The 62086-nt window shown below is 41.2% G+C and overlaps 2 protein-coding genes and 1 pseudogene across 2 annotated transcripts; all 3 read left to right on the top strand.

The window, feature by feature from the left end:
• The first annotated feature begins 12555 nt into the window (after positions 1-12555).
• LOC115204746 (mucin-5AC-like) lies at positions 12556-42662 on the top strand. The gene is made up of 20 exons (XM_029770458.1): positions 12556-12609; positions 35141-35427; positions 35709-35823; positions 36094-36184; positions 36282-36388; positions 37635-37851; positions 37946-38071; positions 38463-38580; positions 38680-38818; positions 39066-39176; positions 39269-39338; positions 39572-39709; positions 39813-39977; positions 40094-40188; positions 40417-40543; positions 40652-40907; positions 41081-41133; positions 41413-41513; positions 42311-42462; positions 42542-42662. The coding sequence occupies exons 1-20, from the start codon at positions 12556-12558 to the stop codon at positions 42660-42662; spliced, it is 2643 nt and encodes an 880-aa protein (XP_029626318.1).
• A 928-nt stretch (positions 42663-43590) lies between these two features.
• On the top strand, positions 43591-46180 carry LOC115203194 (mucin-5B-like; annotated as a pseudogene).
• A 2684-nt stretch (positions 46181-48864) lies between these two features.
• Positions 48865-55920, top strand: LOC115204745 (intestinal mucin-like protein). The gene is made up of 20 exons (XM_029770457.1): positions 48865-49036; positions 49464-49625; positions 49754-49989; positions 50132-50303; positions 50553-50800; positions 51024-51207; positions 51295-51484; positions 51671-51849; positions 51943-52012; positions 52104-52234; positions 52584-52618; positions 52910-53078; positions 53228-53326; positions 53447-53487; positions 53778-53900; positions 54148-54246; positions 54488-54616; positions 54921-54960; positions 55111-55234; positions 55532-55920. The coding sequence occupies exons 1-20, from the start codon at positions 48865-48867 to the stop codon at positions 55737-55739; spliced, it is 2811 nt and encodes a 936-aa protein (XP_029626317.1). The 3' UTR covers positions 55740-55920.
• Positions 55921-62086: the final 6166 nt, after the last annotated feature.

Below are 62086 nucleotides of genomic sequence, written 5' to 3'. Positions count from 1 at the left end.
CTGAAGTTGAGGTATGCGACTCCATTCTTCCATGAGAAAATCCATCATTTGGTGTTTTGTTGATGGTGGTGGAAAATGCTGTCTGAGGCTTCCCTCCAGTATCTCCCATACATGTTCAATTGGGTTGAGATCTGGTGACAGACGGCCATGGCATATGGTTTACACCGTTTTCATGCTCATCTAACCATTCAGTGACCTGTGGATGGGGGCATTGTCATCTACTCCCATCAGGATATACATTTTTCACCATACTTTAGGTTGGTATATTGATGCAACAAAACCACCAGTAAGCCACAAGTTAATAAGGTATAGAAAATATGTAGCTAGAATAGGGTAGTGATGTTCCTGTATCATTGACAACATGGTGGGGTTTAAAGGGGCAATCTGCATTTCAGACAAAAACAAAGTGGATACCCCACCTCTGTTTTGTTAAAAGCTGGGGGATGGGGCTGTAGAAATGTAACCACTCTCAAATCCACAAACAGAGCTATGGATGTAAGGACCGACCATCCATGAGATCAAAATGATTCTTTAAGGGCCAGATTCAATCCGATCACTTTTTGCCCACTATATGCATGTTTTAAAGTCAATGTTCCAGCGATCGCAAAGATCACGTTAATGGTAAATGCAGCATATGTCGGCTTAATCGAAAATTACCGTTACGTCAATTGCTCTGTAACACAGATCTTCCACAGTCCAGATTGAATCTAGGCCTTAATCATGTTGAGTCTATACATTGTTTGGTTACAATTATATTGTTTACAAACAAAGAAGTAAAACAAGCTTATATTTTGGGTTCTGATGGGGTATGACAGTTGAACTAAGCTCATGAACTAGGCAGGTGTGAAAAAATGTTGTAAAGTAAGAATGCTTTCAAAAATAGACACGTTAATAGATTATATTTATAAATTAACAAAATGCAAAGTGAGTGAACAGAAGAAAAATCAAATCCATATTTGGTGTCACCACCCTTTGCCTTCTAAACCGCATCAATTCTTCTAGGTACACTTGCACAAAGTCAGGTTTACATACACCTTAGCCAAATACATCTGGCTAAGGTGATGCCATCTATTTGGCTAAGGTGATGCCATGATGCCATCTATTGTGTGAAGTGCACCAGTCCCTCCTGCAGCAAAGCACCCCCACAACATGCTGCTGCCACCCCGTGCTTCACGGTTGGGATGGTGTTCTTTGGCTTGCAAGCCTCCCATTTTTCCTCCAAACATAACGATGGTCATTATGGCCAACCAGTTCTATTTTTGTTTCATCAGACCAGAGGACATTTCTCCAAAAAGTATGATCTTTGTCCCCGTGTGCAGTTGCAAACCGTAGTCTGGCTTTTTTATGGCGGCTTTGGAGCAGTGGCTTCTTCCTTGCTGAGCGGACTTTTCGCACCAAATTACGTTCATCTCTAGGAGACAGAACGCGTCTCCTTCCTGAGCGGTGTGACGGCTGCGTAGTCCCATGGTGTTTATACCTGCATATTATTGTTTGTACAGATGAAAGTGGCACCTTCAGGCATTTGGAAATTGCTCCTAAGGATGAACCAGACTTGTAGAGGTCTACAATTTTTTTCTGAGGTCTTGGCTGATTTCTTTTGATTTTCCCATGATGTCAAGAAAAGAGGCACTGAATTTGAAGGTAGGCCTTGAAATACATCCCCTGTTACACCTCCAATTGACTCAAATTATGTAAATTAGCCTGTCAGAAGCTTCTAAAGCCATGAAATATTTTTCTAGAATTTTTCAAGCTGTTTAAAGGCACGGTCAACTTAATGTATGTAAACTTCTGATTCACTGGAATTGTGATACAGTGAATTTTAAGTGAAATAATCTGTCTGTAAACAATCGTTGGAAAAATGACTTGTGTCTTGCACAAAGTAGATGTCCTAACTGACTTGCCAAAACTATAGTTTGTTAACAAGAAATGTGTGGAGTGGTTGAAAAATGAGTTTTAATGACTCCAACCTAAGTGTATGTAAACTTCCGACTTCAACTGTATAGTCAGGTGTATGATTAAACAATTATACCAAACAGGTGCCAATCAATTCAATATGTAGGTTGAAACACAATCATTAAGTGAAACAGAAACAGCTGTGTAGGAGGAATAAAACTGGGTGAGGAACAGCCAAACTCAGCTAACAAGGTGAGGTTGCTGAAGACAGTTTACTGGCAAAAGTCATTCTATCAAATCATCAGCTGGATGGAGCCCTAAGCTGTGGCTAGCGAACTTGCAACATTGTATCAACTAGCCTATTCCGGGCCCTCAGAGTAACATGGGAAAGTGAGCTCACAACAGAGTATACAACAGAGTATTTGACAAATACTATAATTTGCAATGGATATATATAAAAAAAAGATTTTGTTTGCAATGTGTGAGGTAAGAAAAAAAATGACTGAGAAGCTCATTTTATTAGTGGTGGACATGGTCAAAAGACAATTAAAAATGAGACATTGCCAAATGGGCACTTTCCTACATTTGCGTGCAGCAGGCCAGGTAGGGCTACTTCTATGCGAGCTGAGGCTCATTCTCCCTCAACATTATCAGGATAGAGAAACCAGCCACATCATCAGAGCACTCCAAACAAAATACAATTAAAATATTGACAAAAAACTCTTAATGGTTATGAAAAAAATAAAAAATTGTTTCTCACAAGTGTAACTGATTGTTAACTCTGCAAACAACATTTCCACTCCAGGAATAAGAATATTAAATACAGTAATTAATACATACATAAACATAAATGCATGTAACCAAATGAAGAGGGATTAACGGTACATTTACTAGGCCTACTGGTGACATGTAATAGGGAATCGATAAAAAAACAAAAAAACATCAAAGGGCAAACAATTCACACAACGAAACAATGAAAGGGCAAGAATAGGTGGGAGACAGCTGAGTGCATTCTGGAGAGCAGATTGCCTGCATTATGGAGAAAGACAACACATATTCGCCACACACCCCTCCCCTTCTTTTTGTTGCAACATTTTTAATTATACTCAAGACATTATCTTCAAACATATTTTAGATGCTTTTCACTGACAGCCGCAACTCAGCCGGCCCTGATTGTCATCCTGATCAGAGCTCTATAAATATCCATCAATGATTGTCTGTCAGCACCCCATTCATAACCAGATACCAAGCACATAAGATTCACCATCTTCTTACACTTTGTTTCAACATTTATGACATGATCTTTCCATGCATATCGCTCACTAAACCAAATATTTCAACCTACAAACCCTCCCCCTAGGTTGTCCATACAGAAACAACAGTACATTCATCAGCAACTTTCTTCTTCGAGAAGAACATACAGCAAGACTTTGCACACTGACAATTAAAAACTCCAGTCAATCGACCATCTTTCAACAAATCTGTTGAATAGATTTGGACGAGTCATTCCTTCTCTGGTTCCAAATAGCGCCATCATCGGCTTATAGGGAAGCCCCAATGCCCTTACCCACATTCAAAAACACATTGTTAATCATAACATTTAACAAAATAGGACTGCTAGCACTGCTTTGAGGAATACCATTGTCAACTCCATAGGCATCAGATAAAATGAATCCTATTTTAACTAGAAAAGAGCGATTAAATAAGAAGGCCAAAACCTGATTATAACGTCCCACCAATACCAAGTCATTCCATCTTAATCAGGAGGCCTTCTCTTGACAAAGTGTCATGTGGCTTTTCAATGTTAAAAATGGCCCCCCTGTAAAATAAAATAAATGTAATGCAGCCAACAGCACCACCTGCTGGCCCAGAGGACCATGTGCTAGGTTGTACGAACTTGGTACATCACTACCTGTATCTAGAATTACACAAGCAAGAGGTTCAAGCTCAAGAGGACCTCTTCACACTGCTCTACAAGACAAGAATTTCACTTAGCTTACAGAACAGAAGAATTCAGAGCCCCTCTGTACCAGCTACCAAGGGCCGTCTACATTCCTGGATATTGACCTCTCACAGCTGGAGAGGTGGTTTGGCTGGTGTGAGTGGTGTGGCAGCCCTAGCCATCACTGAGTAGACAGAGGCCTGGGACCCAGAATTCTGTGGAAGTTGTGAGGACTTCGTACATGACTAGCAAATGTGCCCAACACCTCAGTTCCTCAACACCCACCAGACCATCCTGATACTCTGAACCTATAGACCAGTAGATGCTGAACAGCTGCCACCACTCCTCAGCCCAATGGAGGCCAAGACATCACAGTCCTCCAGCCATGAGGGAGCCATCTTGCAGCTCTGTAATCCAAAGCCCTTCTCCAGCCCTACCGAGGCCAAGCCATTGCCGCCCTTAGGCAGCCACCCTTCTGTCCTCTAATTCTCAGCCCTCCTTCAACCCAGAGGAGGCCGAGCCAAAGCCAACCTCCCAATCGAGGCAGTCTACCTGCTGCCTTATCATGCTGAGGGGGACTCAAGGAGCTGCATGTGCTGTCCCTCACACTGCCTAACCTGCAAGGGGTGGGGGGGGGGGGCAATCTTCAGTCAGCCAATAGCCTCCTTCATGTGGGAAAGAAGTGTGGTGCTGTAGAGCAAATCCTCTTACCACACCCTTCCAGCACCTTCCCAGTTAGGAGGCTAATAGAGCCCAGCTGAGGTTCATTAGACAATCAAGTGTGTGATTGGCTGGACAATTAGCCCAAACAATTGAGTAGGCTGAGCTGCTCACATTTAGAGGAGAAAGGACTGGAGACAGGAGCAGACAGGTTGGGAGCTAAAATACTTTCAGTTTAAGAGAAACTGTAGTTACTTAACTTGCACTTTAAGTTCCTTATTCTTGAGCATATTTTTGTATAATTATGTAATAAAGCCTAACTTTGAACTGTTTACTCTGCCTCACTGAGCCTCTTTACCCCGAGGCCCCTCCTAGCTATGGTCCCTCTCCCCAGTCTCTGCTACAATAGCATATTCTTTAACTACTTACCTGATATAGTGGATGGTTATTTTGGTGAACTTTGATACTTTGTAGAAAGTGATCACATGGTGAAACATACTAGCTATCCCACCCTGCATGAACTAGTTGAATCAATGTTTCATTGTAATTTGTCAATGTATTGTGATGTGGAATCTACAAGGAAAATACACTGGATTTGAAAAAAGTAATCAACTTGTTTTGAGGGTGAAATTTCAACCACAGGATTATGTCCTCATGGTAACCAAATTTCAACATGAACACACTTTGAATAAAATGTGTTGAGTTTGTACCTTTTTAAACAACATCAGATCTTCAACTTTATATCAACTATCGGGAAGAAAAAACAATAGGCTGGGCAGCTGTTGATGACTTTGCAAATGCTATTGGTGGTTGTAGCGCTGTTCCAGCCCTTTATGTTAATTTAATCATATACAAATACAAGCTGTGTATTTATGCAAATTAGGTAATTATAATTTTCTTGATTTTTAACACAATATTTATAAATACCTGATACCATTAGAAAATGTATATATGACTACATGTTTTTATTTATTGAATACCTGAATCCTCACCAAAATTCCTGAACTCCATTATTTGTCTGAGCCAGTAAAATGTTTTGTGCTATAATTCAAAGTTTGAAGTATCTATATCTATTGTCCAACTCTTGCATTTGTTAGAATTGTTTTTAAAACCTTTTAAGAATTTTGATGACCGATGCCAGTAACTTAATGTTTCTCCTCACCACATGGTGATTACAGGTGTAAGTCTGACCGCTGGGGACCGGCTTCGCTTCTCTCCAAATTGGTACACTATGCACTAATTGTTGTTGTCTCTTTGCCTTTTTTCTCTGGTGGTCATAGTCATGGCAGTGTTGAACTGTCCCTGTACTAGAGGTATCTGTAAGGATGATAACAGTTTACAGGCGATATGGAAATCACATAGCTGCTGCTGCTGCTCTCATTTATTTATTTGAACCTTACCGATCATGCTTGCTGTGGATGGCTGTTCACAAATATGTATGTATGTATGTATATATATTATAATATCCTAATAATGGTTGAATTGAATAAGTTAAAGATGACTATCAATCATTGTTTTTGAGACCAGGGGTGTATTTATTATGGAAACAGAATGGAAGCAAACGGAGCAAAATTAGAGTTTCTATTGGACATTTTCAGGTGGGTCCCTTCCCGTTTCGTTCTGTTTGCAACAGAATCGGCGTAATGAATATGCCCCAGTGGACAGCCAGTAAAAAAATGTGCTCTTGCAACACGTGCATAGTGTGGATTCCAGTTTATGGAATTAAAGTTTCAGTTCCTCCCTTCTAAACTCCCACGTGGTATTGTGCTCCATACTGTCAAAAATAAGTTAATTTAAGAAGACCACGAGGGCTTTATTGCACAGTCTAATTTGTGCTTATAAAAAAATGCTATAGGCCTAACGGACACATGCTCATGTCATTCTGAGAGTAGCATTTATTTTTCAACTGGAAGCAATGAAACCAATTAGTCCTCAATGACAACAAAATCATAAACAACAGAGTTGGCTAATTAGTCCTTAGTTTTTTGGGGGTATGAATTTAATTGGAATAACTGAAAATCTGAGACTGTTTAAAAAAAAAAATGTATGTAAAGATCTAGCCTAATCATAGTATGATCTGTAGTAGAAAGCAATGGGTTAGAAGAAGCCTACAGTGCATTCGGAAAGTATTCAGACCCCTTGACTTTTTCCACATTTTGTAACGTTACAGCCTTATTTTAAAATAGATTAAATAAAGGTTTTCCCTCATCAATCTACACACAATACCCCATAATGAGAAAGCGAAAACAGGGTTTTAGAAATGTTTGCAAATGTATTAAAAATATAAAACAAAAATACCTTATTTACATAAGTATTCAGACCCTTTGCTATGAGACTCGAAATTGAGCTCAGGGGCATTCTGTTTCCATTGATCATCCTTGAGATGTTTCTACAACTTGATTGGAGTCCACCTGTGGTTAATTCAATTGATTGGACATGATTTGGAAAGGCACACACCACAGTTGACAGCACATGTCAGAGCAAAAACCAAGCAAGGAGGTCAAAGGAATTGTCCGTAGAGCTCAGATATAGGATTGTGTCGAGGCACAGATCTGGGGAAGGGTACCAAAACATTTCTGCAGTACTGAAGGTCCCCAGGAACACAGTGGCTTCTATCATTCTTCAATGGAAGAAATTTGGAACCACCAAAACTCTTCCTAAAGCTGGCCGCCTGGCCAAACTGAGCAATCGGGGGAGAAGGGCCTTGATCAGGGATGTGACGAAGAACTCGATGGTTACTGTGACAGAGCTCCAGAGTTCCTCTGTGGAGATGGGAGAACCTTCCAGAAGGACAACCATCTCTGCAGCACTCCACCAATCAGGCCTTCAAGGTAGAGTGGCCAGACGGAAGCCAATTCTCAGTAAAAGGCATATGACAGCTGGCTTGGAGTTTGCCAAAAGGCAACTAAAGGACTGAGACCATGAGAAAGAAAATTCTCTGTTCTGATGAAACCAAGATTGAACTCTTTGGCCTGAAGGTCAAGTGTCACTCCCTGAGGAAACCTGGCACTATCCCTACGGTGAAGCATGGTGGTGGCAGCATCATACTGTGGGGATGTTTTTCAGAGGCAGGGACTGGGAGACTAGTCAGGATCGAAGGAAAGATTAATGGAGCAAAGTATAGAGAGATCCTTGATGAAAACCTGCTCCAGATCGCTTGGAACTCAGACTGGGGCAAAGGTTCACCTTCCAAAAGGACCCTAAGCACACAGCCAAGACAATGCAGGAGTGGCTTCGGGACAAGTCTCTGAATATCCTTGAGTGGCCCAGCCAGAGCCCGGAGAGACCTGAAAATAGCTGTGCAGCAACGCTCCCCATTCAACCCGACAGAGCATGAGAAGATCTGCAGAGAAGAATGGGAAAAACTCCCCAAATACAGGTGTAGCCAAGCTTGTAGTGTCACACCCAAGAAGACTCGAGTCTGTATTCGCTGCCAAAGTTGCTTCAACAAATTATATACTTATGTAAATGTAATATTTTCGTTTTTTATTTTTAAGAAATGTGCAAAAATGTCGATAAACCTGTTTTTACTTTGTAATTATGGGTTCCTGTGTGTAGATTGATGAGGGGAAAAAACGATGTAATACATTTTAGAATAAGGCTGTAACGTAACACATTTTTGGAATAAGTCAGGGGGTCTGAATACTGTCTGCATGCACTGTATATAACCAACCCATGAAATAAAATGCTACATCAATTTATGGCCAGCTATGTAAACTCTAACACTGAACTATCCTGCAATAGATGTTCAATTGGTAATATACATTTTTGTCTTCACTAATGCCTCTTCAGCAGGTTGATGGTTATTTGGATGAGTCTTGTCCTTGAGGCTGAACTGAGTGATATCTGCTAGATGGGCCAGCTGCAAAGTTAACATTTGCTATATATACAGTACCAGTCAAAAGTTTGGATACACCTACAATACCGGTCAAACGTTTTGGAGCACCTACTCATTCAAGGGTTTTTCTTTATTTTTTACTATTTTCTACATTGTAGAATAATAGTGAAGACATCAAAACTATGAAATAACACATATGGAATCATGTAGTAACCAAAAAGTGTTAAACAAATCAAAATATATTTTATATTTGAGATTCTTCAAATAGCCACCTTTTGCCTTGATGACAGCTTTGCACACTATTGGCATTATCTCAACCAGCTTCATGAGGTAATCACCTGGAATGCATTTCAATTAACAGGTGTGCCTTCTTAAAAGTTAATTTGTGGAATTTATTTCCTTCTTAATGCGTTTGAGTCAATCAGTTGTGTTGTGACATGGTAGTGGTGGTATACAGAAGATAGCCCTATTTGCGGCCAGGAGGGGCATCAGCTTCATTGCACGTTTGCACGTTACATACCTGAATTAATAGGTTAAAATAATGAGACGGAGAAAGTTAGTCATTTTCAGTAGTAGACATTTTCCAAGAGATTGAAGAAGAAACCAGACCTCACGATCTCACTAATGCTCCCCATTGACTTCACAGCTCCCCCCAAACGCCAGTAATCTTATACATTACTTTAATGCAAATACCTGGGAGGCCTAGGAAATAATACAAGTGATGGCTCCATAAAATAACAAACTAAATTAAACATGCAAAATATGACCATACATGTGTGTCACGTATGGCAAATGCTTGGGTACTACCTTGACATCTCTGATCTGCTTGCATCAATAAATTAATGGTAGAACATTGGTAGCCTGAGTTAGCTATTTGTATTTAGTCTCTTAATAATTGTAGAATTTTGCAAGTTCTACAAATGTTATCTTTTGTTTGCATGTAAGTATGTCTTTTTTTGTCGGTCCGGTCAATGTTGAGTGATTACATGCCTCAGCACGCATAGAAGGCTACTTTGCCTGCTTGCAAATGTGTGCTCAAAGTGGGGATGTTTCATAGTTTTTCTGATTATCTTATCTACCCACCACCAATTAACAACTTAAACATTTTTTTTTTACAGAAAACCACAGAGCCACCATTGCAATATAGGCCTACACTCAGGAAAAAAGTGCCATCTAAAACCTAAAAGAATTATTCCGCTGTACCCATAGGAGAACACTTTTTGGTTACAGGTAGAACACCTTCTATGCCTAGGTAGAACCCTTTTGGGTTCCATTCAACAGCGGGTTCTACATGGAACCAAAAAGACTTCTACCTGCATCTTCTACCTGGTGACAGTCAAAGAACCCTGTTGGAACCCATTTTTCAAAGAGTGTACTCAACAAGTTCAACCTGTTAAGTTTACACCATTTCATTCTGTACTCAAACATTTTCCTGGTATTCAAGATAACACTCAACATAGCACCACCATCTTTGAAGGTTTTCGTCAACCTCTGCTCAGACTTAAATAGCAGTGTTCCAAGAACCTCCACCAGGGGTGACTGTAGTTTCCTAAAACTGACAAAAAGGAGACACAAGAGGGCACCCCACACTCATTTTAGATCCCAAGGGGTCTTTATTTTCATACTGTACGCTCTCACTCTCATCACTATCTCCTTTGTTATAGTCTCTCTGTGGATACATTATCACTTTCTATTAACTGTAGGCTACACTATAGCTCAAGGTGGCTACATTGGAATGTTGGACTGCACGAGAAAAACAGTACGTTTCTAACATTTATGGTTGATATTTAATTACTATAAATATATATTTTTATTTTTATTAAACCTTTATTTAGGTAGGCAAGTCAGTTAAGAACAAATTCGTATGTACAATGACGGCCTAACAAAAGGCAAAAGGCTTCCTGCGGGGACGTTATTGGGATTTAAAAAATATATATATATATAAATATAGGACAAAACACACATCATGACAAGAGAGACAACACTACACTACATGAAGAGAGACCTAAGACTACAACATAGCAAGGCAACAAGACATGACAACAAAGCATGGTAGCAACACAAAATGACAACAACATGGTAGCAACACAACATGGTAGCAGCACAACACATGGTACAAACATTATTGGGCACAGACAACAGCACAAAGGGCAAGAAGGTAGAGACAACAATACATCAGGCAAAGCAGCCACAACTGTCAGTAAGATTGCCCATGATTGAGCCTTTGAAAGAAAATATAAAACTGTCCAGTTTTAGTGTTTGTTGCAGCTCATTCCAGTCGCTAGCTGCAGTGAACTGAAAAGAGGAGCGACCCAGGGATGTGTGGTCTTTGGGGACCTTTAACAGAATGTGACTGCCAGAATGGGTGTTGTATGTGGAGGATGAGGGCTGCAGTAAATATCTCAGCTAGGGGGGAGTGAAGCCTAAGAGGGTTTTATAAATAAGCATCAACCAGTGGGTCTTGCGACGGGTATACAGAGATGACCAGTTTACAGAGGAGTATAGAGTGCAGTGATGTGTCCTATAAGGAACATTGGTGGCAAATCTGATGGCCGAATTATAAAGAACATCTAGCCGCTCGAGAGCTTACCTGACGATCTATAAATTATAGATCCGTAATCTAGCATGGGTAGGATGGTCATCTGAATCAGGGTTAGTTTGGAAGCTGGGGTGAAAAAAGAGCGATTACGATAGAGGAAACCAAGTCTAGATTTAACTCTAGCTTACAGCTGTGATATATGCTGAGAGAAGGACAGTGTACCATCTAGCCATACTCACAAGTACCTGAATGAGGTGACTACCTCAAGCTCTAAACCCTCAGAGGTAGTAATCACACCTGTGCGGAGAGGAGCATTCTTCTTACCAAGCCACATGACCTTTGTTTTGTAGGTGTTCAGAACAAGGTTTAGGGTAGAGAAAGCTTGTTGGACACTAAGAAAGCTTTGTTGTAGAGCATTTAACACAAAATCCGGGAAGGGGCCAGCTGAGTATAATATCAGTATAGTATCATCTGCATATAAATGGATGAGAGAGCTTCCTACTGCCTGAGCTATGTTGTTGATGTAAATTGAGAAGAGCGTGGGGCCTAGGATCAAGCCTCTGGGTACTCCCTTGGTGACAGGCAGTGGCTGAGACAGCAGATTTTCTGACTTTATACACTGCACTCTATTTGAGAGACACCAATACTCCTTAGCTGACCCACAAGAATGGAATGGTCTACCGTATCAAAAGCTTTGGCCAATAAAGTCAATAAAAATAGCAGCACACCATTGCTTAGAATCAAGGGCAATGGTGACATCATTGAGGACTTTTAAGGCTGCAGTGACACATCCATAACCTGAGCAGAATCCAGATTGCATACCAGAGAGAATACTATAGATATCAAGATATCAAATATAAACTATGCACCTTATGACTTTCATTAACACAAAGGTGTCACGCAGACGTTAGTAAGGCGTTGGTATGACAACATGTTAGTTACACGTTCAATGGTAGGTGATAGCCACACGGCATTCCTGTTGCCTAGGTTTGTTAAGATGCAGACATCACACAGACGTTAGCAAGGCGTTGGTATCATCATGTCAGTCAGACGTTCAATTGTAGGCGATAGCAACACGGTGGTCTAGGCTGAATTTAGGCCTTTATCACCCACCATAGGTACTCACTAAGCAAGCCGCTGTCTGCCCTCCTGAAGCATCTTACCAGTGGCGCCACGCAAAAAAACGATCTATTTGCGGGTGCGAGTCGGGACACTTCAGGCTGAGGAGTAAGTTTCACACATACCCATGTGCTACAAAGTCAACATTATCATTTGATTTCTCCTCCTCGTAAAATGTGGGTAACAGTGCAACGCATCAGATTAGGGGAGACCGGGCTCGTTTATATTGCTAGTTGGGTTATGGGGTGGGGGCAATCCAATGAGTTGATTCTGAGGCTGTTGGAACCGACTCTGATGGGTGTTGGTTGTATTTAAATTGAGCTTTCGCGTCACCTCATAGTCATTGCACAGCACATAATACTCTGTGTGCATATTACCAGCTACGTTATAGTCTCTCTGTGGATACATTATCACTTTCTATTAACAGTTAAGAGCAACCTGGAGATCATCTAGACTAGCCCTGTTATCACTCATATGGAGAGAAAGAGAGAGAGAGTATGAATGAGAAAGTGGTGCACTGTGCCATAAGACCGCCTCCTCCACTTAATATTCTTTATTCCGTTAATGGACCCTGCCTCAGTAATTGATGGCCAGTTTGTGGTGGAGGTTGACTTTGTCGTAACCCGGCACAGGGGAGGGAAGGATATAGAAACATACAGAGCTTCTTATGCTGGTGTAATCACTTCACTTAATCATATTTAACCATATTAAAAGCTTGAATCTGCATGAAAATGAGATTTCTCGCTGTGGGTACACATGGGCTTTTATTGGTATTCAGCTGAAGGTGTACTCTGAGCTACACGTTGAACTAGTTCATCTAGAATCAGCCTGGGGTAAATCATAGCGAGAGAAAGAAAGAATAAGATAGCCTTTTTACTGTATTTTAAAGGTCAGAAAAGAGGATATTACCTTCTGAATCAAATCTTTAGAAAATTGGTCTGGAGATTGTGAGTGTATTCTAAATGCAGAGTGGAGTGAAGAGAGAGATGAGTGATTTAGACCAGCAAGCCCATAAATGAGTGAAATATGGCAGAGAAACTGAGTCTCAAGATGGAAGCCACAAATTCCAACCGAATAAAACAGGTGAATGGTCGTGAAAACGCAGGGACGGTTGTGATTCACTGCTGTTTTAATGAGGCTGTTGTTAGACATCGCTCAGAAAGATAGGGCTCCAGAAAGATTACCTTCTCTCCTCAATCTTAAATGTACTCTCTTTTCCTCCATTATATTTCTCAACATCCCTTCCCTAGACATGCTCTCATTCAGTTTCTTTTATTATTCTTTCTCTGTCACTTCACTCTCTCTCTCTCTCTCTCGCTTTTTCCTTCATTCCAATCTTTTTGAAACCAGGCCCAGAATTCACCAGGCTGCCACCCAGCAGTATGTGGGTATCTGTCTTGCAGAGTTATTTTAGGATGAGCTCCTGTATCTGTCGTACATTGAGCAGTAACAGCTTGCGTTGAGGCAAAAAGAGAGAAGATAACTCAGCCTCATCCCACATTGCAAGATGGAGAGACACATTTATCATCCTCTACATGGGTGCTTGGGAGTGAACATGTCATATTTCTCTGCTAGGCTCTCAAAATACACTACATGACCAAAAGTATATGGACACCTGCTTGTCGAACATCTCTTTCCAAAATAATGGCCATTAATATGGAGTTGGTCCCCCCTTTGCTGCAATAACTCTTCTGGGAAGGCTTTCCACTGGATGTTGGAACATTGCTGTGGGGACTTGCTTCCATTCGGCCAGAAGAGCAATAGTGAGGTCGGGCACTGATGTTGGACAATTAGACCTGGCTCGCAGTCAGCGTTCCAATTCATCCCAATGGTGTTTGATGGGGTTGAGGTCAGGGCTCTGTGCAGGCCAGTCAAGTTCTTCCACACTGATCTCGACAAACCATTTTTGTATGGACCTGGCTTTGCACGGGGGCATTGTCATGCTGAAACAGGAAAGGGCCTTCCCCAAACTGTTGCCACAAAGTTGGAAGCACAGAATCATCTAGAATGTCATTGGAACTAAGGGGCCTAGCCTAAACCATTATTCCTCCTCCACCAAACTTTTCCGCCAAACCCATATTCGTCCGTCGGACTGCCAGATTGGGAAGCGTGATTCATCACTCCAGAGAACGCGTTTCCACTGCTCCATAGTCCACTGGCAGCGAGCTTTACATCACTCGAGCCATCGCTTGGCATTGTGCATGGTGATCTTAGGCTTGTGTGTGGCTACTTGGCCATGGAAACCCATTTCATGTAGCTCCAGAAGAACAGTTCTTGTGCTGACGTTGCACAAGGCTCAGCGCTCTGCAATTTTTACCTGCTACACGCTTCAGCACTCGGCGGTCCCGTTCTTTGAACTTGTGTGGCCTACCACTCCGCGGCTGAGCCGTTGATGCTTCTAGACGTTTGCATTTCATAATAACAGCACTTACATTTGACCTGGGCAGCTCTAGCAGGGCAGAAATTTGACGAACTGACTTGTTAGAAAGGTGGCATCCTATGATGGTGCTCTGTGTGTGCCTGTGTGTCTTCCGGAGTCTGAGCTTATCTTTGGTATTTGTTCCGTAGTGTTGTACCGATAAAGCACCAATCAGGAACGAATTTGCATCCTGATAAGAACAATGAAATGCACATTGTTTGATTTTTGTCAGCTGAGCAGTGAGGATACAATCAGACTATTCCAGAGCACTTTTCCTGAACTATTCCTGAGAACCACCTGGAACACTGAGGAAGGAGGACATGATGACCTTTCAAGTGATTCCATATACTGTACTGTATATGGAAAGGCAACAAAAGCAAGCACATGGCTTCCAATCCTTCTCCATTAAATAAACAACTTTATATAGTCCTAGTGAAATACAGTAAAATGTAACTGCTTCAGTGGATATAGTTGAATGTCAATGAGTTAAGTAAAACATTTAAAAACATTCAAAAGGTGGTATGCAGTGCAGGTGCTAGAAGTGCTCCCAGAGTGTTGTGTTAATCTATTGCCATAAATATGGACAGGTCTGTGACGGACTCACCAGGAGTCCTAATTCACTTTACTGGGTAATGGGCCCCATTGGCTGACAAACACTTGAGGAAGCATTCCGCCCAATCAAAGCAAAGCTGTCTTGATTGTCTGGAAATCTATTTATGTTCCTGTAATTTCATCAAAGGACTGAGGAGAGTCTAATTAGCCATCATTGCAGTACACTTAACACACACACACACACGCACGCACGCACACACGCGCACACACACACACACACACACACACACACACACACACACACACACACACACACACACACACAGTCCCACCCCCGAAATGTCAGTCCAAATAAACATAAATTAAAATCCAAAGTGTTTTCTGAATAATGAGGTGTGTCAACCGATCTGATACTATACAACGGCCCCAAAATCAGACTAGACAATCAGCCATACTGTCTGTGGGCTGACATCTCCTTTTTTGTTTCTACTTTGTCAGAAGAAGCTGTATCTGCACTGTATTCTATTACTTACTGTAACTGTTGTGTTTTAATTCTTAGAGAAATTAAGATGTTCTGTTATTCCATTATATTCTTAAAATATATGGGTTGACTGAATATACGCAAGTGATGTCTGCTAAATTTGTTGATGACACAGATAAATACAAAAATAAAAAAGGTTTCACACATTTTCAAGACCTGAGCTATTTAATTGATTTGTTTTATTTATTACATGTACATGTGTAATGTCACCAATTATACAACGGGTGGGTTTAATCCTGAATGCTGATTGGTTAAAAGTGCATTCCAGCCAGTGTCTATTCCACAAGTTCCCACCGGCTAAATCTATGACGTTAAAATGCCTATTTACTCTGTTCCATCTGACTATGCAATCCACTGTCTCATCAGCCCAGCCAGGCACTTTATAAACTTGATCTCCACAATAAAAAGCATCTCATTTCTTTTAGACTAATATTTTGTTTTGAACAGCGGAGATTTGTATAAAACTTGCTGTCTGTCTTGCCAACATTTGCAACATTGTTTCAATATTCAAATTCGATCTCCAGTAATCCCATCGTAATGAACGTGTCGGGAGTCGGGATGAGACAGACAGGCAGGAAGGCAGCGTTTCTTAGACAGTAAAAATCATGAATCAGCTGGCATAATTTTTATGCATATATACGTACAAAGAAATGTAAATTGAAAAAGGTAAAAATTTAACGAACTGCCGGTAGTGTGCAGTCTTTCAAGCTTCAGTTTGAAGTTATTGTGTTAGCTGTGTTGATGGCTAGCTCCTCTGAACAATAGTGTCCTCAAATCAAATCAAATGTTATTGGTCACATACACATGGTTAGTAGATGTTAATGCAAAGTGTAGCGAAATGCTTGTGCTTCTAGTTCCAGCAGTGCAGTAATATCCAACAAGTAATCTAACGATTTCCCAACAACTACCTAATACACAAATCTAAAGGGGTGAATGAGAATATGTACATATAAATATATGGATGAGCGATGGCCAAGCGGCATAGGCAAGGTGCAGTAGATGGTATAAAATACAGTATATACATATGTTATGAGTAATGTAAGATATGTAAACATTATTAAAGTGGCATTATTTCAAGTGGCATTGTTTAAAGTGACTAGTGATCCATTTATTAACCTCTCTGGGCCAGTGGGACGCTTGCGTCCCACCTACTCAACAGCCAGTGTAATCCCGTGGCGCGATATTCAAATACCTTAGAAATGCTATTACTTCAAATTCTCAAACATATGACTATTTTACACCATTTTAAAGACAAGACTCTCGTTAATCTAACCACACTGTCCGATTTCAAAAAGGCTTTACAACGAAAGCAACACATTAGATTATGTCAGCAGAGTACCCAGCCAGAAATAATCAGACACCCATTTTTCAAGCTAGCATATAATGTCACATAAACCCAAACCACAGCTAAATGCAGCACTAACCTTTGATGATCTTCATCAGATGACAATCCTAGGACATAGTTCATATTTATATCAAAAACCAGTTTTTTACATTAGCATGTGACTAGCATGTGACTAGCATTCCCACCGAACACTTCCGGTGAATTTACTAAATTACTCACGATAAACTTCACAAAAAACATAACAATTATTTTAACAATTATAGATACAGAACTCCTTTATGCACTCGCTATGACCTATTTTAAAATAGCTTTTCGGTGAAAGCACATTTTGCAATATTCTGAGTAGATAGCCCGGCATCACAGGCTAGCTATTTTGACACCCACCAAGTTTGGTACTCACCAAACTCCTATTTACTATTAGAAAAGTTTGATTACCTTTGCTGTTCTTCGTCAGAATGCACTCCCAGGACTTCTACTTCAATAACAAATGTTGGTTTGGTTCCAAATAATCCATAGTTATATCCAAATAGCGGCGTTTTGTTTGTGCGTTCAAGACACTATCCGAAGGGTAAAGAAGGGTGACGCGCCTGACGCGTTTCGTGACAAAAAATGTCAAAATATTCCATTACCGTACTTCGAAGCATGTCAAACGCTGTTTAAAATCTATTTTTATGCGATTTTTCTCGTAAAAAAGCGATAATATTCCAACCGGGAGTCGTTGTTTTCGTTCAAAGAGAGAGAAAGTAAACATGGTGTCGGCTCGTGCACGCGCCTCCAGTCTCATTGTCCTCAGATCGACCACTATCCAAATGCGCAAATGTTTTTCAGCCATGGCCTGCAAAGCCACCATTCATCGTTCTGGCGCCTTCTGAGAGCCTAGCGTTAGAAAATGTCACGTTATGCCAGAGATCCCCTGTTTTGGTTAGAGATGATCAAGAAGGCCAAGAAATAGTCAGAGAGAGCGCTTCCTGTTTGGAATCTTCTCAGGTTTTGGCCTGCCAAATGAGTTCTGTTATACGCACAGACACCATTCAAACAGTTTTAGAAACTTTAGGGTGTTTTCTATCCAAATCAAACAATTATATGCATATTCTAGTTACTGGGCAGGAGTAGTAACCAGATTAAATCGGGTACATTTTTTATCCGGCCGTGCAAATACTGCCCCCTATCCCCAACAGGTTAAATGACTTGCCTAGTTAAATAAAGGTAAAATACAAGGGTACTTGCCTACGAGTGCTTTCAGAAAGAATTCACACCTCTTGACTTTTTACACATTTTGTTGTGTCACAGCATGAATTTAAAATGGGTTACATTTAGATGTTTTGGGTTCAGTGGCCTACACACAATACCTCATAATGTCAAAGTGGAATGATGATTTTATAAATGTTTACAAATTAATAAAACATTTAAAGCTGAAATCTCTTGAGTCAATAAGTATTGAATCCCTTTGTTATGGCAAGCCTAAATAAGTTCAGGAGTAAAAATGTGCTTATCAAGTCACATAATAAGTTGAATGCAATAACAGTGTTTAACATGATTTTTGAATGACTACCTCATCTCTGTACCTCACTCAAACAATTATCTGTAAGGTACCTCAGTAGAGCAGTGAATTTCAAACACAGACTCAACCACAAAGACCAGGGAGGTTTTCCAATACCTCACAAAGAAGGACACCTATTGGTAGATGGGTAAAAAAAAAACGGAGAATGACTATTAGTACAAAGATACAGGTTTCCTTTCTAACTTAGTTGCCGTTTGGGCTCCCGAGTGGTGCAGCGGTCTAAGGCACTGCATCTCCGTGCAAGAGGTTTCCCTGGTTCTAATCCAGGCTGTATCACATCCGTCTGTGATTGGGTGTCCCATAGGGCGGCGCACAATTGGCCCAGCATCATCTGGGTTTGGCCGTCATTGTAAATTAGAATGTATTCTTAACTGACTTGCCTAGCTAAATAAAGGTAAAACATTTTTTTTTATATAATCAAAATAAAACCTCAGGGATTTCACCATGAGGCCAATGGTGACTTTAAAAGAGTTGCAAAGTTTAATAGTTGTGATAGGAAAGAACTGAGGATCGATCAACAACATTGTAATTACTCCATAATACTAACCTAATTGACAGAATAAAAATATTCCAAAACATGCATCCTGTTTGCAACAAGGCATTAAAACAATACTGCAAAAATGTTTGGGGCAAATCCAATACAACACATTTCTGAATACCACTCCATATTTTCTAGCATAGTGGTGAATCGTGTTATGGGTATGCTTGTAACTGTCAAGGACTGGGGAGTTGTTCAGGATAAGAAATGGGATGGAGCTAAGCACAGCAAAAACCTAGAGGAAAAACCTGGTTCAGTCTGCTGGGAGAGGAATTCACCTTTCAGCAGGACAATAACCTAAAACACAAGGTCAAATCTACACTGGAGTTGTTTACCAAGAAGACAGTGAATGTTCCTGAGTGGCTGAGTTTTGACTGAAATCTACTTGAAAATCTATGGCAAGACCTGGAAATGGTTGTCTAGCAATGATAAACAACCAATTTGACAGAGGTTGAAGAATTTTTTAAAGAATAATGGGCAAATGTTTCACAATCCAGGTGTGGAAAGCTCAGAGACTTACCCAGAAAGACTCATTGCGGTAATCACTGCCAAAGGTGAATCTAACATGTATTGACCCGGGGGTTGAATATTGTATCTTGCCAAGATATATTAGTGTTTCATTTGTAATTTTTTCAAAATTCCACACATTTCAAACCGTAATAACTTGTTTTCCGTGTTCAACACAAACTATAATGTTCCATTGCCAATATCACTTGGTTGAAGGAGTTTATCATTGTTTGGTAATGCTGTATCCTGATGTTCTCCCATTTGAGCTTGAGGAAGAAAATCCCAACATGACGCAAATTCCACATATCAAGATAGAAAAGGGTTAATTGTAGCAATGAGGCACATTTTACGTTCTATTTACATTAGACTGTTGTTTTACCATACATATGTAAATGCAACCACATACACTTGAGGCAGAGAGGTTTTGACCCTCATTATCTGAGGTCTTAGACCTGACTTCTAGATTGCTCCAGGGGTGGGGGGGGGGGGTGATCTGTCTGTCAATCTGTCTGTGTATTTGTTACAACCTGGGTACATGTTATACTTTTTAAGCTAATGATGGACTGTCATTTTGGCAAAGTGGTTGTATGCTAATATTAGCGTGAGAAAGGCTAGCAGGTTTTTTGGTTGCTTACCAATGTGTAACTTGGATGGCACCAATGAGTTGCAAATATTTGCAAAAGGACCGACAAATATTGAGGTATGGACACCCAGCAAGGACTGTGTAATTGCATACGCAAACAGAAGCATATGTTAAGTGCCTGTGTTTCACCACATAAGGTCTTTCGTCCAGAACTTTTTTCACAAATCTGAGTCACTGCTTCCTGACACTCCCTGCGGGCAGCCACTCCACCTGTGTATCTAGAGGTGGGTAAGGCTTTTGAACCAGTACCTTGTCATTGGTAGAGAATCCAAAGTATGAACTGATGCTTGAACATTCCACAATTCATCAAACACTTTTTTGAGGTTTCTAAATTCTTTAGCTACAAGTACGTATAAAAAACTATTCAAAAAACATTTCAAGAATATTGTTACATCTTGGGAGATTTGTAACGGCAGTCGAAAGGAGTAGACCAAGGCGCAGCGTGGTGAGTGCTCATCATTAACTTTTAATAGAACACTTTCAACAAAACAAGAAAACGAACGACAGCTAAACAGTTTCGTCAGAAACATGAACTAAACAGAAAGTAACCACCCACAAAACCAAAAGGAAAACAGGCTGCCTATGTATGGCTCCCAATCAGAGACAACGATAGAAAGCTGTCCCTGATTGAGAACCATAGCCGGCCAAAACAAAGAAATACACAAAACATAGAAAACGGAACATAGAATGCACACCCTAGTCACACCCTGGTCTAACCAAAATAGAGAACAAAACCCTCTCTATGGTCAGGGCGTGACAGTACCCCCCCCCCCCTCAAAGGTGCGGACTCCGGCCGCAAAACCTGACTCTAAAGGGGAGGGTCAGGGTGGGCCTTCCTTACGGCGGTGGCTCTGGTGCGGGACGTGGAACCCGCTCCACCTTCGGCTTGGCCCACTTAGGTGGCGCCTCTGGAGTGGGGACCCTCGCCGCCGACCCCGGACTGGGGACCCTCGCAGCGGGCCCCGGACAGGCGGTCGACTCTGGCGGCTCCTGACAGGCGGGCGACTCTGGCGGCTCCGGACAGGGAATGCGCACTGGAGGCCTGATGCGTGGGACGGGCTTTGGAGGTGCCAGACTGGTAACACGCACCTCAGGGCTAGTGCGAGGAGCAGGAACAGGATGTACTGGACTGGGCAGGCGCACTGGAGGCCTGATGCGTGGGACTGGCTTTGGAGGTGCCAGACTGGTAACATGCACCTCAGGGCTAGTGCGAGGAGCAGGAACAGGATGTACTGGGCTATGGAGACGTACCGGAGATCTGGAGCTCAGGGCTGTCACACACCGTCCTGGTTGGATGGTCACTATAGACCGGCACGGGCGGAGCGCTGGTACAGGGCGAACTGGGCTGTGCTGGGGAATGATGGCTGCCGTGTGTAGAGCAGGCGCAGGGTAGGCTGGATCAAGGAGACGTACTGGTGGCCAGATGTGCTGTGCCGGCGCACTTCTCCTTGGCTGAGTGCCAACTCTAGCACGGCAACGCTGAGGAGCACGTATCGACCGTACCGGGCTATAGCTGCGCACTGGTGACACAGTGCGTAACTCAGCATAACAGGGTGCCTGCTTGAACAGTCGCTCCCCATAATAAGCACGGGGAGTTGGCTCAGGTCTCCAACCTGACTTACCCCGACTCCCCGTGTGCCCCCCCCCCCCCCCAATGTTTTTGGGGCTGCCTCTCAGGCTCCTGTAGCTCCCTTAACTTGTCCTCCCAGAATCGACGTTCTGACTTCCATGTCCATTCTTCTCTCCGGTGCTCCAATCCACGCTGCTTGGTCTTCTTTTGGTGGGTGGTTCTGTAACGGCCGTCGAAAGGAGTAGACCAAGGCGCAGCGTGGTGAGTGCTCATCATTAACTTTTAATAGACCACTTTCAACAAAACAAGAAAACGAACGACAGCTAAACAGTTCTGTCAGGAACATGAACTAAACAGAAAGTAACCACCCACAAAACCCAAAGGAAAACAGGCTGCCTAAGTATGGCTCCCAATCAGAGACAACGATAGACAGCTGTCCCTGATTGAGAACCATACCCGGCCAAAACAAAGAAATACACAAAACATAGAAAACGGAACATAGATTGCCCACCCTAGTCACACCCTGGCCTAACCAAAATAGAGAACAAAACCCTCTCTATGGCCAGGGCGTGACAAGATTAACCAAGACTTGCATAGTATTATTCATTAATTTGCTCAGAAGTAATATAGGTAACAGCATTAGCATATCAAGTGGGAACGAAAAGCTTCCACTTGTAAAGATAAGATATGCAAACAGAAAAACATTATTTTGGAAGCTTTTTTGTTGTTTTCAGCATCATAACAACACACCAAATGTAAAGTATACAGTATGTAGTTACCACACTTTGATTAGTTATGTTTGCATATTGTTTTGTCTGCTTGGTTACAATAAAGACGTAGACTAACGCCCAGGTTTGTTTGGCTCTCAGTGACACACCATTTACACTGACAATCTCCTCCCAGATAGATATCCACCCCCGCCCCCACCACACATGGAGTTCTAACCTGTAATGGCCGTCGTCAGAAAGAGACCAAGGTGCAGCGGAGGATGTGTTCATCATAAAGGAATTTTAATAAATGAATGAACACTACAAACGAAACACGAAAAGAAACGACAGCCAAACAGTCCTGTCAGGAATAACACTAAACAGAAAACAATCACCCACAAACCCCAAAGGAAAAACAGGCTGCCTATGTATGACTCCCAATCAGCAACAACGAACTACAGCTGTTCCTGATTGAGAACCACACATGGCCAACCAAAGAAACAAACCAACATAGAAAAATAAACATAGAACGCCCACCCATGTAACACCCTGGCCTAACCAAAATAGAGAACTAAAAACCCCTCTCTATGGCCAGGGCGTTACATAAACACAGACCTATGGTTTCTAACTGTAAAATGAAATGCTCTGTGTGCAAAATATCAGCACGGTGTGGAGAGAGAGACACATTAATAATCAGAGTTTTCACTTTTATACTTTATACTCCCCTAGACATACTCAGTAGAGGTTTTGTGACATCTCCATTCAGCACACAGAGGGCTAAGTACAGAGATTTTAGTGCATTTAAAATGTTACCTTGATTTAACTAGGCAAGTCATTTAAGAACAAATTCTTATTTATAATGATGGCCTACCGGGGAACAGTGGGTTAACTGCCTTGTTCAGGGGCAGAACAGCAGATCTTTACAGCTCGGGAATTCGATCCAGCAACCTTTCGGTTACTGGCCCAACGCTCTAACCCCTAGTCTACCTGCCGCCCCGACTTGCATGCCGTAGGGTAAAGCTTTAAGTACTGGTGTCTTGCTACGGTGAACGTTTGGTGGAGAAAAACCCAGCCTTAGCTAGACATCATCCTCACTGGCATGGGCTTTGCATTTTCCCTTTGGACTAAATAGCCCTGTCACAGATATGGATTGAGACATTTACAAATCAGGAAGGAGGAGGTGACAGTGATTTTTGGAAAGTATTGTTTGATGCATGTATTTGTCCTTCTTCTAAATGGAGTTGGGGATTATAAATCATTCACAAACCTTCAGTTTATGATTTAAAGAAATAAATACTTTTAGCTCTGATGTTGCAACTTTACTTTTTCTGAGATTTTGCATCTTTGGGACCTTGTCTAAGTTACCAATGTTGTTTTTGACTAGAATAATTGACTTGAATAAGTCTAAAACAACACATATACAGAGACATAAGAAACATTGAATCCCATGCAGTTAGGTACAGTTGAAGTCGGAAGTTTACATACACTTAGGTTGGAGTCATTATAGCTTATTTTTCAACCATTCAACAAATGTCTTGTCAGTTAGGACATCTACTTTGTGCATGACACAGGTACTTTTTCCAACAATTGTTTACAGACAGATTTTTTCGGTTATAACTCACTGTATCACAATTCCAGTGGGTCAGAAGATTACATACACTTAGTTGACGGTGCCTTTAATCAGCTTGGAAAATTCCAGAAAATGATGTCATGGCTTTAGAAGCTTCTGATAGGCTAACTGACATAATTTGAGTCAATTGGTGTCACGCCCTGACCTTAGAGATCTTATTTATTCTCTGTGTTTGGTTAGGTCAGGGTGTGACTCGGCTGGGAATATCTATGTTTTCTATTTCTTGTTTTTTTTGCCAGGTGTGGTTCCGAATCAGAGGCAGTTGTCTCTGATTGGGACTCATACTTAGGCAGCCTGTTTTCCACCTGATTGTTGTGGGAGGTTATTTTCTGTTTAGCGTATGTGCCTGACGGAACTGTGCGTTTTCGTTTTTCCCTTTTGTTATTTTGTTTGAGTATTTCTTGAAAATAAAATATCATGAGCGCTTACCACGCTGCGCTTCGGTCCACTTCTTCATCTTCAGACGACCGTTAAAATTGGAGGTGTACCTGTGGATATATTTCAAGCCCTACCTTCAAACTCAGTGCCTCTTTGCTTGACATCATGGGAAAATCTAAAGAAATCAGCCAAGACCTCAGAAAAAAAATTGTTGCCCTCCACAAGTCTGGTTCATCCTTGGGAGAAATTTCCAAACGCCTGAAGATATCACGTTCATCTGTACAAACAATAGTACGCAAGTATAAACACCATGGGACGACGCAGCCATCATACCGCTCAGGAAGGAGACGCGTTCTGTCTCCTAGAGATTAACCTACTTTGGTGCGAAAAGTGCAAATCAATCCCAGAACAACAGCAAAGGACCTTGTGAAGATGCTGGAAGAAACAGGTACAAAAGTATCTATATCCACAGTAAAATGAGTCCCATATCGACATAACCTGAAAGGCCGCTCAGCAAGGAAGAAACCACTGCTCCAAATCCACCATAAAAAAAGCCAGACAACGGTTTGCAACTGCACATGGGGACAAAGATCATACTTTTTGGAGAAATGTCCTCTGGTCTGATGAAACAAAAATAGAACTGTTTGGCCATAATGACCATTGTTATGTTTGGAGGAAAAAGGGGGAGGCTTGCAAGCCGAAGACCACCTCCCAACCGTGACGCATGGGGTGGCAGCATCATGTTGTGGGGGTGCTTTGCTGCAGGAGGGACTGGTGCACTTCACAAAATAGATGGGATCATGAGGAGGACAATTATGTGGATATATTGAAGCAACATCTCAAGACATCAGTCAGGAAGTTAAAGCTTGGTCGCAAATGGGTCTTCCAAATGGACAATGACCCCAAGCATACTTCCAAAGTCGTGGCAAAATGGCTTAAGGACAACAAAGTCAAGGTATTGGAGTGGTCATCACAAAGCCCTGACCTCAATCCTATAGAAAATGTGTGGGCCGAACTGAAAAAGCGTGTGCGAGCAAGGAGGCCTACAAATCTACAAACCTGAGTTACACCAGCTCTGTCAGGAGGAATGGGCCAAAATTCACCCAACTTATTGTGGGAAGCTTGTGGAAGGCTACCCAAAACATTTGACCCACGTTAAACAATTTAAAGGCAATGCTACCAAATACTAATTGAGTGTATGTAAACTTCTGACCCATTGGGAATGTGGTGAAAGAAACAAAAGCTGAAATAAATCATTCTCTCAACTATTATTCTGACATTTCACATTCTTAAAATAAAGTGGTTATCCTAACTGACCTAAGACAGGGAATTTTTACTAGGATAAAATGTCAGGAATTGTGAAAAACTCAGTTTAAATGTATTTGGCTGAGGTGTATGTAAACTTCCGACTTCAACTGTATGTACTCTCCCCTATATTTATTTGTACAGGGAAGCTGAAATGTTTAGCTCTATACTCCAGCATTTTAGATGGGAGATCAAATGTTTTATATGAGGCAACAGTACAGAATGTCACCATTTATCACCACTATAAGTGAATTTGTCCAAATACTTATAACACCTCAAATGGGGGGACTAGATACCTAAAGTGCTTTCATTTCTAAATGGTAAAACAGATACAGTATGTATGAAAATACTCTTGAATAAAAGGTGACATTCTTCTGTCGCCTCACATAAAACATTTGATATCACATTCAAAGTGTTGGAATATAGAGCCAAATTAAACATTCTAGCTTCACTGTCCAAATAAATATGAAAGGGAGTGTATGTATATAGCACGATTGATTGCAGTATTGATTGAATAGCTAAGTCCCTGTGAGACTACCAAATGATACTCCTTTGTCGGAGGTCCCCCATCACGGAGGTCCTCCATCAAATAATTGGTTTCAAATGATAATTCTATGATACTTCTATCACATCAAGGACGTCAAATACAGCTTTATTATTATTATTACCAGATCCTGTTCTTTATAGCGTAATGCTGACTAATTTTGGCAGTGCAACCATTCCTATGACCAGCCTACATATTGGTGAGTCTAAGGAGTGGCAGAGAATGAAGTGGGAATGACCAATCAATGGCACATTTTTCAGGTGATTAATGAACTATGGGATGATTCAATTGCCACACCTTTAACCCTTAGCCTACCATTTCTGCGCCCCCACAGATATTGAATTAAGATAATAAAAAATCCCCATAAAAATGGGTCTGTTTAAGTGAAGAGGTTAGTTCATCAGTGCAGAGTCCAATTTTGCTGGTCTTATATGGCTAGATGGGCTGACATTTCTCCCTGTTGGTTAAAATGATTTTTGTATATAATTTTAAGATGAATTGAAAGCTGCAATACAGTGCATACAGCAAGACATACATCAAGACAGGCTTTATTAAAGGGGAAGTTCAGGATTTTACAACTTGTTGTTAGATGGTTCCTCATCCTAAAATTAGTCTGTGGGCCAGAAAAAACGGTTATCCATTCACTGAACAGCCACTACAAAGGCTAGCCACTGCTAGCTAAAAATCTATCAAAGTTATCGGGACATGTGTGCAATTGTCAAAATGTCAAATAAACTGAAATAAACTTCATATTTGGTTTGATGTTACTAAAAGGTGATTAAGTAAATTTTTATAACATGCACATGTGAAGGACGTCACTCTGCTTAGCGAGTGCCACCTCCTGATTTGGCTCACACCGAGGCTCAAACCCAGGACCTCTACCTTGCTAGTACGCGTGACTGCCCTGCCATTTGACCCAGGTCTGGTGTTTTATTTGCTTCAACTCTGACCCAATTACGTTTGATGAATGGTACAGTTGAAGTCGGAACTTTACATATACAGTGGGGGAAAAAAATATTTGATCCCCTGCTGATTTTGTACGTTTCCCCACTGACAAAGAAAGGATCAGTCAATAATTTTAATGGTAGGTTTATTTGAACAGTGAGAGACAGAATAACAACAAAAATATCCAGAAAAACACGTCAGAAATGTTATAAATTGATTTGCATTTTAATGAGGGAAATAAGTATTTGACCCCCCCTCAATCAGAAAGATTTCTGCCTCCCAGGTGTCTTTTATACAGGTAACGAGCTGAGATTAGGAGCACACTCTTAAAGGGAGTGCTCCTAACCGCAGCTTACCTGTAAAAAAGACACCTGTCCACAGAAGCAATCAATCAATCAGATTCCAAACTCTCCACCATGGACAAGACCAAAGAGCTCTCCAAGGATGTCAAGGACAAGATTGTAGACCTACACAAGGCTGGAATGGGCTACAAGACCATCGCCAAGCAGCTTGGTGAGAAGGTGACAACATTTGGTGCGATTATTCGCAAATGGAAGATACACAAAAGAACTGTCAATATTCCTCGGCCTGGGGCTCCATGCAAGATCTCACCTCGTGGAGTTGCAATAATCATGAGAACGGTGAGGAATCAGCCCAGAACTACACGGGAGGATTTTGTCAATGATCTCAAGGCAGCTGGGACCATAGTCACCAAAAAAACTATTGGTAACACACTACGCCGTGAAGGACTGAAATCCTGCAGCGCCCGCAAGGTCCCCCTGCTCAAGAATACATATACATGCCCATCTGAAGTTTGCCAATGAACATCTGAATGACTCAGGACAACTGGCGAAAGTGTTGTGGTCAGATGAGACCAAAATGGAGCTCTTTGACATCAACTCAACTCGCCGTGTTTGGAGGAGGAGGAATGCTGCCTATGACCCCAAGAACACCATCTCCACCATCAAACATGGAGGTGGAAACATTATGCTTTGGAGGTGTTTTTCTGCTAAGGGGACAGGACAACTTCACCGCATCAAAGGGGACGATGGACCATCCGTGCCATCCGTCATCAGTGCCATCCGTTTTGCCCCATATACAACCCACCACTGCGACCTGTATGCTCTCATTGGCTGGCCCTCGCTTCATATTAGTCGCCAAACCCACTGGCTCCAGGTCATCTATAAGTCTTTGCTAGGTATAGCCCTGCCTTATTTCAGCTCACTGGTCACCATAGCGGCACCCGTCCGTAGCACGCTTTCCAGCAGGTATATTTCACTGGTCACCCCCAAAGCCTATTCGTACTTTGGCCGCCTTTCCTTCCAGTTCTCTGCTGCCAATGACTGGAATGAATTGCAAAAATCACTGAAGCCGGAGACTCATTTCTCCCTCACCAACTTTAAGCATCAGCTGTCAGAGCAGCTCACAGCTCATTGCACCTGTAGATAGTCCATCTGTAAATAACCCATCCAACTACCCCATCCCCATATTGTCATTTTTTTTCTCCTTTGCACCCCAGTATCTCTACTTGCACATTCATCTACTGCATATCTATCACTACAGTGTTTAATTGATAAATTGTAATTACTTCGCCACTACGGCCTATTTATTGCCTTACCTCCCTAATCTTACCTCATTTGCACACACTGTATATAGATTTTTTTCTATTGTGTTATTGACTGTACGTTTGTTTATTCCATGTGTAAGTCTGCGTTGTTGTTTGTGTCGCACTGCTTTGCTTTATCTTGGCCAGGTTGCAGTTGTAAATGAGAACTTGTTCTCAACTGGCCTACCTGGTTAAATTAAATCAAAGTGAAATAAAATACAAATAAAAACATCAGAAATCATGAGTTAGCCATAATAAAGACATTACTATTTAATAATAAGCAAGTTACACAAGTAGCTGTCTCAATGTGGAACTAATAAAGACAGTGTGCTATTTGCATCAATATGCAGCAAGTTGTCACGTCCTGGCCAGTATAAGGGTTAATTGTTATTGTAGTTTGGTCAGGACGTGGCAGAGGGTATTTGTTTTATGTGGTTCAGGGTGGTGTTTTTGTAGAAAGGGCATTTGATTTAGTATTCCGGGGGTTTTTGGGCACTGTTTGAGATTCATGTATTCTATGTTTAGTCTAGGTAGTCTGTTTCTATGTTGAGTTAATTGGGGTGGACTTCCAATTGAAGGCAGCTGTGTGGTGTTGCCTTTGATTGGAAGTCCTATATTAGTTGGGTGTGTTTGTCTGTGTATTTGTGGGAGATTGTTCTGTGTTTAGCCTTGTACCTTGCCAGACTGTTTGTTGATCGTTCGTTCTCTTGTTTGTTATTTTTGTACGTTCATTCTGAGTTAATAAACGTCAAGATGAGCTTACACATACCTGCTGCGTTTTGGTCCTCCTTAACCAACGACAACCATGACACAAGTGCTATACATAGTTGCCTTTCATATTTATTGACCTCATTGGACATTAAATACATATGGAGAGCACCACTGTCCAAATTCACATGGAGATCTCTGTACAGTATACTAGCAGCAAGTGATAATACATAGTGGTAATTCTAATTTAAAGATGTAATGGAAAGAAGTTTAGTTGCTAATTGTTATTAGATACTTATGTACTGTACATGCTTATGAACTACATATTAGTGGCTAATATGTGTGCCAAAATATAAAATGTTACCATTTATTTACATTCAAGGATATGACTGTATGTTTGAATCACAAGCTGGTATCAATATCCTTAATAGTCTTGTCAGACTATTAATCTTTCTAGCCCTTGTGTGAAATTAATGAATAGCTCAGTGACAATTGCATTTTCTAATCTCAGGTCAAGTCAGGATTTGCAACAGGAACACAGCTTTAATAATACATTCTATTCATTAACAGTTTTAATGGGCATATTGTGAAGCCAAAAATGGGTTTTCATGCCCAAACACTCTCGTTTTGAATCTTAGTTCTGGGTCGTTCCATTTGACTTCAATCAGTTTCTGACCACACCGCTTTTGATTTGAACAAAACTTTCCATACCTATTTGCTGTGGTAGAAGTGGTCAGAAATATTTATGAGATAGACGTTCTCAAAGTTGACCCATTTTGCATACCCCACCCTACCATGAGACATCCATGTCTTCAGCACTGGAAAAGATAAACGGTTTAATTTTAAATCATCTAAAATCTTACAAACAGGGTTGTAAAACTACTTTATAATACCCTGAACATATATTTTAAAATAAAACTAGATTTTTTATCCACAAAGATGGCTTCCGGTCCACACACTGTCGAACGTCAACTTAAATAGAAATGGCTATTCAATTATCTATATTTCTATGATTTCAATAGGTTTTGTGTGGAAGATTGACAGCATAATTTAAAACAACTGATATTCCCATTCATGTCAACATGCTCTGATGTGTGGACCTCCAACCATCTTTGTGCTATCCTTTAAAAATTGACATTTAGATTTTTATCTGTCAAAACATTACACTCAACTTGTATTCAAGAGCATGCTGTGTCTAAACCAATGTCGGGCACAACACAAAAACCTCAGATGATGTAGAATAGGGTCTAAGCTACAACATATACAACAACAAAAAATGTATCAGTTCATGCATTTTTTGACATTTGATGTTGAAGGTTAAAAAATGTAAATTTTTACAAAAACAAAAGATTTTTTCAAGAAATTATAAAAAAAGGTTTGACTACCCTGTTTGCAAGCTTTTAAATGATATCAATCTCAACCGTTTGTCTTTCCAGTGACAAAGACATGGATGTCTCATGGTAGACTGGGGTATGCAAAATGGGTCAATTGAGAGCACCTCTATCTCCTAAATGTTTTGGTATTCAGGTCCAAAAAGTTTGTTTCTGACTACTTCTATGATGGGCAAATATGTATAGAAAGTTTTGTTCAAGTTAAAGGGGTGCAGTCAAAAAGTGATTGAAATCAAATGGAACGACCCTTCTACAAGAATATTGATATAAGGACATGAGATGGTGGAGCTACATTCCACAGCACCACATCATCACATTGTGCATTACAACAATACTAATGGCATTTTGAAAATTTTTCGTGTTTATAAAACAATTAATTAGTAAAGTAACCAAGTGTCATGACTGTCCTGATCAGGTCAGGGTACAGGAGACCACCACCCTACAGATTATCTCCCAAACCCCCAACAGAGGAGGAGAGATCTAGGGGTCTGAAGATGTGGGGGTTTTATGACACCTCATGCCCATAATACAGAGAAATTCCTTTGTCCTAACAATGGAGAACTGGCCTCAGAACATTAAACATGCAATAAAGGGACTTTGGAACAATGGTTTCCGTCAGCCACAATGGTGGTTATGACGAAAAGTGGAATATTAAAATGTATGTAACTTTTGTATTTGTTTTTAAAGGTTAAGAGATGACGTTATTATGAAAACATTGTACCTTTAAGAGTTTTCCCAGTATATGCCTGATGTTTATACATTGTACGCTGTTTGGAAAATATCCAAATCAAACAGAATGTTTTGATAAAGATGAAATGTGAAGTTAGTGTCTAAAATCGGATTTTTAGCCAAATCTAAGCCTTGCCCCCTTTACTTGGTCCGCCCAGAGAATTGCCCTAAAGGCTGTTACACCCACTTCTGACCCGAGGGTATAAGACAGGAGAGTGAAGAATTAACAGGAAGACTATTGACCCCAAGCTGCAGCCAAGGTCTAACAAAGTCGACGAACCCCAAAACGAAACACAAGGTTGAAGACAAAGAAATATTTTTCTACACGAGCTACGGACGAGTAGCTGTGTCTAAGCGGGTGAATTCAAGCCGAACCACCCAGCCTCCACTCTCCATTGAATCGTGGTATCGACACCATTCGAGCCGAAGCTGTGAGCTCTGAGCTACAGAGCTGTCTGTCCTCAGAAGACCCCTTTCCGATCAAGGGTGAGGATCAGACCACTTAGCCAAGAAGGACACTGACATCGTGAGGACAACCAGAGAGTTGCGCCGGAGAACTGCGTCATTTAGAAGCCTAAACGACCACGCGGAGCTTCCCACCTGAGAACTCCAACACGTAATTACATCATTATATTCTGACCCATAAGAGCGGCAGTTCGGGGCAAGGCTAATTTTAAATAAGCATGGCTGACAAATGAACCCAAATGTATATTTCTCTCGTGTACTTCCTTTATTTCTCTCTCTTTAAAATCCCCATTTTGGGTAACAAGCGCCATAGTGTGGTGGCCCGTTATACTAAGTCCTAATCAATAGCTAGACTGTGTTTTGTGTATGTGCATTTTTATCATCATTTTAGCTTGCTAGTAAATAAATAATCAACTAAGATTGGTGTGGTAAATTCAGTGGTAAAGCCCGGGTCCGTGCAGATTCCCGGATTATACGACTTTCAGATTATGAGACTGTAGAGGAAATTGATTAATTTAGCGACTGTTGTAATCGATATTCTGATATCCTTTGAGTTAATTTGGGAAATAGAAACTCAATCAAAACAATGTTCCCATGGTGCCCCAGGTTAATGAGTTAATAATTGCTTGATTCATTGCTTAATTCATTTAATCAAGTAATTATAAACCGTTAATCATTCGATGAGCAACAGTCGTCACATTAACTAATACAACGTCACGACACAAGGGTTTTCCTTCATATCAAGTCATGAGCAATATTGCCATCTTTGTGACAAGAGAAACAATAAGAAATCGTAGCCTCAGTGTAAGGACAATAGATTGAGTCAGTAATTACTCTTATCAGAGGAACACAGCTGCAGCGTGTTATGTTGGTCTATTGAATGAGTCATAAGAAGATAAACATAAGTTCACACAAACACTTTATGACCTGTTTTGGTGTTTATTCAGTCCACATATATATAAATACAATCCATCTAATGGATAACTAATGCAATAATAATGGTTATGGACATTGTCTATGACAGTGTCTCCTGAATGATGGGTCAGGGATATATCCTCCTGGCTTGTGGCTCAACTCAAGACTAGGTTGAAACGTGTTTGGTTTATTTGGTTGGTTACGATAAATATTGGAACTTGGTCACAAGGTAAACAAATCTAGGAACCACTTGTTGATGACACCTTTCTTTGTGCAATGAGTTTATTAAATTTAACCGGGCAAGTCAGTTAAGATCAAATTCTTATTTACAATGACAGCCTACCCGGGAACAGTGGGTTAACTGTGTTGTTCAGGGGCAGAATGACAGATTTTTACCTTGACAGCTCGGGGATTCGATCCAGCAATCTTTCGGTTACTGGCCTAACGCTCAAACCATTAGGCTACCTGCCAACTCACCTACCGTTTAAACCTCTCATATTATTATGAGAGGGCCATGAAATCCTTGGAACGGAGCCAGCCCGTCTGCCACACCTTCACATCCAGAATGACAAAGGACCTTTCCTTCACTCAGGTGGTATAAAGCTAAGATCCAAGCAAGTACCTTTCTCATACCACCTGTGTTCACTACCCAGAGGATGACCATGGGGACAACACAGACACCCACATGGGTGTTAATATGGATGGCTCTGGCGATTGGTTTATCTGCCTCTCAAAGTGGTGGGTAGAATCCATGATTTTGATTTACATGAAACCTTGTACTTTAGTGTTGACAGGGCTAAACTGTATGTTACTGTATGTCATAGCGCTCTCACAATTGCTCCAATGTTTATCTCATTGGACAGCCTAACAATGAGGGAATATGCTCAGTCCTGCCTTTATGTACCTTTTAAGCATGGGTTATGATTGATGAATAGGTAAATGTAGGATTGGCAAGAGAACTACATAACAGAGCCTGAAATATACAGGATTCCACAATGATTTACAGTAAAAATGTATGTAACGTAATAACATACACTTTGATTTCAGAGGATACATCAAAGGCCACAGTTAACATCATCCCCTCAATGTCAAGGATACCTGAGATTGCAGGTAAGCTTCATAAGACTTGTGCTATACAGATGCATGAGCCCTGAGGATGATGACAATGATTAACACTGCAGCCTTACATATCCACATACAGTGGTGATAGGACAATAACCATGATGGAGACAGTCATAACAAGTAGTGCAACTGGCTTTGTGGATTAGCTGTTTTTGAAAAGCGTGAAGGAGCACTAGATTATTCATTTATTGTTGAAGTTCATAAAAATGATAGAGATTGGATGTACTTTGAAAAGTCTTGGTTGTTTAGTTGATCAAATATTGAATTTGGCGTTTACTACTATATCCCATAGAAACGCCTTGAATAACACATTCATAAATGCCCCAAAAAATGTATCCTAAGGAATACAGTTTTGAAGTGTCTGGAGATATAAGAAAGCTCAGGAAATATTTGTGTTTTTTGTACACATATTAAACCACTTTTTTTTGTTAGCACAAAACTACCTCCATACTTCCAATCATTTGTATGGGCTACCTTCAGACGAGTCCCGTGTCACTTGTGGGGGTCGTAGGCCAAACTGTTCGGACGCTACAGACAGAAGTTGGCACATAGGCGGTACTGACATAAGACGAGTTCGATGACACCATAGAGTGGTCATATCAGCTAGTAGGCGAAATCGTTTGGATGCTAAAGACGTTTTTTGTGAGAACACCGATTTTCAGGATGTCCCCTGGTGTAACAAACAGCTCTGTAGCTCTGCCACTTTCAACCTCAGATGCGGAAGGTCGACATAGGTGGATGCGGTGGATTGAGATGCAGCCCATGCAAAAACAACAGATATCCTTAGCTTAAAGTGACAGATTTTGGTGGGGATTTATTTATTATGTTAATTAGATTAACACACGGGTGCGTCAGTAGACTCTTATGATGAATGAGTAAAGCCAATCTAGCAGTCAACCATTGGACTCGTAGTTAAAAGCAAGGTTTTACGAGGGGCAAAAATGGGAAATAATATCTGCTCCCCGTTACCTATTCATTTCTTTCTAAATATCTAAAGATAAAACCTGCTGAGTTGTATGCTATCATAGCTGAATTGGTTGTCCTTTCCTCCAGGAGTGAGTCCTATACATAATGGCCAAGTCTGCAGTACGTGGGGTAACTACCACTTCAAGACCTTTGACGGAGACATCTTTCAGCTCCCCTCCACCTGCAACTATGTTGTGACCTCACTGTGTAAGAGCAGTTATGAGGATTTCAACATCCAGATGAGGCGGCAGGTGGTGGACAACCAGCCCACCATTAGCAAGATCACCATGAAGCTGGATGGCACAGTGGTGGAGCTATCCAAGGGTTCCGTTGTTGTTAATGGGAATAAGTAAGTTCCTCAAGAATTTCTCATGTAGCTGTATTTTTGAATCAGTGCTCAAGTAGTTGGATGTCATATTGTTGTCCCAGTCGCTTTGATTTAACAGATTAGACTCAACCTTATGCTTGGTAATTATGCTCAAACACATATTTACAGTGACAGAGATGAGAATGTTGTTTTTAAAGTACAAATGAAAATGTCATAAAATGAAGTCAATTGAGCTAATGTAAAATTGGTTGGTCTGACTAAGTTCTAGTTGAATCTAGTGCTTTGTCTTCCTCTTCCTCCAGTGCCACCTTACCATTCAGCCAGTCTGGTATTCTCATTGAAGAGACTCCCTCCTACATCAAGATCAAAGCAAAACTGGGATTGGTAGCCATCTGGAACCAGGAGGATTCCTTCTTGGTAGTACAACAATTATGCATCTATGAATATTTCTAGGTGGAGTTAGATTTTTGCGGTGAGGTCAATGTGTACATTTGAAGGCCTGTGCTGTGGTGGGCACTGTGTTAACAACAGTTAATTAAGGTAGTCCTAATCTATAGTTATTAAGGAATAGGTTGTCACTCCTGTTAAATCTTTGTTTTGTTACAGTTATTTCCCGTTTTTGTCGAGTGTTATGCGGTTATGGAGGTAAAATGTCACCCTAAAATGTCTAATGGTTTTCTATTTCAGGTGGAGATGGACATCAAATTCAGAAATAAGACCTGTGGTCTATGTGGAGATTTTAATGGAATTCAGCAATTTGATGAGTTCTATAGCCATGGTACATTTTCACTGACACTATCAACACATCAACCATTGCCTATTATTTGGAATACAGTTGACATTTAACAATAATTGGATATATTTTTATGCCAAAGGTATGAAATTGTCCCCTGTCGACTTCGGAAACTTCTGGAAATTGGATGGACCCACTGAAAGCTGTACTGAAAACACACTGCCTTCAAATCAGAAATGCCCCAATCTGGTAGGTTACACTTTATCGCTTATGATAAGAATAGGGATATTGGCTAGGCTGCTGTGTACTTAACAACTTGTGGGGTTCGAAATGACTTACTCCCTTGATAAAGATTAGCAAAAATGACTGTAGTGCTACAGTATATTGTGTGCTCCATTTCTTTGAAAATTATATTATTTTATACTAATACAATTGCTCTGAGAAAGACATTTTGTTAAAAAGTCATATTTTCTTTCTCTCCAGTCTGGGGTCAAAATTATTGACACCCCTGTGTTCAATACCTTTCAATACCACACCTTGCAAATAATGGCACTGAGCCTTTTTCTAGAATGTTTTATGAGTTGGAGAACAAATTCTGAGGGATTTTAGACCATTCCTCCATACAGAATCCTTCAAAATCTTTGATATCCTTTGTCTGTGCTTACGGACTGCCCTCTTCAATTCAAACCACAGATTTTCAATGGGTGTCAAGTTCGGAGACTGAGTTGATTTTGAAGACAAATATATATTTATTGGGGGATTTTGATGTGTGCATGGGGTTATTGTATTACTGGAAGATCCACTGAAGACCAAGTCTCAGCAATCTGGCAGTGGCAACAAGGTTTTGGCAAAAATGTCCAGGTACTGGGTAAAGTTCATGATTGATCTTTACAAGAGCCCCAGGACCAGTGGAAGCAAAATAGCCCCTTTTTGCAATGGCCATCTCAGTCTCTCTTTGAAACCCATTGAAAATCTGTGGTTTGAATTAAAGAGGGCAGTCCATAACAACAGACAAAGGACATCAAAGATCCTAAACAGTAAAGGCTGCTGAGGGAAAGACGGCTCGTAAAAATGGCTGGAACGGAGTAAATGGAATACCGTTCCACGAATTCCAATCCAGCCATTACCACGAGCCCGTCCTCCCCAATTAAGTTGCCACCAATCTCCTGTGGTCCTAATTTGTTCTCCAAATCATAAAACATTTTAGAAAAAGGCTTATTGCAGTTACCCTCACAAGGTGAAGTACTGAAAGATAGTGAAAACAGGGATGTCAATAATTTTCACCCCTACCTTTCTGAGATGTTTTTTTGTATTACTTTTTAAACAAAATCTCTTTCTAGAAGCAATCGTATTAATATAAAATAATATATTTTACCAAATTTGCTTCGCATTTATTTTATACAGTAATTTCTGCTAGTCTTTATCAAGGTGTCAATCATTTCAGACTCCACTGTATATGTCCTAATTATAACATCTGTCTGTTTTTGTTTGATAGAAACCAGTTTGTGAGCAGTTGCTCTCCGGTCCTGCCTTCAGCAGCTGTAAGGACTTATTGGCCATTGACTCATTTGTTGAGGCCTGTGTATCTGACCTGTGCCACTGTGATAACAGCACCAAGTCCTTCTGCCTGTGCAACACTATCTCAGAGTACTCCCGCCAGTGTGTTCATGCAGGCGGGAAGCCCAAGCAATGGAGGAGTGAACAGTTCTGCTGTAAGCATGCCCTTACTCCCCGTATCAACATTCAAATCGCACATTGGTTAGTTGCAATAGTGTACTCATATTTTGACATAACCTATCTTTGCAGATAAGACATGCCCCTTCAACATGGAGTACAAGGAGTGTGGAAACCCCTGTGTTGACACCTGCTCCAACCCTGAGAGAGGCCAGCTGTGTGAGGAACACTGCTCAGATGGCTGCTTTTGTCCTCCAGGTAGGCAGACATATTTAAACATTCTCTGAACATCCTCTTCTTCAAAGAGATGTTATAAAAATCCATTGGAATGGAGCAGACTGTATACTGATAGAATGCAAAGTAATTGATTCCATATTGTGGACTGGACTATGTTACGTTACAAAGGCAATTACAAGTTTGGTGTTTTGTAATGGCCAGGTATATTATCTGATTCATGTGGTATTTAGTTCCTGACACAAGAACAAGCCAGTTGATCAGAATATATCATGGAGTTTCAGAAATTGTCTGTCGAGACAGAAAAATACTTTGAATTCAGATTTTGGAGTAAAACAAAAGACATAGTGTTGCCTTTGTAGGGCAGTATGTTGGGATGGAGACATAATAAACACATGTATGCTCTCACCCAAAGGAACCGTTTTTGATGACGTCAACAAGAATGGTTGTATCGCCTTGAGTCAATGCTCCTGCCGCCACAATGGAAAAACCTACGCACCCGGAGAGTCTTATTCAAGCACTTGTAAAGATTGGTAAGAAAACCAGGCTAAGAATTCTGGCTTGAGACAAAAAGTTATTCCAGGGGTGATAATTTGTAAGTTCCATTGAATAATTTATATTTTGCCCTTAAGCTCCTGTGTTGGTGGTCAGTGGAAGTGTGTGGACAAGGACTGTCCTGGCACCTGTGCTGTGGAGGGTGGATCCCACATCAACACCTATGATGGAAAAACCTACACCTTCCATGGGGACTGCTCTTATGTTCTGACTAAGGTAAATATACAGTTTCCTCATCAAAGCTCTGTGTGCATGAATCTCATTCACATAAAATACATTTTGAAACGTGCAACCTTCTTTGTAGTTATTATGTCTGTATTACAGCTTTGCCTCCATCTTCTTTACTTTTCTTCTGATATATCCAGTTTTTATGATGAAAATTGTAATATAGAAAAGGGCTCTCCAACCATGTTCCCGGAGTGCTACCGCCCTGTATGTTTTGACTAAATTATGTTTTTTTCAGGACTGTGATGGGATGCAATTCACTGTACTGGGGGATCTGGTGCAGTGTGGGCTTTCTGACAGTGAGACTTGTCTAAAGGCTGTTACCCTGTCCCTCTCAGAAGGAGCCACTGTAAGTATTCTTTGACTGGCATGCTATCAGCCTTTGACTGCAGTAAATGTTTTTGAATAACATGAATAAGCATATGGTTAAACTCTACGCAGGTGATCAACATACAACCCAATGGAAAAGCCTTTGTAAATGGAATCTATTCTCAGCTGCCCTTTTCTGCTGGTAAGTTACAGTTGTACAATAAACATACAGTACAATCAATGTAGTCATGACTAGGCATACATGAAACGTGTGTCCTACAGTTAAAGCACATCATTGTATGGGGAATACATCATGATAAAGGGGAATGTTGTGATGGTGATGCAGCTTTATCATTCAACACTGACACATATTTTACTTAATAACATCATAATGCTGAATCTTACTCCTTCCTCTTCCCACTTTGTTCCTTATAGCTGGAGTAACTATTTTCAGAGCCTCCTCATTTTTCATCATCATCCAGACCACCTTTGGCCTCCAGTTGGAAATCCAACTCTCACCAATAATGCAGGTCTATATTGCTGCAAGCACCGTTTGGCAGCAGAGAACTTGCGGTATGTCTCATCATCCGTTGACCAACCACCACAGTCCACTGAGGTGTTCATGTTCTGGGAATTATTTATTTTCCCTGTATATAAATACATGTTCACCCTACAGGTCTTTGTGGAAACTTCAACAACAACCAAGGAGATGATTTCAAGGTCCTGAGTGGAGTGACTGAGGGCACAGCCATTGGTTTTGCAAACACCTGGAAAACACGAGCCAGCTGCCCAGACATCAAGAGTAGCTTTGAAAGCCCCTGCAGTTTAAGTCTTGACAATGGTATCTGCATGGTTTATCACCTTTCCATGTCTGTGTTAATTGTTATGGAGAATGGTGCAAGTGTTTCTTAAAGTTGGCCTAACTAATTCCTGTGGTTTATTTTTTCACTATTTCAGAGAAGTATGCCAAGCACTGGTGCTCTCAGCTGGCTGATCCTAAAGGGTTGTTTGCTCCATGCCACACAGCAATAAGCCCAGACATGTACAAAGAAGTGAGACCATTTCACCATACTATTCATTTCAGACAGTTTCCTGAGCATAACTAATATACAAATTTATGTAACGTGATGCCAGCTGTTATGGGGAAATTGAGAATTACGTTGCTTGCTGTTAGGTATTGTTTATCTGCACAGAATTTGTGCATATTATGCACACACAATTAATTAAAACTATTGTACAGTATGATATGGATGCTGTTGTGACTGTGGTTTTCTATTCAGAACTGCATGTATGACAGCTGTAACTGTGAGAAGAGTGAGGACTGCATGTGTGCTGCCGTCTCCTCTTATGTCCACGCTTGTGCTGCCGAAGGTATCCAGCTCAGCGGCTGGAGAGACACTATCTGCAGTGAGTGACCATCACACCATAATACCTAAGAAGATGTGTCAATTGTGGGAGAATAAGATACAAATATTGAAAATATTTACATCAAACACTAATTGTTGCCATCCCCAGACAAATACTCCACCTCGTGCCCTAGCACCATGGTCTACAGCTACAGCATAAAAAACAGTGATCGCTCCTGCCGCTGCTACAGCGACTCTGACTTTACCTGTTCAATCACCTTCGAGTCTGTGGATGGGTGTGTCTGTTCTGAGGGAACCTACCTGGATGATGAGGGCAAGTGTGTTCCACCAGCCAGCTGCCCTTGTTATTACAAGGGCTCAGTGGTGTCCCCTGGAGAGGTCATCAGCAAGGATGGAACCATGTGGTATGGACCGAGTTATTTACTTACCTATACTCAAGCTGTATATCAATGTAATTCACTACACATTTTATTTCAAAGGAATATTTTGGGGACTTTATGAACCAAGAGCCTTGGGCCTTGCTTTCCTGTAGTGAGCATAGGGACATTCAAGTACCATTAACACCATTTTATTTCAGCACCTGCAAGGAGGGAAAACTCCGTTGCATTGGAGATTCACCCGATCAGCCATGTAAGTTTATGTATATAAATTGTCAAAACAACTCACAATTTTGAGCTATTGTACTGTGCCAGGCAACACTGAATTTGAAATAAGTAAAAAAAATGAATGGCACTCTTCCAAATCCTATATACAGATATAGTGTGTGGTAATAGTATGCTATTGGCAACAGAACCAGGCTATGTGCATGTTGAAATATTATCTCTCCGTCCTAGTACACACTTTACAGAGCATATTGATTTTGTGAAAGACACAACAGTCATGATACATGAATTCCCTTTATTTTCACAGCATGTGTTGCACCAATGGTTTTCTTCAACTGCTCCAATGCAAGCCCAGGAGTGAGAGGGTTAGAGTGTCAGAAGAGCTGCAACATTCTGGATATGGCCTGTGTAAGTCCCCTATTCACCTCGCCTCCAGTCCATTCCGCACAGCGGATATACGCCTGCGTACAAAACATTAAGAACACCTTCCTAATATTGATATTAATACACAATCCGTCTCAATTGTCTCAAGGCTTGAAAATCCTTCTTTAACCTGTCTCCCCCTCTTCATCTAAACTGATTGAAGTGGATTTAACAAGTGACATCAATAAGGGATCAATGCTTTCAACTGGATTCCCCTGGTCAGTCTATGTCATGGAGAGAGCAGGTGTTCTTAATGTTTTCTACACTCAGTGTATAGTCATATTGCCCATAGGATTGTGAATAAAAATTTAGTGTAAAATATAAACTTTTTTTATTTTTATATTGGTACTGTTAACATACAGTTAACCTCATCTCCAAGCTATTGCGCACAGAACATATAAGCATGGTACATCAACAATTTAATTTTGTCCTTAGTGGGAGTGACTATATAATTCCATGGGAGTTTCTTTATTGAGTAAAGTATTTGTCATCATTTAATTTGAGCGAATCACACGACTGCGAGGCGTAGCTCTGTGCTTGTGGTGCGCTAGTGTATGGGGGAGGGTTAGGGGGAAGGGGTTGTGGGAGATGATTGGTTGGTAGATTAAGCTGAATAAGCCATGGCTATGCCCTGGGAGTTTCTCCTGGTCTTTCTGTGTTGGCTAATGGCTAATGAAGGCCAAGTTTGACCTTTTTGTCTACCAGATTGTTCACACATTTGGGCGGAAATTAACACAATTTTTACACAGCAGATTTTCAAATCAATCATTTTCACTTTACAGATCAGCACAGAGTGCATATCAGGCTGTATGTGTCCCTCTGGACTGGTATCCGATGGAAAAGGAGGCTGCATCAAGCCAGACCTTTGTCCTTGTTCTCACAATGGAGCTACTTACCAACCAGGAGACAGCATCAAGGTCGACTGCAATACCTGGTAAGATTATCTTGCCTCAATTGGGGGTTTTAAACCAATTAAGACTTCAGTCTGATATATCTGTTTTTGCCACTTTCAGCACTTGTAAAGACAGAAAATGGCAGTGCACAACTAACCTGTGCCATGGAACCTGTGCCATTTATGGAGATGGACACTACATTACTTTTGATGGGAAACGATTCACTTTTGATGGAGACTGAATACACACTTACAAAGGTATGCTTGCAGGGTTTCTTGATAGTCTAAGTAATCAACACCAGTATTATTTGATTTATTGGTCAAGTATTAATACATGCTGAACAATAAGGGTTTGTGTTAATTGTTTTAAGGTATATACTGTAAGTGTTTCTGGGGAGTCTGAAAAGCAATATTTGAAAATGTTTGGCCATGATCTGCTGTAGCTTTGTAGATGTTGCTGTAGCATTCCCAACAAGCTGAACCTTTTCACTATTTCAGTGATTGACTTACAGCATGTGTGGTTGGAGATAATGTGCCATCCACCAAAATACTATGTTGGCTGTTGTTAATAAATGTATTACTGAAATTGTCGCTACCTTAAACAGGACTACTGTGAGAACAACAATGCCAATGGCAGCTTCAGAGTCATCACTGAGAACATCCCTTGTGGAACAACAGGCACCACCTGCTCCAAGGCCATTAAGCTCTTCCTGGGGGTAACTAGATTCCTGCTTTCTGCCTGGCACATACCACCATTACTGAAGCCAAGACTACTACTGTTCATGGATAGAGTACATACCTACATACACATTTTAGTCATTTAGCAGATGTTTTTATCCAGAGCGACTTACAGTAGTGACTGCATACATTTCATACATTTTTCTTTCCCCCCCCCGTACTGGTCCCCTGTGGGAATCGAACCCACAACCCTGGCGTTGCAAACACCATGCTCTACCAACTGAGCCACACAAGACCCCGTACACACATACATACATACATGCATACATACTATAAAGCACACTATGTACACATAAATTAAAGCTTCATGAGGCTTGGCAAAAAATGAACATTATGGCATACATTATAACATAATGAGTAATTAGATAAATTAATATCTTAACTGTATACTCAAACTATTTTTTTAATCTCTTTCAGAACAGTGAATTAATTCTGACAGAAGGGAACTACCAAGTCATTGAGAGAAATACAGGGGAGGCGGTTCCTTACCAGATTCGCACAATGGGCATCTACCTTGTGATTGAAGCCAATAATGGTTTGATTCTCATGTGGGACAGGAAAACAAGCATGTTCATCAAACTGAACCCACAGTTCAAGGTACATTTCAACTTTGATTGGATGACAAATTAGATATTAAAATATTGTTATAGTATTCCATCAACTGATAAGCTGATGGAAGTCTGTTATGACTCCTTTTTATCATTCAACTGAATCTTTTTCTATGTCCTCTTCAGGGACATGTCTGTGGTCTGTGTGGAAACTATGATGGCAACGCAAACAATGACTTCACTACCAGGAGCCAGGCAGTTGTTGTCAATTCTCTCGACTTTGGAAACAGCTGGAAAGTCTCTGCAAGCTGCCCCGATGCAAAGAGCAAAAGGAGCCCCTGTACTGCCAACCCTTACAGGCAGTCTTGGTCACAGAAGCAGTGCAGCATCATACAGAGCAAAGTTTTCACAGACTGCCATTCTAAAGTAGGTTTAGACTTTAGTCGTTCACTGAATGTTTTGGAATTTGATATGATCATGTTGACCTAATCATGTTCTCCAATTAGGTGGACCCCTCTCCTTTCTACGATGCTTGTGTGACAGACTCATGTGCTTGTGACAGTGGTGGAGACTGTGAGTGTTTCTGTACTGCTGTGGCAGCTTATGCAGAGGCCTGTAATGAAGCTGGAGCCTGCATAGCCTGGAGAAGCCCACAAATCTGCCGTGAGTTTCTAAATGTTCAATTCATTTAAGTGCTGACAGTTTAAACCGAATTGAAGATAATACTTACAGAGAGCTTTTGTCCACCACATACAGCACTGTTCTGTGATTACTACAACCCCCCCTGGAGAATGTGAGTGGCACTACAAGGCATGTGGAGCTCAGTGTATGAAGACCTGCAGGAATCCCTCTGGGAGCTGCTCAACTCAGATACCACCCCTTGAAGGTACAGTAGACATTCATTTAGGATATATTTTGGGTAACAACAATTTTCTATAACAGGTACTTAGTATTTCTTTAATGTTAAAGCTAGAGTCCTTAATTGAAACAATAACAAAGTGGCCACCTCGCCTTTGTTTAGGTAAAAAGCTGAGGGAGGTCTCAGGAGCTATGGATGCAAGGGCTGACAATTCATGACATAAAAATTATTGTTTTAACCATGTTTTGAGGCTATACAGTGTTTGATTTCATTTGTTTTGTTTCCAAACATTGGGGTAAAACAAGTGTATATTTTAGGTTCTTATGGCCCACGACAGTTGAACCAAGTTCAGGAGGCATTTATAAGTTATATTCTTCAAGAATTAATGGGAATATAGTATTCATTTATACGTCAAAAAATTGCTTTAGTGACAAAGGATTCTAGCTTTAAATTACTATCAATTTTATCAGAACGGAATTGGCAATGTGAAAGAAATGCAGGGTACATCTTTTACCAAACCATGCTAACTGAAAAGTGATCCAGCAAGTATATGGCTCAGCTTGATAGTAAAGAGTTTGTGTACCTGGTGTTGTAATTATACTGTACATACATGGTATAACTACAGTATGAACTTGATCTCTAGAGAACTTGATCTGTAGTCTATTCATTTATTTTGTCTTTTTGTTGGACTATTCCAGTTTTACAATCGTCAAGTATTTAGAAGAAGAACTGTCTGAGGTCATTTTAGATATTCTTACTTTTTCACTCCCTTTCTATTCACTGTGTTTCTTCACCATATCCCTCTATCAATAAATAGCTTTTTTATCATTAATATTTGAAAATGTTTCTTCTTCTTTAGGTTGCTATCCAAAATGTCCTCCTGCTCAACCCTTCTTTGATGAAGCTATAATGAAGTGTGTGGAGAAGGAGCAGTGTGGCTGCTATGGCAGAGATGGAAAACACTACAATAATGGAGAAAAAGTACCGACCACAGAAAACTGCCAGACATGGTATGTCTTTAGTAACACAGAGACTCTTGGTCTTGGCTAAAATTGTGAACACTGTAACTGTGATTGAGTGTCAAGTAGGAAACTAAGTAGAATTGTAAATGTTTCTTTTTCCAAAGCTATTGTAATTCCGTGACAGTGGACTGCAAATATGATGAACAAGGTATGAATGCATCCCTCAACAAAAACAGATTAATAATGTTTTCAACATTCCAGTATGCTAAAATATATCTTATCCTTTCAGCTTGCACTTGCACCTACAATGGGAACAAATACCCCTATGGGCATATCATATATGATACAACAGATGGACATAGGAGCTGTATGACAGCAGTTTGTGGGAAGAATGGAACCATTCACAGGGACATGTACCTATGTTCAGCTACAACTCCAATACCTTCTACTCTATCTACGATTGTCCCTACCTCTACATCATCCTCTACAGTGACAACAAATGTTTTCACTTTCTCAACACCAACACCAACTGGTGGGTACCTGATACTGAGGCTTGAGGGACTAGTGACTAGTATGACTTGGTTATATATCAGAGTAGGCTGAGGATGGGAGGATGGCTCATAATAATGAGTCAGAAAGAGTAAATGGAATGGTCTCAAACACATGGAAATCAGGTGTTTGTGTTTGAGACCATTCCATTGATTCCGTTCCAGTTATTACTATGAGCCCATTCACTCTGTTTAAAGTTCCACCAGCCACCATTGTTGCATATGAAGTGTAAAAACTACAGCAAGTATCTCTTGCAATCAAAATGGCTGAAGACATTGCTAATTCGGCACCTTCATTAGATTGTGTTACATTATCACCACTTTAAAATAAGAAAAGGTATTTTCTATTTTTGTATTTAACTGACTAACTGTAATGTAACCCATGATTCTATAGCGCCAACCACAACTTCAACAGAGACAACAGTGTCTCCAACAACCTTTACTACTACATGTGGATATCCATGTGTGTGGTCACAATGGTTTGATACCACATTCCCTACACTTGGAACTCCAGGAGGAGACTCTGAAACCTACAACAACATAAGAGCAGAGGGACACGATATATGTGAGAAGCCAAGCAAGATTCAATGCAGAGCTGAGAAGTACCCAAATGTTAGCATAAGCCAAGTGGGCCAAGTGGTGCAGTGTAATGTAGCAGAAGGGTTGACTTGCAGAAATGAAGACCAGTCAGGCAAATTCCCACTGTGCTTTAACTACCAAGTTCGAGTCCTCTGCTGTGATGAAAATCTTTGCACATCTAAGTCTACAACCATTGCACCAACAACTACAATGCCACATGTTACAACAACAAACACAAACGCAACCACCTCCACTATATCAACAACCTCGTTGAATACAAATCCCCCAAACTGCACAGTTTGTGAGTGGTCACCTTGGTATAATGTGGACTATCCTCAATTTGGTCCTGGGGGTGGCGATAATGAATCAATTAAAAAGATTCTAGAATCTGGAAAACATATTTGTGAAAAACCAGTGGATGTCATGTGCCAAGCAGTGCGATATCCAGGGGTCCCATTGTCTGAATTAGGACAGGATGTAGAATGTAATACAAAGGTTGGACTAATATGCCAGAACAAAGATCAAGGCATTCCTCCAATATGCCTTGACTATGAAATTAAGGTGAAGTGTTGTAAGACTGTGAAATGTCAAACTACAACACCAGAAACTACAACAAGATCTACTGTCACACCTACAACAATGTCAACATCCATATTAACTACATTAACAAGTAAACCAACGACAATCACTACTCCTCCAACCTCAACTCAACCTCTAACAACAACTACAACTCCTACCACTACTCCAACACCCAATACCACAATCTTAACATCGACTGCTCCACCTACCACATCAACAACAGTTCCTCCCACCACTACTCCTACACCCTCTACTACAATCTTAACATCAACAGCTCCATCTACAACAAAAACAACAACTCTGCCTTCCACCACAACTCCAACCTCTACTCCTGCATCAACCTCAACAGGAGAATCAACCTACCAGTGCAGTGGTGAAGAAAGTTGTGTGTGGTCAGACTGGATCAACCTTGGTCAGCCAACGTCTGGCTCTGAAGGTGGAGATAATGAATCCATTAAGAACATCATTGCTGCTGGTTATCACATTTGCTCAGCTCCAGAGGCAGTTGAATGTAGAGCAAAACAATACCCTGGACTTCAGATCTCTCAGCTTGTCCAAGTCGTGACTTGCAATCCATCCGTTGGACTGATTTGTGACAACAATAAGCAAGGTCTTCAGCAAAAGTGCTTTGATTACGAGATCCGAGTGAAATGTTGCCAATGTGGACCCACAACACCCATCCCAACCACAACTATAACAACAACAACAGTTCCTCCCACCACTACTCCTACACCCTCTAATACAATCTTAACATCAACAGCTCCATCTACAACAAAAACAACAACTCTGCCTTCCACCACAACTCCAACCTCTACTCCTGCATTAACCTCAAAAGGAGAATCAACTACCCAGTGCAGTGGTGAAGAAAGTTGTGTGTGGTCAGACTGGATCAACCTTGGTCAGCCAACGTCTGGCTCTGAAGGTGGAGATAATGAATCCATTAAGAACATAATTGCTGCTGGTTATCACATTTGCTCAGCTCCAGAGGCAGTTGAATGTAGAGCAAAACAATACCCTGGACTTCAGATCTCTCAGCTTGGCCAAGACGTGACTTGCAATCCATCCGTTGGACTGATTTGTGACAACAATAAGCAAGGTCTTCAGCAAAAGTGCTTTGATTACGAGATCCGAGTGAAATGTTGCCAATGTGGACCCACAACACCCATCCCAACCACAACTACAACAACAACAACAGTTCCTCCCACCACTACTCCTACAACCTCTACTACAATCTTAACATCAACAGCTCCATCTACAACAAAAACAACAACTCTGCCTTCTACCACAACTCCAACCTCTACTCCTGCATCAACCTCAACAGGAGAATCAACTACCCAGTGCAGTGGTGAAGAAAGTTGTGTGTGGTCAGACTGGATCAACCTTGGTCAGCCAACGTCTGGCTCTGAAGGTGGAGATAATGAATCCATTAAGAACATCATTGCTGCTGGTTATCACATTTGCTCAGCTCCAGAGGCAGTTGAATGTAGAGCAAAACAATACCCTGGACTTCAGATCTCTCAGCTTGGCCAAGACGTGACTTGCAATCCATCCGTTGGACTGATTTGTGACAACAATAAGCAAGGGCTTCAGCAAAAGTGCTTTGATTACGAGATCCGAGTGAAATGTTGCCAATGTGGACCCACAACACCCATCCCAACCACAACTACAACAACAACAACAACAACAACAACAGTTCCTCCCACCACTACTCCTACACCCTCTACTACATTCTTAACATCAACAGCTCCATCTACAACAAAAACAACAACTCTGCCTTCCACCACAACTCCAACCTCTACTCCTGCATCAACCTCAACAGGAGAATCAACTACCCAGTGCAGTGGTGAAGAAAGTTGTGTGTGGTCAGACTGGATCAACCTTGGTCAGCCAACGTCTGGCTCTGAAGGTGGAGATAATGAATCCATTAAGAACATCATTGCTGCTGGTTATCACATTTGCTCAGCTCCAGAGGCAGTTGAATGTAGAGCAAAACAATACCCTGGACTTCAGATCTCTCAGCTTGGCCAAGACGTGACTTGCAATCCATCTGTTGGACTGATTTGTGACAACAATAAGCAAGGGCTTCAGCAAAAGTGCTTTGATTACGAGATCAGAGTGAAATGTTGCCAATGTGGACCCACAACACCCATCCCAACCACAACTACAACAACAACAACAGTTCCTCCCACCACTACTCCTACACCCTCTACTGCAACCTTAACATCAACAGCTCCATCTACAACAAAAACAACAACTCTGCCACCCACAACTACTATTATTCCTACAACTCCTTTTGCTGTAACAACTGGTGGATCAACAAAACCAAGGATTACACCCACATTTCCCCTTAATTGTTCTTCTTGCCATTACAATCATACTGACTTCCCCATTGGTAAGTTTTTATTTTACACCGTTTCACATTTGAAACATTTTGTATATTGCCATTAGTAATGTTCAATTTGTATTGAATTATACTCGTTAAATTGGTGCAAAATGTAAATCTCCTCAATATATTTTCAGGTTCAATTATTTATAATATCTCTGACCATGATGGATGGTGCTACATTGCTATCTGCAACAAGAAGTGCCAAGTAGATACCCATCCTGATTGTAATCCAAATACCCCAGTTACTACTACTACACCAACCACTACACTGCTCCCAACAACAACAATACCACATACAACAGAAAGACCAACCACCACCCCAAAATATCCATCTGAGAAAAACTGTGACCATGAACTTCCTCCAAGACGGGTATTTGCTCTTCTATAGATAATAACCTTTTTGGAAACATTCCATAGGAATTATTATTTACAAAAGGGTGATTATATATAAAAAATAATTGTATGATTTTATAGACATTTCCTGTAAGCCTAATACTTTTCTGTGTTTGTAGAATGGTGACAGCTGGATACATAACCAGTGCACCAACGGAACATGCGCCAACGGGAAAGTTATTTATGAGCATGTACATTGTGAGACTCCGAAGCCTATTGCATGTGAAAATAACTATCCTCCAATCAAAGTGTATGACGAATCTGGATGCTGTTTCCACTATGAGTGTCAATGTAAGTTTACCCCCCCCCCAAGAAAAATATATACGTTTATTCTTTGTGTCATAAAATCCACTTTAGCTATTGATTTTAGTTCAAAATTATTCTTACTCTTTGACTTGTTTAGGTTTATCTAATAGTTACCAGCAGTAATTGTATATGAATGTCTAACATTGGAAACATTTCAGCACAGCACTATTCATTTAGCATAAAACATTCCACATCCGTGTCCTTTTAAATGCTAATCATTCTCTTCTTACAAAGGTATCTGCTATGGTTGGGGAGACCCTCACTATGTCACCTTTGATGGAACATACTATGGCTTCCAAGGAAATTGTTCTTACGTCTTGGTCAAAGAAATCCTGCCAAAGTACAACTTCAGTGTTGTAATCGACAATTACTATTGTGATGCCCCAGATGGACTTTCCTGTCCTCAGTCTCTGACAATTTATTATCAATCTTATGAGATATTCATGACCAAGAAGGACGTAGATGGAGTTTTCACAAGTCTGGTAATTAAAATATCTTAAATATTTTGTGTTCAAGACATTTTCATTCCTTTTCATTTAAGAGGGATTTGCTTTTTGATTAGCTTAGATATTGATTAGCTTCCATTTAAGATTGATAGAATTCCTTTATGTATTAGATATAGGATACAGTTCTAGAATACTATTGGGTATGCAAATATTGAATTATTGTAACCATTTTGTCCATCTCTTAATATTTTTGTCTTAGATTTATGTAAACCAGCAACGCATCATCCCAGCATATGAGACCAAGGACTTCCGCATCACAGACAACGGAATTGAGACCCTTTTAGTCATACCAGCAATTAATGCCAAGGTGTCTTTCACTGGTCTTATGTTTAGCATATACCTGCCCTGGGACAAGTTCAGTGGCAACACTGAGGGACAGTGTGGTGGGTACAGGTGTTTTATGGCCACTCTGTTACCATGATTACCCCATGATGTCTCATTGTCTAACGATGGTTTTCAATCTTATTCAGGTACATGTGACAACAACCGGACAGATGACTGCCGCTTGCCAAATGGGACTATTGATTCATCTTGTCCTGACATGGCACACCAATGGCATGTTGCTGACCACAATAACAGTCAGTGCACACCACCACCAGAGCCGACACCAACACAACCACCAGGCTGCAATCCACCCATTTGTCATCTCATTCAAAGCAAGTAAGTAGCAATTAGTATTCACAATAAATCTCCTCTGTAGTATCGATAACCTCTCAATCAGAATAATCTCAGTGCGAACAATAACTTGACATACTAAAACACAGCAATCATTTGACAAAGCCTGATGACAAAACAAAGTGAATGAACATATTTAAGTATCTAACTGAAGTGTGGTATATTTTTAAGGGTCTTTGAGAGTTGCCATAAGATAATCCCCTACGAGCCATTCATTGTGGCATGTATCTTTGATGCGTGTTATATGGATGATGTTACCATTGGCTGCACCAGCTTGCAGACCTATGCTGATGCATGTGCACAAGCAGGAGTCTGTATTGAGTGGAGAAATTATACAAATGGACAATGTGGTAAGTAGGTCACTCCTCAAGATCATAAAGCTCAGATAGCCTCTCTATGATGTAGCTTATTGGTTATTAACCTTTTTATCTCACCCGCTACAGACTTCACATGCGAGAAACCCAAGGTTTATAATGCCTGCGGTCCACAAGTTGAACCAACCTGTAATGCCTGGTATGTATAATGCTGTTGTTGTTCAGTGGATGGGTATAATGATGGAGAAAAGTCTCTCAGCTACTGAAACTTTTTTTGAATGTCTCTGCAGGTACAATTTCAAATTCATCCAGACTCAAAATGAGTTCAGTGTCATGGGAGATATACAATTGGAGGGATGTTATTGTCCCCCTGGTACCACTCTTATGAGTTCCAGCTCAAACTACTGTATCCCCAGCTGTGGTAAGAATGGTCAAATAACAGCATTGTATAATGAGTGTGTGGTGATTTACAGTATGGTGTTGTGATAGTAGCTACATCCTGCTGACCTTCACTTTGGGAAGCACAAAGTGTTAATTGTTCGTTGCTACTGTAGTGGTCTTTTGAAAGCTGGTTTAGCTTTTGTGGTAAAAAATGTTTTACCACAGCATTTTTCACAGATACTTCAATGGTGTGGGTTTTGGTTTATATTGATTTTATATAGATTTTATCAAGTGCTTCCGGTACATACAGCACATTATCAAAACGACCTAGTGGAATGTACTTCAATGACTTCGTTTTTTAATGTATATTTTTCTCTTTGGTTCACCAGATATTTGCCCGTTGCCAAATGGAGAATGGAAAGAGGTAAAATAGTTAGAATTTCACTCACAGGTTTTAGCAGGGAAGAGAAACTATTAATTAATGACATACACATCATGTAGGTAGTCACATGTGGATAGTTCACTTTTGCCAATCCTGTATAATAATGTGTGCAATAGTAATAATATATAATAATTTTTTATTACATTTCTATAGCGCTTTTCATAGAACCTCAAAATGCTTCTGTAATTTATGATTCCACACACTGAATGATTGAACTTTGTACTGGTAGTGTCCAAACAAACCTTAGTTTGCTTAAATTGTTCCTCATTGCAGGCTAATGCGACCTGGGTGAGCAACTGCCAGGAGTGTGTTTGTGACCCGTACAGTCTGGAAATCCAATGCCAGCCTGTGGCATGCCAACATCAGCCTCCTCTCACCTGTGATCAGGAGGGCCAAGTTAAGGTCGTAGAAACTGTTGACTGTTGTCAAAAGGACATATGCAGTGAGTGACTTGTTTGGATATTGTCCGCTATATGGGGGCTTTGCAACATCTCTGTAAAAACATTAACATTTTTGGTGATTACCTAATATATCCAACCACTGTGGCCATTTGCATAGATTTTAAAACAATCGTTTTTTCTTTCCAAACAGAGTGTGATGTCACACGATGCTCTACTTCCAAGATAACTTGTCCAGTCGGATTCGAGACAGATGCAACTATGGGAGTCTGCTGCCTAACTTATCAATGCGGTGAGTATACATCTGCATGTGCTTGAGTGTGCGTGTACATATGCATGCGTGTGCATATCCTAGAAATCCCAACATGTTAGTTGCAGTATTGAATTATTATCCATGTTCTTTGCCCCACAGTGCCAATGGATGTCTGTGTGTTTAACAACACTGAATATCAGGTGAGAATGCATTCTATGCTATGTTCATTTTGGCCAGTCCCACCACGTCTACACTATCAACAATTTTGAACTTAATTCATAAAAAAGGACAACGTTTTTTTACTTTTATACATTAATAAAAAATGAAGTCAAACTAAACAAATTAAAACCCTCCATTAAGCAATTATAGGCATCTATCCAGGTGCCAAATATATTTTTTTGTCAATCCTTTTATGAGATTAGACACACATTAGGTAGTACACATAAAGTGTCTCAATTTATACATTTTACATTGCATTTTCTCATTCCAGCCTGGTGCCAATGTTCCTGAGGACAAGTGTAAGAATTGTGTGTGTGGTGACAGTGTGGATGCCCAAACGCATCTACATATCATTGAGTGTCAACCTACTGAATGTGACACTCACTGCCAACAGGTAATTGATCTCCATTGACACATCGACACCCTTTGGCCTCATTAAGTAATTCAACAAACTTAGTGTAATGTGAGTTCTTATCCATGTCAAAATATTATAATAACACTGATTCCTCTGTGTCCACTATTGGGCTACTACTGGATAAGTGTAAATACTAGTGAGTTACCAGGATCACACATTGGTATAAGAGAGATCATGTGCACATCATAAAGGTTTTCTCCTCTCTGGTCTGTCTTCTTCCTTTCAGGGCTATGATTATCAAGCCGTTCCTGGTCAGTGTTGTGGGAAGTGTGTACAGACAAGCTGTGTGGTTATGCTGCCAGATAACACCACACACACTATTCAGGTAAAATAGCATCAAGCCGCATTATTGATCTCTCACAGATTCACAAATTGCATTTTTTTTTTTTTTTACAATTCGTAAAACATATCAGTCCTATTTCACTTGATTATTTAAAAACCCCAACATGTAATTTTACTGTAGTAATAAAGTGTTGTGCAAAATAACTATCTTAGCAATGATACAATATATCTTACATCATTTGAAGAATATCCTGTTGATATCATTCATATTCTCACCTCTACAGCCTGGTTCTGTCTGGATACCATCTGGAGACAAGTGTCTCAAGTATGAGTGCGTAAAGATTATGGACAAACTCATCCCAATCCAGGCTAAGACTGTGTGCCCTGACTTCTACCCAGAAGACTGCATACCCGTGAGTTACAATAAACATCTCGCAAATGATCTGGGTCTGGGAAACTGGCTCATTTAAAAACAACTGGACAATGTGCAAAATCATTTCGTGAAATACAGTTTAAACATGCCCAGTCACTCAGACCAAGGCCTGTTGCTTAATATAGTATGCCTACTGTGTATTTATGTGAGGTTATTGACACCTGTTGCTTAAAGTGAACAATGCAAGAACACTGCACAGAAAAACATGTGGAGACAGTTTGGTAAACGCTACGTCAGTGACATAAAAATGTTCTTGTTTTTTCTTCCATTTTCTTGTTTTTAAGGGAACTGAAGTTGTTGCTCCAGATGGTTGCTGCCATGTCTGTGAGTATCTTTTTAACACTATCCTTTTTGATAGACATTTGTAAATCATTCTTGCCTTTTATCATGCATTGGAAAAAGTGTTTTAGCTATTGCCATGGTCCTCAGGATGATTAACATTAATTCATTTGAAAATGTCACTTTTGTGTGCAGGTATTCCAAAAACTAAGCAATGCAACGTGACAAAGGGCAAAGTGTACCTGGACAGCAATGGCTGCAAGTCTGCAAACAAGGTGGAAGTGACAACATGCGGTGGATCCTGTGTCACCTATGCTATGTGAGTATTTTGATCATTAACACTAACACATTATTCCTCCCAATAAAACAGAATTGGGCTGCCTGGCTAAATGCAATCTACAAATTATATTTTCAATAATATGTTATGTAACAATGGCTGTGTTTACAAAGGCAGCCTAATTCTGATATTTTTCCCAATTATTGGCAAATGAGCTCATCTGATTGGTCAAAAGATCAGAATTAGGCAGCTTGTGTAAACGCAGCCAATGTTATATAATTACAACTGCTACCATCAGTACTTCCACATAATGACATCGCCTCTCCTTTCTGTTTTCAGGTATTCTCTTGAGGCCAACATGATGGAGCGCTCTTGTACCTGCTGTCGGGAAGAATCCACCACCAAGAAGGAAGTGGAGATGATCTGCCCAGACGGGTCAAAGTTCAACCACTCCTACATCCACATCAATAAATGTGGCTGCCAGAGGACAGAGTGCGTGACCCCGGAGGCGACCCAGGTCACAAGGTCACGACGCAGGAAAAGATGAATGACTCTCCACTGCCATCCCGTTACTGCTTAGATTAGTTTTCTTTTCATGTTCAATTTGTTCACTTTCCTGCAAAGTAATCTGCTAAACGTAGGAGAAATAGTTTCAGCTTCTTATTCAATTTTTATTTTATTTTAGCCATTCAAAATACATAAATAAAGTTGGCAATAGGCTATGCATATATACCGCGTTCTTGTTTTCATTCCTTTTGAAATTCTGTTGAGAAATATTTGATTGCAGACACCCAGATCAACAATGGCTTATCCTCTTCCAGACAAACAACCACAATTCAAAGTGTCAAACACTTTTTTTTATTTTGAGATGGTAATCGGAAGGCTGCTGGTTTCAAATCCCTGTCACCACTTCCTACTGTTGTCCTTGAGCAATGCACTTAGTTAACCTCTACATATCTCCAGGGGCAGCACTGTGGCTGGCCCTGTGCTCCTCCCTATACAGTACTAAAGACACATTTTCCACTTTGATGGACTAATAAAGTAATAAACTATTTGTCCTAACTCATCTCTCATATTAAATGTCCAGGCAATAATTGTCCTTTGGCTTCACCGAAAATGAAAATCAGATAATTTCATTTTAACTGTACCAAGTGTACAAAGTACAAAATGTACAAAATGCAAAGGGAAATACATGGGGCATGTGTGATTATATGAAACAAAGGGAAGTACATGGGACATGTGTGATTATATAAAACAAACACAGTATTATTATGCACTTAAACAATTTCTTTCAAATGATTTTGATCGTGTTTGTCAAACTGCGTGAACAGAAATGGGAAGGTTCCCACCTGAGTTGGAGGGAATTATAGAACTCTTTTGCTATTATAACCAGTCCTCTGTTACAGATTACTTACAGTATCTTACTGATGTTGTAGCTTCACAACAATCAGACAAAAAAGGGATCAATAGACTCATTCAAATCATAACTAATATTGCAGAAAAGAGCACTCTGCCTGCTTTATAGCATGATCATGTTATACTGACTTGTCTACAACTGGCACAACAAGTGTTGGTGTCTAAAGGGACATTTTGCTGACAGCTTTTGGTTAGTTGAGGCTTCAATGGCTCTTTAAAATGAGAAATACTCTCTACAGTTTCTTGAAACTCTTCACCTGAAACAGAATGATGGATAATGGAATAATGGGCCCTTCAATAGACCACCACAGTCAAGGCACTTGACAAACATAAAATCGATTTCATTCAAAGTCAGTGTAGTGCCAATTGCTTTGGACAGGACATGACAGATACTTAGAAGATTATGCCTTGAGGTGCCATAGTGTCACAGTGGATTAGATATGCATTTAAATTGGAATTAGATCAATAATTGTATTGACTCTGAATCAACATTGAAAGTTCCACCTAAGAAGGTAAACAACCTTCCTGTGAGATAAAAAGTATTCAGTAGAACAGGTAGGATCTACTTAATAGGGACCCCACTGCCCAAAGGCCATAATACTAGGACTGTTTATTAGTTTTACCCAGCTCCAGGCACTGTATACTTGCTGCCAAGTCATCAAAAAAGGAACTCTGAGCTCACAGAAAGTGGGTCATATGTGTGACATAATTAGACCAGGGACAGTAAAATACCCATGCAATAATTTAATGGTCAAATAAATAAGCTAATGTATTTTTTATTTTTTTATTAAACATACAGAAGTGTTGTTGGGGAACTTCTCTTTACTAGCCTATATAGCCAATAACAGTAAACATATGTAGCTCAACTATGTGCTCCACACAGGATAGTTCATTATGATTCATTTCTCCCACTCTATTCAACATGTTTTAATATTACACTTACTTTTACATAAAGGTTCCTGTATCAACCTACCTCAATCTAACCTGTAGTTACAATTAACATTAAGCTGTCACCCATAAATCCTCACAGTTTGTTTCAGTTATTCAGAGTGCTCATCAACTTGCTCTGTATGATATTACTTCTGTATGCTGAATTGAGTTCTCTCAACCTCAATCTATTTACCCAGAGCTTGTGTAATAATGGTTCTATACAAAAACCAAGTATAGCTATGACGATAGATGAGCCAAATACACAACCCGGAGCTGCTAAAATCATCAAACATCGTTGAAGCCTTTGGGTAAGGTGGAGCCGCACACAGCCTCTAGCAAGACCTAGGTGGGGATGCGTGGGGAAGGATGGATAGGCTATTCAGTGAAGGCTTTGTTAGGAAAGAAACCACCTGGGGTGTAGACACAAGGGCATATGCCATAGCCTAGGCAGTGTGAAAGACATTGAAAGGTTGGGCCAATTATCAGTCATAAATCAGTCAATAGCATTTTGGAAGAGCGCCCGGTAGTGAGGTTTAAGCTCTGTCTGAATTCCAGATTGACCACTATGAATATTCCATTGTGAAATGTAAAGATGGGTCAGATACAAAAAGTACTAACCTGCAAACCTGCAACAGATTCTTCCCTTTAGCAGATGAATGTAGACAAGATCATATACAGATATGATCATTTCACACATAGGTCGGCTCTGTCAGCAATGGATCATAAAATTCCTGTTAGGCAAGTTAGATGATTGACTTAATAAGAAAAGGCAATTCTTCAACAAATGTTAATCAACTGACAGTACAATATTTCATGTCATGTTACATTTATAGAAGGAAAACCAAGCAGGATTTGGCTTGGTTTGAACACAGAACTGCTAAAATGAAGGAAACACCAACATAAAGTGTCTTAATAGGGCATTGGGCCACCGTGAGCTGCCAGAACCGCTTCAATGCACCTTGGCATAGATTTTACAAGTGTCTGGAACTTTATTGGAGGGATGCAACAACATTTCTATCATACCAAATTCCATAATTTGGTGTTTTGTTGATGGTAGTGTAAAGCACTGTCTCAGGCTCCACTCTAGAATCTCCCACAAATGCTCAATTGGGTTGAGATCTGTTGACTGACACACACACACACACATACACACATGACCTTAAGCATGGTGGAATGTTAATTGCTTAATTAACTCAGGAACCATTCCTTTTTGGAAGCACCTGATTTCAATATACTTTGTGTCCCTCATTTACTCAAGTGTTTCCCTTATTTTGGCAGTTACCTCCACAATGGTGATAAAATAAATTAGTGTCAATGTAAAGTGAAATATAGAAAGGTATTGTCACGCCCACTCCCGCTCTCCCGCTCCGGTGCTCGACATCGTCGGTTTACCACCACCGGTCCTGGCAACCCATCATTACGCACACCTGGACTTCATCACTACCTTGATTACTTCCCCTTTATCTAGCACTCTGTAGCCTCACTCATCATTCAGTATTGGTTTTATTTTCTTGTCTAGACACTGGTCTTGTTTTACATCATGCCATGGTCCTTATTATTAAACTCACCAACTGCACCTGCTTCCTGACTCCCTGTATATCCATTACAGAATACTGCCTCAGCAAATGGAAGCAGCAGGTAATCAAGACCTCTCCCAGATGGTCGGCAAACAGGGACACCTACTTCGCCAACGCCATGACCAGATGGCGCCACTGGGGATGGCTATGGATGAGGTCCTCCATGTTCTTCAACGCCTTGACATTACCCAAGGGGCGTCACCTCCAACTAGCGGAGGATTATCTACCACGAGTCGATTCAGCGAGCCACTACGCCAGCCTATCCATCAGTCCGCCCAGGTCAGCGATGGCCGATTGTCCCTCCCGGACAAATATGACGGGACTCCATCTAAATCCTGTGGCTTACTATTCCAGTGCTCCCTCTATATCGGCCATCAGATGGGAGCCCCCACCACCGAGAGGTCCAAGGTTGCCATGGTTATTTCCCTGTTGACCGGACGGGTGTTGGAGTGGGCTACGACCATCTGGGAGAAGATGAGCTGGGTTCCTATGAGAGGTTCATGGCTCTGTTCAGGGATGTCTTCGATCATCCACTGGAGGGTAGAGAGGGGGGTGAGCTCCTACTCCAACTACAGCAGGATGGCCAGATCGCTGTGGAGTACACCCTCGCTGTGGAGTACACCCTGGAATGAGCCACCGCTCCACACCCTATTCGGAACAGGACTGCGCAAAGAGGTCCAGACAGAGTTGGCCTGCCAAGACGACACACTCTCCTTGGATGCATTCATCATGATGGCCAGCCGTCTGGATAACCTCCTTTGGGAGCATCGATACCTCCATTGCCTCTCTCCTTCCTCCATTGACCATTCTGTGTCAGAGCCTGAACCAATGGAGGTAGGGGCATACGCCTCCCCGCTGCTGAGTGACACTGTCGGAGACAGCTTTGGGTCTGTCCCTATTACGGTCAGGAGGGGCACTGGCTTCAACGGTGTCCGGTATGTTCCAACCCGGGGTTCACAAGAGCAGAGGGACAGCCCCGTGATCATCTGTCTCCTGGGTTAGGAGTGAGTATTCCATCACTTTCTGCCAAACCCTTTCTAGTATTGATTTCACTGGCTGCCTGTCCCTTGTGTGTTGTTTCTACAGCTCCAGTGGACTCCGGTGCTGCAGGGAATTTTATGGACCAGGCCCTTGCCTCCTCCCTGAACATCACCTCATATCTGCTTTCCTCTCCTTTTCCGGTTCAAGTGCTGGATCGTGGACCACTGGGATCCGGGACTATCACACACATCACAGCACCACTCACCCTCACCGATGACCTGCTTTCCCTTCCCCTGTGGATCCAAGTCGGTCGAGAGTCCTGTGGTTGCCCTTCAGCCCAACATCCCAGAGGTATACCAAGACCTGCGGGAGGTTTTCTCCAAGACCTGTGCCATCTATCTCCCTCCTCATTGCCCCTAGGACTGTGCCGTTGATCTGCATGCAAGCTCTGCGCCTCCGTGCAGCCGCATCTACCCTCTGTCGGTGGCTGAAACCAAGGCTATGGAGGAGTACATCCATGAGGCTCCAACAGGGTTTCATTCGCAGTCCTTCTTTTTCATGGCCAAGAAGGATGGAGGGTTATGCCCATGCATTGATTACAGAGGTCTGAATTCCATCACCACAAAGTACCGCTACCCTCTCCCGTTAGTGCTGGCCACAATTGAACAACTCTTTACCAAATTGGACCTGCGGAGTGCCTACAATCTTATATGCATTCAGGAGGAGGATGAATGGAAAATTACTTTCAGCACAATGTCTGGTCACTACGAGTACTTTGTGATGCCTTATGGATTAGCCAATGCTTTGTCAGTGTTCCAGGCATTCGTCAACGAGGTGTTCTGGGACATGCTCGGACGCCGGGGGGTCGTGTATATTGATGACATCCTGGTCTACTCGGCTAACTTGGAGGATCACATCGCTCAAGTCCAAGTAGTCCTGGAACACCTCCTGGCCAACCACCTGTATGTCAAAGCGAAGTGCCAATTCCATCAGGAGGCTGTCTCCTTTTTGGGTTGCCAGATCGGCCTGCAAGGAGTGGTGGATGGTAAGAAGGTCACCGCTGTCAGGTCATGGCCAGTCCTAACCACCATAAAGGGGTTACAATGGATTTTGGGGTATGCCAACTTCTACCGCCGTTTCATTAACTTTAGCTCTATCACCTCTCCTCAAGGGTGGTCCCTGTAAGTTGGGGTGGAGTAATGCAGCCAATGAAACCTTCCACCTACTGAAGGTATGCTTCACCTCGGCCCCGTTGCTCAAAAACCCAGAACGTACGCTGCCCTTCGTGGTGGAGGTGGACGCTTCAGAAGTGGATGTGGGGGCTGTCCTGTCCCAACGACAAGGTAATCCACAGAAATTGTATCCATGTGCATATTACTCAAAGAAACTGTCTCTTGCAAAGAGGAACTATGATGTCGGAGATCGGGACCACCTGGCGGTGAAGTTGGCATTAGAGGAGTGGAGACACTGGCTGGAGGGCGCCAAGGATTTCTCATCCTCACTGACCATCGGAACCTGGAGTACATACGGACAGCGAGGCGCCTGAACCCGCGACAAGCAAGGTGGGTTCTTTTCTTCACTAGAGTTGACTTCACATACTGCCCAGCTTCACAGAACACCATAGCCAATGCCCTGTCCCTTCTCTACGATTCGGGAGAGGTTTTTGTCCTGAGTGCACCCATAATTCCGCCCTCTTGAGTCCTAGGCCCCATGCTCTGGGACATAGATGTAGACATTCGCCAGGCCTTGGAAATGGAACCCGCACCTGCTACCTATCCTCCTGTGTTCCCACAGGGATAATTGATCGGCTGTGGACCTGGGCGCACACAGCTGTCGTCGTGGACATCCAGGTATCACCCGCACTATTCAATCTCTCGAAAGTACTGGTGGCACACCTTGGTGCAGAACATCACTCGCTATGTCAACTCCTGTTCCATATGTGCCCAAACTAAATCTCCCAGTCATGCCCTGATGGGTTTCACCTGTCCTT

The sequence above is a fragment of the Salmo trutta genome, chromosome 12 (genome assembly GCF_901001165.1).
Source record: "Salmo trutta chromosome 12, fSalTru1.1, whole genome shotgun sequence".
NCBI lineage: Eukaryota > Metazoa > Chordata > Actinopteri > Salmoniformes > Salmonidae > Salmo > Salmo trutta.
Note: the sequence above shows the minus strand (reverse complement) of the source record. Positions and strands in the feature narration are given on the sequence as shown.

Bases quoted from the DNA above. Each gene is read 5' to 3' on its own strand.
- LOC115204745 (XM_029770457.1), top strand. From the start codon at position 48,865: ATGTGGACCCACAACACCCATCCCAACCACAACTACAACAACAACAAC. The intron at 52,619-52,909 runs GTAAAATAGTTA...TCCTCATTGCAG, and splicing joins CAAATGGAGAATGGAAAGAG to GCTAATGCGACCTGGGTGAG. The intron at 53,488-53,777 runs GTGAGAATGCAT...TTCTCATTCCAG, and splicing joins TTAACAACACTGAATATCAG to CCTGGTGCCAATGTTCCTGA.
- LOC115204746 (XM_029770458.1), top strand. From the start codon at position 12,556: ATGGACCCTGCCTCAGTAATTGATGGCCAGTTTGTGGTGGAGGTTGAC. The intron at 36,185-36,281 runs GTACATTTTCAC...TTTATGCCAAAG, and splicing joins TGATGAGTTCTATAGCCATG to GTATGAAATTGTCCCCTGTC. The intron at 39,339-39,571 runs GTAAGTTACAGT...TGTTCCTTATAG, and splicing joins TCAGCTGCCCTTTTCTGCTG to CTGGAGTAACTATTTTCAGA.